Source organism: Tamandua tetradactyla, chromosome 8, assembly GCF_023851605.1.
Source record: "Tamandua tetradactyla isolate mTamTet1 chromosome 8, mTamTet1.pri, whole genome shotgun sequence".
In the NCBI taxonomy this organism is placed as follows: domain Eukaryota; kingdom Metazoa; phylum Chordata; class Mammalia; order Pilosa; family Myrmecophagidae; genus Tamandua; species Tamandua tetradactyla.
Genome location: NC_135334.1, coordinates 15,533,104 through 15,605,192, shown reverse-complemented (window position 1 = coordinate 15,605,192; position 72,089 = coordinate 15,533,104). Strand labels below are relative to the sequence as shown.

Below are 72,089 nucleotides of genomic sequence, written 5' to 3'. Positions count from 1 at the left end.
GTAGGCCTTTCATAAGTGAAGGGTACACCTGTGATGCCTTAATTTGGATACTTTCATGGCTTTAGAATTTTAACTTGCAACTTGAAAAATCCCCTTTGGGGCAGGCCGTGGTGGCTCAGCGGGCAAGAGTGCTTGCCTGCCATGCCGGAGGACCCCGGTTCGATTCCCGGCCCCAGCCCATGTAAAAAAAAAAAAAAAAAGAAAAAGAAAAATCCCCTTTGTAAAAGCCAATCCATTCTGGCTTATTGCATTCCCACAGCTTTAACAAACTGGAACACTAAGAGACATTTTCCTTATTAAGACTGTTGAATTTAATATGCTTTTGTGATTTATTGAATGATATTTTCTTTTCCCATTAATTTCTTAATGTGGTAAATTATAATGAGAGATTTTCTGATATGAAAATATGCATTTATCTTATGCATACATATTTTTATCTTGTGATGTATATTTGATTTTACTTTATTATTTGCATCTATATCCATAACCAAAATTGGTCTGTAATTTTCTCATTTTTACTGTCTTTATTTGAAACTGATGATTTGAAACTGTCTTTATTTGAAACAAGATTATGTTAATTTCATAAATTGATTGACAAATTTTTAATTCTAGTCTCTGAAATATTTTAAAAAGTCAACTCTGAGACATATCCTAATAAAACTATGAAATTTGAAATGTAAACATTAAACTTGCAAGGACTCCAGTTTAAAAGGTCGAATAATTTACAAAAGCACAGCAGTTGGAAAAGGCATCAGATATTTTTAAACCAACATATAAAGAAAAGCAATAATGAGCAAAATGTTTAAAGATTCAGTGAAAAGAACTGTGACTTTATATTAAGACAAGCTGTCCTTCAAAGATCAAGGCATTATGAAAGCAATGTTCAACATAAACAAACTTACGAAATTCTGCATTCATCAATCCTTCCTAAGCAATCTACTAAAGAAGGATCTTCAAGCAGCCAATGCATGACTGAAAATGTCAGCAAAAGCTCAAAAAGAAAATTAGAGAACAAGATCACTTGTGAATATCAATGCAAGATATTAAATAAAATATTAGCAAAGAAAATTCAATATCACATTAACAAAATAGTACAGCATGACCAAGTGGAATTTATTTTAGGAATACCATGTGAGTTTAATATTAAAAGTCCCTTAATATCACATATCCCATTAATAGAAGTATGAAAAAGGCATATAATTAACTTAAAAGACACTAAAAATGCTTCCTAGAAAGTTCAACCACCATTCATGATAAAAATATTCAAAGAAACAGAACATGAGGAATACTTATCATGAGAAAAATAAATATATATAATGTGTGTGTTTGAGTGTGTGTGCATTAGTCCTATATAAAGAAACATAATTAGTGATAAAACACAAGAAGCATTTAGAGTAAGAACAGGAAAAGGGAGGGGAGTAAAGATGGCAACATAGTGAGATGTGGAATTTTGTCTGTCCTCCAGAACAGCTAGTAACAGCCAGGAATGGAAGAGAACAACTGCTAGGACAGCATCACTGACTGTGCACACAGAGTATACCAGTCTAGACCAGGTGGAGGAGCTGAGATCCCACACAGAACCCTCCCGTAAGATGTGGAGTTCAGTGCCCCTCCCCAGGGACATAGCAGGCTGGTTTCCCAAGGGGAAAAGAAACAGGCTTTACTGGTAGCAAGTGCTTAACTCAACCAAGCTCCAATTGTGGAATTAATTAACAAATTCTGACTAACGAAAACAGACCTCCAGCACAGATAAATCTGCAATAAACACTAATAATTTAATCATCCTAATAATCTAGGAGTTCTTGCTCCAGCAGGAGGGGTGGGGCTGAGGGGGAAGATAAAATGGATGCTTTTTTAGTTCAACAGCACAAAATACTGGAAAAGGGCTGGACCCCAAGAAAAGGGAGCACATAGAGGCTGGAGAGACACAGAGCCACCTACCAACTCAAGTTCTTGATTGACAAGCCTGAGGAGCAGGGGTTCAGTTCTGAAAAGTCTCTCTTGTTTGTGTTTTTTTTTTCAACTTCTTAAACAGCTTATTAAATAGAACTGCAAGCACACTTATGCTCCAGCACTGCCCAGGCAAAGGCAGAACTGAAGCATATCTGAGAGACAAAGTAACTAGTCAGGTGAAAGGGGTTAATTCCCTAAAGGGCATATCTTCCCCAAGGAAAGAGGGTGGGGCCAGTTCAAGTGGAATCCCTTCTTCTAAGAATTCAGATCCTAGCGACTGCAAACAGAAGCAATCAAAGCCCACCTACTATTGGAGCCTAGGTCTCAACCACTTCAACCATGCCTGTGGGAGGGAGAGTCAGATGAAATTAAAGGCACTGCAACATTTTATACTGGTGGGAAGCCACTGGCAGACAAATGCCACATGCTGTATAGGATAGGAAAAGCACAGAGTCTAGAAGCTTCACAGAAAGTCCAATAACCTGGGTTTCATCCTCTGGTAAACTGATGGTGGCTACTCTCTCCTCCTGAGAAGGAGGCCTGTCTAGTTTTGGGAAATCTGATGGGGATTGATGATATCTCCTCAAAAAAAAAAAAAAAAAAAGAAAAAAAGCCTCCATATAGGCAGGGAAAGAATCAGAAAAACAAGAACCATTTAAAAAAATTTTGACCATTTAAACAGAACTTGTGCTAGAGGTCTAGAATAATTTTACTAAAATGTCGAAGAACAGATGGAGAGCAAAACCATTTAACAAGAAAACCCTAGGTAAAAAAGTGAAAATTAATTCCAGAGTAAATTAATTAAGGAAATCAAATACCTAGATGCCAGCAGAAACTAATAAGTCATACTAGGAAAATCAAAGATATGGCCCAGTCAAAGGAATAAACCAATACTTCAAATGAGATACAGGAGTTGAAGCAACTAATTCAGGATGTTCAAACAGACATGCAAAATCTCATCAAAAATCAAACCACTCTGCTGAGGGAGGATATAAAGAAGACATTGGGTGAACAAAAAGGAGATCTCAAAAGTTTGAAAAAACAAATTGCAGAACACATGAGAGTGAAAGGCACAATAGAAGAGTTGAAAAATCAGTGGAAACCTACAAAAATAGATTTGAAGATGGAGAAGAAAGGATTAGTGAATTAGAGGACTGGATATCTGAAATACACCACACAAAAGAAAATATAGGGAAAAGAATGGAAAAATATGAGCAACATCTCAGGGAATTGAATGACAACATGAAGTGGATGAATATACATGCTGTGGGTGTCCCAGAGGAGAAAAGAAGGGAAAAGGAGCAAAAGATTAATAGAGTAAATAATCACTGAAAATTTGCCATCTCTTATGAAAGATATAAAATTACATATCCAAGAAGCACAGCATACCCCAAATAGAATATATCCAAATAGATGTACTCCAAGATACTTACTAATCAGATTGTCAAATGTCAAAGAGAAAAAGAGTTTTGAAAGCAGCAAGAGAAAAGCAATCCATCACATACAAGGGAAGCTTTATAAAACTATGTGTGAATTTCTCAGCAGAAACCATGGAGACAAAAAAGGCAGTGGTATGATATATTTAAGATTCTGAAAGAGAAAACAGCCAACCAAGAATTCTGTACCTAGCAAAACTGTACTCCAAAAGCAAATGAGAGTGGAAGAGCCAAAGTGGCTCAGTAGGCAGAATTCTTGTCTGCCATGCTGGAGACCTGGGTCTGATTCCTGATGCCTGTCCAAGCAAAAAAATAAAAACAAACAAACAGAAGATTAAAATATTCCAGGCAAACAGGCATTGAGGGAATTTGTGAATAAAACACCTGCTCTACATGAAATACTAAAGGGAGCACTACAGGCAGACAGGAGAAAAAGGAGAGAGAGGTCTGGAGAAGAGTGTAGAAATGAAGACCATCAGTAAAGGTTAAAAAAAAACTAAAGATATGACACATAAAATCCACAAGACAAAATGGTAGAAGAAAGTACTGCCTTTACAGTAATAACATGAAATTTTAATGGATTAAACTCCCCAATCAAAAGACACAGACTGGCAGAATGGATTATAAACAGGACCTATCTATATGTTATCTAAGGAAATCCAAGGACAAAAATGGGTTGAAAGTGAAAGGTTGGAAAAAGATATTTCATGCAAACAACAACCAGAAAAGAGCAAGAGTAGCTATGATAATATCCAACAGACTAGACTTCAAATGTTAAACAATGAAGGGGGAAATAAACACCTGCACTATAATAATTGGAGATTTCAATCCCCTGCTCTCATCCATGTATCAAATATTTAGACAGAGGATCAATAAGGAAAGAGAGGTATTGAATAATACAATAAGTAGACTAGACTTAACAACATTTACAGAACATTACACCCACAACAGCAGGATACACATTTTTCTCAAGTGCTCATGGGTCATTCCCAAGAATAGACTATATGCAGGGTCACAAAGCAAGTCTCAATAAATTTTCAAAGATTGAAATCATACAAAACACTTTCTCAGAACATAATGGAATGAAGTTGAAAATCAATACAGGCAGTGGCCAGAAAATTCACAAATATTTGGAGGCTAAACAACACACTCTTATACAGCCAGTGAATCAAGGAAGAAATTACAAGGGAAACCAGTAAATATTTAGAGGCAAACAAAAGTGAAAACTCAACATACCAAAATTTATGAGATGTTAAAAAAATAAAATAAAATAAAACAAAGAGAAAAAAATTTTAATTAATAAAAGATGCATGGAATGCAACAAAGGCAGTGCGGAGAAGAAAATGTATTGCCTTAAAGTCCTATATTAAAAAAGAGAAAAAATTGAGGAATTAACTATTCACTCGGAAGAGCTAAAGAAAGAACAGCAAACTAACCCCAAAGCAAACAAAAGAAAAGAAACAACAAAGATTGGAGCAGAAATAAATGGAATTGAGAATATGAAAACAATTGAGAAAATCAACAAAACAAGAAGTTGGTTCTTGGAGAAAATCAGTAACATCAATGTACCCTTAGGTAGGTTGACAAAAAAAAAAAGCGAGAGGATGCAAATAAATAAAATCAGAAATGAAAGAGAAAACTTAACCACTGACTCTGCAGAAATAAGGGACATAATGAGAGGATACTATGCGCAATTCTATGCTAATAAACCTGACAACATAGATTAAATGGACAACTTCCTATAAAAGCGTGAACAACCAGCATTGACTTGAGAAGAAATAGATGACCTCAACAAACCAATTGCAAGTAAAGAGATTAAACCATTCATTAAGAAACTTCCAAAAAAGAAAGTCCCAGGGCCAGATGGCTTCACATGAGAATTCTATGAAGCATTCAAGAAAGAATTAGTACCAATCTTGCTCAAAATCTTTTAAAAAATTGAAGAGGTGAGACGTTCATCTTAATCATTCTTTGAAGCCAACATCACTCTAATATCAAAACCAGACAAAGATACTACTAGAAGCAAAAATTATACCAATCTCTTTAATGAATATAGATGCAAAAATCCTCAACAAAATACTTGCAAATTGAATACAACAGCACATTAAAAGAATTATATATACACCATGACCAAGTGGGAATTATTTCAGGTATGCAATTCCGGTTCAATACAAGAAAATCAATTAATGTAATATACCATATCAACAAACTAAAGTGATAAAACCACATGATCATCTTGATTGAGGCAGAAAAAGGCATTTGACAAAAATAAACATCCTTTCTTGATGAAAATGCTTCAAAGGGTAGGAATAGAAGGGAAATTCTTCAACACAATAAAGGGAATCTATGAAGAACCCACAGCTAACATTATCCTCAATGGGAAAAGACTGAACACTTTCCCTGTAAGATCAGGAACAAGACAAGGATTTCCATTGTCACCATTTTTATTCAACGTTGTGCTGGAAGTTCAAGCCAGAGCAATTAGACAAGAAAAAGAAATTAAAAAAGCATCCAAATTGGAAAGAAAGAAATAAAACTCTCACTGCTTGCAGATGATATTATTCTATATGTCAAAAATCCCAACAAATACACAGCAAAGCTACTAGAGCTAATAAATGAGTATAGCAAAGTGGCAAGGTACAACACCCGAAAATCAGTAGTGTTTCTATACACTAGTAATCAGCAATCTGAAGAGGAAATAAAAAAAAAAAATTCTATTTACAATAGCAACCAAAATAATTAAATATTTAGGAATAAATTTAACTTAGGACACAAAAGATCTATATACTGAAAACTACAAGAAATTGCTAAAAGAAATCATAAAAGACCTAAATAAATGGAAAAGCATGCCATGTTGATGGATTGGTTGCTCAGTATATACCTGGAGGAACTGAGTATGGGGACATGAATAGACATTTGCACACTGATGTTTATGTCAGCAGTCTTCATGATTTACAATGGATGGAGGTGGCCTAAGGGTACAATGACTAAGAAAAGGAAGGGAGTAGTGTGGTGTATACTACAATGGACCACTGAGTGACCATGAGAAAGAATAAGGCATGCAACTAGGTAAAGGAACCTTAAGGATTGTATGCTGAATGAAATATCAGAAACAAAAAGACAAAGATTATCATGCCTCACTCATATGGACTAACTATAATATACAAACTCAGTGAATTGAAATTGAGGGAATGGGTTATCAGGATGGGGCCTATTGTAAAGGGTCCTAGAGTGTAAGCCCTTACAGCAGTCATATATATTCAGGAATTGCAACTTTTATTTCTAAATTCTGAGATACTGAGCTATTGGTATATAACCCGATTGTTCCCGGAAACTTTGAGTATCTATGTGACACCTGAGGCTCAGAGTTAGAGGTCTGAAGCTATGAAAGTCAGCATTACCCCATACAGGAACTGTTTTAAAAGTGAAAAAAGAATCAGACTTCAACTACAGATATGTAGTTGATCTAGAGAAGACTAAGGTAAATCAGAATACAGGGTAAAGGATGATATGGTCCATATTTTAAACTTCAACCTCTTTGTGAGACCAAAGGGAGAGATATCTATTTGGTACAAAACTTATATTTTGGGTAGCACATTACCTAATTTATCTTGTATCATCAGTTTAGTTGAACACCATAAATACATGGAATCTTGAATGGAGTTTGAGATCTTGTTGGTTTGTCCAGGTTAGTGTGGTATCCTGATATATCCCAGAGTATTTGGGGCAATGGATAAATAAGTCCCCTTAGGGGACTATGGAGAAAGGAGGAAATATTAAACTTCCTAATTTGAGGAATTCTTGATATTCCTGCAAGCAGTGGAGACAACCAATTCAATGGGCTGAGCCCTTGATTTTAGGATTCAACCTTACGAAATTATTCCTGCAGAGGAGAGGGTAAGCTTACATACAATTATGCCTAAAAGTCATCCCCCCAGAACCTCTTTTGTTACACAGATGTGGCCTCTCTCTAAACCAACACATCAGGTACACACAGTTCCCTCCCCCTCTTCGTGGGACATGACTCCCAGGGGTGTAAATCTCCCTGGCCACATGTGACAGAGCTCCTGGAATGAGCCAGGACCCAGCATCTTGGGATTGAGAAAGACTTCTTGATCAAAAATGGGAAGAGAGAAATGTGACAAAATTAAGTTTCAGTGGCTGGGAGACTTCAAACAAAGTCAAGAGGTTATCCTTCAGGTTATTCTTATGCGTTATATAAATTTTTTTTTTAGTTTATGGTGTATTGGTACAACTGGAGGGAAGTACCTGAAACTACTGAGCTGTGATTCAGTAGCCTTGATTCTTGAAGATGATCATATAATGATATAGCTTTTACAATGTGACCATGTGATTGTGTAAACCTTGCATCTGATTCTTCCTTTATCCAGGGTATGAACTGATGAGTTTAAAAATATGGATACAAATAAATAGATAATAGAGGTAATAAGGGGTAAAATAAATTGGGTACATTGAAATGCTGGTGGTCATTACAGAGAGGAGTTAGGAATATGGAATATATGAGTTTTCTTCTTTTTTCTTTTTATTTCTTTTTCTGGACTGATACAAATGTTGTAAAAATGATCATGGTGAAGAATTAACAACTATGTGATGATATTGTAAGCAATTGATTGTATACCATGTATAGACTGTACGTGTGTAAAGATTCTCAATAAAATATTTAAAAATAAATATTTTTATTTATTTTTTAAAATAAATATTTATTTATCTAAATAAAAAAATGTTTAATATTTAAAAATAAGGGAAAAAAGAAAGGATGTCCATTCTTTCTGCCACAGTATTGAGCATTGTACTAGAGGTATTAGCTTATGCAATTAGACAAGAGAAATAATTAGGGAATTAAGCAAAGAAGAACTGGAACTATCTCTATATGCAAATAAAAAGATAATATACCTGAAATATCCAAGAGAATCAATGCTAAAACTACCTCAAAAAAATAAATGAATCCATTAAGGTAACAGGATTTAACATTGACATGTAGAAATCAATAAGCTTCATGCACACAAACAATCCAACCTTAGATAATTGCAGCAGAGAAGACTCCATTTAAAATAACAACGAAGAAGACTTAATAAGTAGGAATAAATTTAGCAAGAAATGCTCAAATCCTATATGAGAAAAACTTTTAACAATTCCTAGAAGACCCAAAAAAAAATCTGAGCAAAGGTAAACACTTCCACTCTTCTTGGATAATATGAATTAGCATCATAGAAATGACAGTTCCCCCATATTAATTTATAAATTTGATTTAATTCCAATAAAAAAGTAATAACAAACCATTTTATGAGGTAAAAATTTGATACAAAGTTCATATGGGAACACAAACATGCACAAATGTCTAATGAAACACTGAATAAGAAACTACATTGGGGACTAGCTCTACCAGACATTAAAATATATTATAGCACCTCCATAATTTTTTAAATGTGGTACTGGTACATGAATAGACAAAAAAAACATGTGGAATAGAAAAGAAAGTCTAGAAATAGCTCCAAGTACTTTTGGAAATTTAGTGTAAGATAAACCTAATAACTTAACCACTGGGGTGAAGATGAGTGATTTCTTAATACATGATGTTGAGATAATTAATGGTAGCCATTAAAAAAATGTGAACTTAGATCCATACCTCACTGATCATATATAAGAATAAACTGCAAATGGATTAGGAATCAAAGATAAAAAATGAAACCGTACAAGTACTAGAAGAAAACATGTATGAATTACTTTTCAGCCCTGGTATAGGGGAATGCTTTGAACTGTGCTTCACAATGCACAGGAAGAAATTAACTGAAAAGAAATTCGTTGAATGTACAGGTGACTATATTATAGATAATGAGAGTAAATTCTTTCCGTTGAAGAAAGAAATTACAACATAGAAAACAGAAATCTAAAATGAACCTTTGGTATTTCATTGGAATTTGGAAGCATCAGTATAAACTCATGGCTTTTAATTTTTACACTAATTTATATCATTATATATAATTATTATATTTTATTTCTATATACTAAATATAGATGTATATGCATGGATAAGTGTTCATATATATATTTCCAAACTTTGTTTTCTGAGAGGTCCTAGGTTTGATAACACCCAGTAGCAATGAGTATATCTGTCAACCAGAGCTTGATTTTCATAATACAGTTCTCCAATGAGAAGCCCAGGTCTGGGCAGGGAAAACACAGAAAGAGCCTGGAACATCCTGCAGCACTATAATAAAATAATGAAGTTTATTAAAAATATGGAGCATGTCAATAGTATACAGATGCCAAACTGAAAGAGCTCTAAGTAGTCAAAGCTAGTACAATCTGAGTAACAAAATAAATAATGATTATATGGGATTGTAACCCATAGAATACAATATATATTTATAAGTCCACACTGATATAAATAAATAATTGAATAAATGAAGAGGGGAAGTGAAGACAGTTCTTCCTTACTGAAGAACTTGATTAATATTGTAGAAGGAAAGAGGAAAATTAAATGAAACACCCATGGACAGATGCCACAGTAATAAATTTTGCAGACAATATCCACTGATGAATATTGAAATCAGTGAGCAAAAGTTTGAGGAGAAACAGAATATTAGCATAGTCTCAAAGTGTCTCCCTCAAGACATTTAACATCATCAGGATTAAGACGTGTTGACATCATCTACCCCTAGGGATGACGCCCTGAAAAGGATACAACATCATTTCTGTGATAATTTTGGCAAAAATGCAGAATCTTAATCTATTCATGGATAGAAAGTCTAGAAATAGCTCCAAATGGAGAATCAATCTATAAAATGATTGACCAATACTCAACAAAAATGTACAGGTCATTCATGAAAGACAAAGAAAAACTGAAGGACTGTCACAAGTGTGGAAGACGAAGGAGACATAACAAATAAGTTCAATATAAGCAGAAAAAGTATATTGAGCTAAAACTGGTGAAATTTGAATATGGTCTGTAGTTAAGTCCATTGTATGATGTCAATGTTAATTTCTCGGTTTCAATCATTTTATTTTGGTTAAGTCGTTAACATTAGGGGAAGCTGATCGAAGGTATATGTGAATCTTTTCTAAATTTTCAACTTTGCTATATGTTTAACATTTCAAAATTTTAAAAAGTTTAAAACTTTGGAGAGAATTGAAATACTTTCGTATTGAATATCATCATCCAAGGACAAAGAATATTTTTTCATCTATTTAAATCATCTTTTGCGTCACTTGGCACACTATCCTTTCGATTTATGTGCTGTCTATTTCTTAACTGCTTATTGAGATATAATTTGGAGATCATAAAATTAACCTGCTTCATTTTACATTTTACATTTCAATGACTTTTAGCCATTTTAGTAAATTTACAAAGTTGTAAAATCATTACCACAATCCAATTTTAGAACATTTCCATCGCTTCAGAAAGATCCTTCATGATTTTTTCGATCATACCCCATTCCCTCCCTCAGTCTTACATTCACTAATGTAGTTAATGTCTATAAGTTTTCTCTTCTCTGGACATTTCATGTAGAAAGAATTTTACAATATGTCATCTTCTGTGTCTGGCTTCTTTCACTTGGCATAATGTTTTTGAAATCCGTTCATTTCGTATAAGTATTGTACAGGTATTCAGAAATACTATTGGATTGCATTGCACATATATGTATATACATAATTTGGTTATCCATTCACCAGTTTTTGGATATTTTATTGCTTCCAGGTTTTGTCTACTATGAATAATTCTGCAATAACCATTCACATCCACACAATAAACATTGATGTGGACAAATGTTTTCATTTCTGTTGGGTAAATTCCTAGGAGTGGGATAGCTAGGTTTTATGGTAAATTTATATTTAACTTTTTAAGAAACTGATAAACTTTTCAATGTGGCTACCCAATTCTACTGGGTATAAAGAAGGTACATTTAAAACCAATTGGTTGAAATATCAGGGAAACATATATACAACCAAGGTGAATAACACTGTAATTTATTCATGTACCCAACACTGGCATGGACTCTCTTGTGAAATAGGGATCACTCCATTACTGAACTTGTTCGAGGACAAGCTACATAGCTATTTGTCAGGAGCAGCATAAAAGAGATCACTGCATTGAAGAAATTACTGAATTTGAATAAATTTAAGGTTCGAGCTATGCGTCTTGCTCTCTGGTAGGTAAAATGGCAGCTACTTTAAGTGGAGTACCTTGATAATATCTCCTTTCTAAAATTTAAAATTTGAAGAATGAAGAAATAGAGGAATTAAACACCACACTCTGTATCTTTCAGCTAATATTTAGTTCACCAGCAGTTTAAACTCAACTTTACAGGAATCCAAATAAACTTGGCTCCTTGCTACTGCTACTACCCTATCCCAATGTGTTGATGGGATTCCAGAGAAGATAGAAGATTTTTCTCCATGTTTCTTCTAAGGAAGATATTACCTAAGCTCATAGAACACTAAAACAATCCAAGCAATATGCGCTTAGGTATTCATCAACACATAACATAAATACAATTAGCCTTCAGTATCCATTAACACATATAATAAATACAGTTAGGCTTCAAGAATGACTCAATGTGCAATAAAATATTTATAAAGGGTTCATAGAGGAATTAAAGTTCAAACTTAATGATAGCAAATAGATTTTGGAAGGTCAGAAGTAAAGGTATTCTTTTCAAGTTTGAAGATTGACTGGTTTGGTGAATTCAAGGAAGATATTGTGAAAAATTGAGAAGAGGAGTTTCTTTAGCAGTCTGGAGGTGATACAGACTTTCTTTTTTGGGGGGGGGTGCTTTTAAAAGGGAGAATTTATTAAGTTGCAAGTTTAAAGTTTTAAAGCCATGAAAATATCCAAATTAAACAAGGTTATAAAAGTGTCCAGATTAAGGCCAGGGGAAAATACTTTGGTTCAAGAAGGCTGATGATATTCAGGGTTCTCTGTGAGCTGGAAAGGCACATGGCAATGTCTGCTCGTTTCCTCTCCAGGAATTTTGGCATCCCCGGGGCTCTGTCCATTCCATTGGCTCTGATACAGACTTTTTAAACAATGAAAACAGTTTACAAATAATATTAAATATCCGACTGAGATATATTTTATATTTGAGGAAGTCGGGACCAAAAAAGGAGAGCAATAAATTTAGACATGCTGTGTTAAGATGGACAAAGCAATTGAATGCAGTATTGTTTGATAGATTTCAAGGGGTGAGTAAGAGATGAGCATTAAAGAGTGATGAGAAAAATCTGGATAAAAATATTAGGTAAAAAATCCACAGGAATTGAAAAAAAAGGGACAATTGGGGAAAAAAAGTAGTTTAAAGAAAATTTTCACATAATGTGATATCTAATTGGGAGGTAAACAGTGGCAAAGAATTAAAGGGAACTCTTCTATTTCAACTGTGTTCCAAATGGAAAGTCTCAACAAGGCATAAACAGACAATTCCCAAAAGGCTAAGTTGACAAAGTTTTATAGGAACAGAGATAAACTGCACAGTTTATACTGGTAATTATTCAGTCAACTCTCCAAGGCCTCATTGTCATACACTTGAGAGTCTGAATAGCTGAAATTTCAAAGTAATTGGAATTACTCCGGGTCAGGAATGGGAGGAACTGTGTGTTCTTAAATAATGCAATAGCACCCAATATCTAGGCAAGACTCCCCAGAAGATGGAACTCACCTCCCTGATGACACATGGCAATAAGAACTTGTTTGCCCACATCTACAGCATGGAAGAGTATATCAGGAGGGCAGAGAATCCAAAATTCTGAAATATATGCAAACATGTATATATATATATATACTCAATGTGAGCAGGAATTGTAATTTATATTTATATTGCCATTATTTAGGGGATGTATTTCTCCAACTAGTCCTTACTCTCCTCTATGTGCCTCACAAACACAGCTGATCTCACATAAGATTCATTCTGAAGGGAGCACAGCAAGAAAACAACAGGACAAAGCAGTGAATTAATTCTGTGTATCTTCCTCTCACCTATGGGACAAGACCCAGGTGGCATGGTCCAGTGGATAATGTATTTTGGAAAGGTAAATATATAGTTGTTTCTTGCATATGTTAATGTCAGTTTTGTTGAAAGGGGTTAGCTAACCACTGTGTGTGAGAAGATGGCCGTGGAGTCAGAGAACCCCAACCAGACTATGGTGAGCTACTTTTTCCTGGAGGGTCTGACGTACACAGCTGAGCATCCTAGCCTCTTCTTCCTCCTTTTCCTCCTCATCTATAGCATCACTGTGACTGGGAATCTCCTCATTCTCATAACTGTGGGCTCTGACCGTCACCTCTTCTCCCCCATGTACCACTTCCTGGGGCACCTATCCTTCCTGGATGCATGTTTGTCCACAGTGACAGTGCCCAAAGTCATGGCAGGTCTCTTGACTCTGGATGGGAAGGTGATCTCCTTTGAGGACTGTGTGGTCCAGCTTTACTGCTTCCACTTTCTGGCCAGTACCGAGTGCTTCCTGTACACAGTCATGGCCTATGACCGCTACCTGGCTATCTGTCAACCCCTGCACTACCCAGTGGTCATGACCAGGCGAATGTGGGCAGGGCTGGCTGGGATCACTTGGGCCATAGGTGCTGGACATTCTGCAGCCCATACAGCCCTCACCTTCCTCCTGCCCTACTGTGGGCCTCACCACATTGCATACTTCTTCTGTGACATCCCCCCTGTGCTGAAGCTGGCCTGTGCAGACACCACCGTCAATGAGCTGGTCATGCTTGCCAACATTGGCACTGTGGCCGCAGGCTGCCTGGTCCTCATTGTCATATCCTACATCTTCATTGTAGTAGCTGTGTTGCGGATCCGCACAGCTGAGGGCCGGCAACGTGCCTTCTCCACTTGCACTGCCCACCTCACAGTGGTTCTTCTATACTACATGCCACCTGTCTGCATCTACCTACAGCCTCGCTCCAGTGGTGCAGGAGCTGGGGCCCCTGCTGTCTTCTACACAGTGGTCACACCAATGCTCAATCCTTTCATTTATACTCTGCGGAACAAGGAGATGAAGCAGGCTCTGCAAAGGCTTCTGTGCCAAGGCTCCAGGGGGTCTACAGGAGGCAGCCAACCCCCCTAACCTGCATTATCACGCTCTTAATTTGTTGTCCAGAAAACAGTGAGCCACATATCAAAATGGGGAGGGAAAATTATTCAAGCGGAAGTCAGTATAACTGAGTTTCAGCTCAGCCACTAACTTTTTTTTGCTTCATTTGGCTAAGTGAGCTGCTTCAGAGTCTCCTCACTCACAAACTCTCCATCTGTAAAATAAAAGGACTGGATTAAGTGATGTCTGGAGCTGTGTAAAATGCTATTCATATCCTCATTTATTTTTAAATTTTTATGAAATGATTTTTATTAAATATATGATACATATAAAAATAGAGATAGCATAAAGTACAAATAATAAAATGAACCTTTGTATACCCACTGTCCCATCTAAGGGAAGGAACCACATTTTTTAGGGTGATAAAATACAACTTTGAAGAGAAAAATGACCTAACCCACTTCATTTAGAGAGTATCAGAGTTAAATCTAGAACCCATTAGCCTGACATTTTGTTAAATTCGAACATATAGAGAAAATTCCAGCAAGGGTACAACTTAATATACATGTAACAGTTATTCATATTTTTAAACAATAGCTTAAAATCATTAATCGCTTGAATATTCATTATTTAAATGTTGTTGCTACCAGGGAAGTCCTTCATTTTATGAAGATATTTGATCCACTTAATTACATGCATCATAATCTCCTTTGCAAGCCACATCTTCAGGAGTAGTGGTGAACTTCTACCTCAGAAGTTCCATACCACATAATGACAAATAGTAAGAATGCTTACCTCTGTAAGCATGTACTATGTTATAAATTTATCCTGTTGTAAAAGTGTTTTTGTTTCTTATCCATTTGACAGATATTCACTATAAGTATAATAGCAGTTTGTGTATTCCTGACATTGTAGGCAGGCTGGGAAAAATAATAGTCATATGAAATTGCCCTCTTTTGAATGAATAATTGTTCATTTTAATTACTACCAATTCATTCTTGAGTTCCTTTCCCTTTAAATGTCAACTAAATCTATAATAGTATAAATTCACTAAATCTTCTAAATTTCAAAATCAAACTTAAAGATAGAAAAATCCAAAGGGAACAAACAACTGCAATGAACACTTTCTCCCTCCCCTACAGAATACAAAACTTATTTTCCTACTTGGTAACACCATTGTGAAAAAGTGCATGTGTGCTTTATTTTATTTCCAGATTCCGAATGCTGGATTGGACAAATATTGCATTGCTTTAACCTTCATTTGGAATACATAAGAGGTATATGGGGTCTCTGCTCTTAAAGTTCTTAAAATGTTAGTTATGTACATGAAACATTTTATGACAATATAAGGCAGGACGACAATAAGTGCAGCTAACAGGAAATCCCTATCACGGGCTTGTCTTTAGTTGACCTGATGCAGAACTGCATTTTTCGCAGGGTATTTATCAAAATTCTTTAGCATTGCAGCTTTCTGAGATGGTGGTAGCTGTTGGGACAAACAAGAAGCTGACCAAAAAACTTAAAAGGGAAAGTTGGGATAAAAAATGGGTACAGGGGACTTTGAAAAGCTCTGATGTATTCCTCAGAGTCTAGAAGGCCAAATGCAAGCCTAGGAAAGAACTGAGAAAGCCCTAATTTCTCACTCTGGCTGACCTCAAGGCCATGTGTAAGTAGGAAGTGAAGGCTAAGGCAGAGTGCATTGCTGGGGCAATAAACATAGACCCCAAGACATATACAGAGAATTCAGCAAAGGCTTAGAGACTTCTTTTTCAAGGGATTTAAGGAAAGCTCTATCCAGTTATTGACAGATAACATTTTATAGTGGCTTTAGCCAAAGGGTGTTTTATTAACCTTTGTAATTGTCCTTGTTTTGTCCTAGCACAACATATTTCTCCCATTCAAACATGAAAGTTTTGCCTTTCAGTATTAGTTTGCACTTCTTATCAAGTGTCTAGTTGTGAGAGGTCTCACTCGGAATTCTCCCATCTCTGGGTAGTGATCTTCTTTACAAAGAAAATAATTTTCCCATAACCAATGGGCATAGAAATTAACCTTGGAAGGATTACAGAGAATTATTTAAAACTTAGAAATGCAGATTCCCCTTTATTTCTAATTCTGATAAATACTTGTTATGAGAGTTTTAAAAGGCATTGATTCCTAAAGTCTGCGGTCATTATACTTTTTAAAGTTATCTCATTTTACTTTTTAATCACTTTATTGAGGTAGACTTGACATACAATAACTGCAATTGTCTAAAGTGTACAGTTTATATGCTTTTAAATACATATATACCTTTGAAACCATTACCACAATCAAGACAATGAATATATTCACTGCCCAAAATGATTCCTGATGTCCCTTTGTAATCTCTCTCCCTCTCTCCTAAACTTCTTGTCCTCCTACACCCTAAGGTAATCACTGATCTGCTTTCTAACATCAGATTTAAGTTTGCATTTTCTAGAATTTTATATAAATGGAATCATATAGTATGTACCCCTCTCTATCTTAATTCTTTCATTAAGCATAATCATTCATGTTAATTTGTGCATCAATAGCTTATTCTTTTTTATTTCTCTAGTGTTCCATTGTATAGATATACCACAATTTATTCATTCATTCATCTGTAATGGGCATATTGGATGTGTGGTAGTTAGGTTCAGGTGTCAACTTGGCCAGGTGAAGATGCCTAGTTCTGTTGCTGTGGAGATGAGCTAATGGTATGTGAAGATCATCAGTCACTGATTACATCTGCAGTCAGCCAGGGGGCATGCCTGCAATGAATGATGTTTGATTTAACTGGCTGATGCTTAAATGAGAAAGTTCAATGCAGCACAGCCTAAGCAGCTCAGCATACCTCATCTCAACACTTGCAGCTCAGCCCAGGCCTTTGGAGATGCAGAAAGGAAGCACCCCGGGGAAAGTTCTTGGAACCCAGAAGCCTAGAGAGAAGGCCAGCAGAGATCACCCTGTGCCTTCCTGTGTAAGACAGAACCTTAGATAAAAGCCAGCTGCCTTTCCTTTGAAGAACTATATGTTTTTAACTGAATAAATCCCCTTTTATTAAAAGCCAATTCATCTCTGGTGTGTTGCATTCTGGCAGCTTTGGCAAACTAGAGCAGTACGTTTCAAGTGTTTGGCTATTACAAATAAAGTTGCTGTTAACATCTATGTACAAGTGTATGTGCGGCTGTATGTTTTCATTTCTCTTGAAATGAAATACCTAGCAGTGAAATGACTTGATCATATAGTAGGAGTTGTTTAGCAATTTAAGAATTTATCGAAATATTTTCCAAAGTGATTTACCATAGTACATTCCAACCAGTACTCAGTACTGCATGAGAGTCCCAATTGTTTCACATCCTTGTCAACTCTTGGTATGGTCAAACTTACATTTTAGACACTCTAATAGCCATGTAGTGGCATCTCATTGTGATTTTATTTGATATTTCTCTAATGGATAATGATGTTGAATGTACGGCTATATGATTATTTTCCATGTATATATCTTCTAAGGAGACTTGTCTCTTCAGATCTTTTGCCCATTTCATAATTGAGTGACAAGTTTTCTTACTATTAAGTTTTTAATATGGTTTTTAAGTTAGAGATGTAGTAGTTACAGTAGAAAGAAAAAGCATGCAGAAAATACAGAACTCCCATATACCTCAGCATATTTTCTCCCAGTTTGTGCTTTTATTTCATTCTCTGAATAATAACTTTTGAAGAGTCGAAGTTCTTCCTATTAATAAAGTCTTATTTACCAGTTATTTTCTTTTATTGATTGTACTTTTGATTTGTATCTAAGAAATCTTTGCCTAACGCAAGGCCACATCTATTTTCCTCCAGAATTTTTATATATGAGTCTGTGCACATTTTAAGTTAAACATAGTGTATGACATGACACGTAGCTCAAAATTTTTCTTTTATCTTTTCTGCGCATGGGTGCCCAATTTTTCCAACAACATTGTTTAAAAGACAACGCTTTCTCTATTAAATTGCTTTTGCACAGTTGTCAAAAATCAGTTGAATAACTGGGTCAATTTCTGGATGTTATTGTGTTATTTTTTATACCAATATCACATTGTCTTGAACAATGAAGCTTTATAAGTCTTGAAGCCAGGTGTAGGTGTTCTGTCTTTTTATATTTCCCTTTCATATTTGCTTCAGGTACTCTTTTTTTCCTGCAAAGTAATTTGCAGGGAGGGGACTCCAGGAAAAATTTCCATGTCTCAGTGTCAAAAGGGGTCCTCCTCAGGGCTGAAGATGAACTCCAGGTCTCTCTTCTTAAGTTTTTCTAATTTGTAATTTTTTTCTGAGAAGTTATGGGTTTACAAAACAATCATACATAAAATGCAGGATCCCCATATATAACCTCCCCCCACTAACATCTTGTATTGGTGTGGAATGTTTGTTACAATGGATACAGCAAATGATTTTATCACCATACTTTTCTTTAACAGTAGATACCTTTGTTACATTGATGAAAGATTATTAAAATTTCACTATTGTCTATAATTAGTATTAGGTGTGTTTTTCCTATGTACCACTCTATTATTAACACCTTGTATTAGTATCATACATTTGTTGCAATTCATTAAAGAACATTCTTATTCTTGCTCTATTAATCAGAGTCCATCATCACGATAAGATTCACTGTGTTGTACAGTCCTGTTTTATCTTTTCATTTTTATTCTAGTAATAAATATACACATCCTAAAGTTTCTCATTTTAAGCACATTCACCTCTAAACATCAGTGCTATTGATAACATTCACATAATGTGCTACCATCACCACCATCCATTTCCAAACCTTTACCATAACCCAAAATAGAAATTCTGTACAAGTTAAGCATCAATCCCCCACTCTCTAACCCAAGTCTATCTCCTGGTACCCTATAAACTAGATTTTAATTCCATGAGTTTGCTTATTATAATTATTTCATTATCAGTGAGAGCGTACAATATTTGTCCTTTTGTGTCTGGCTTATTTCACTCAACATGATATCCTTAAAGTTCATGCCTGAGGACTCCATTCCCTCTTACAGCTGGATAATATTCCATTATATGTATATACTACAATTTGTTTATCCACTCATCAGTTGATGGACACTGGGTTGTTTCCATCTTTTGGCCATTGGGGATAATGCCACTATAAACATCAGTGTGAAAATAGCTGTCTGTGCCCCTCTTTTGAGTTCTTCTAGGTATATACATCTTAAAGGGATTGCTGGATCGCATGCTAATTCTGTACTTTCGTTTCTTGAGGAACCAACAAACATTTTACATTCTCACCTACAATGAATACTCCTATTTCTCCACAGCCTCTCCAACACTTGTAGTTTTCTGTTTTTTAAATAGTTGTCATTCTAGTGGATGTGAAATATATTTCATTGTGGTTTTGATTCCCATTTCCCAAACAGCTAGTAATGTGCATCTTTTCATGTGCTGTTTAGTCATTTGTATTTACTCTTTGGAAAAATGTCTATTCAAGTCTTTTTGCCCATTTTAAAATTGTGTTGGATGTCTTTTTATTGTTGAGTTGTAGTATTTCTTTATATATTCTGGGTAATAAACCTTCACTAGGGTTTATGGGGTTTATTAGAACTCATCTGGAATATGTGGTTTCCAAATATATTCTCCCATTGAGTAGCTTGTCTACACTTTTGTGACAAAGTCCTTTGATGCACTAAAGATTTTAATTTTGAAATCCAAAAATCTGTTTTATTCTTTTGTTGCTTATACCTACCATAAGATCTCAAAGGTGTTTCCCTATATTTTCTTCTCATTTTATAGTCAGGTTCTTATATTTTGGTCTTTGCTCCATTTTCATTTAATTTTTGTTTATGGTGTGAGATAGGGGTTCTCTTTCATTTTATGCATATAGATGTGCAGTTCTTCCAACAATATTTGTTCAGGAGATGATTCGTTCATGTTCAGTTGACATGGCAGCATTGTCAAATTCATTTGGCCAGAGTCACGCATCGGGTGTGGGGCAGTGCTGTGGAGCTGAGGACACTGCCGGCTCAAGGCCAGAACTTTCCAGGGAAATGCAGCTTGGCTGGGGTGCTGGCTGCCAGAGTAGCCATGAAGCAGCAGCAGCCACTGTCCTCGGAGCCCAGCCCCACTGGCCATGGCCTTGTCGATGCCACTGAATGGGCTGAAGGAGGAGGATAAAGAGTCCATCACTGAGCTCTTCATCAAGGCTGGCAGTGATGGTGACAGCACAGGAAACTTCTCCTTTTCCCAGAGGCTCTTCATGAGTCTTTGGCTCAAAGGAGTTGTATGTAGTGTCACAATGGTTGACCTGAAAAGGAAGCCTGCAGATCTGCAGAACCTGGCTCCCAGGACCCATCATCATTTATAACTTTCAACAATGAAGTTAAAATGGATGTAAATAAGATTGAAGAATTTTTTAAAGAAGACCTATGCCCTTCTGTGCTGGTTTGAAAGGATATATGCCCCCTAAGAAAAGCCATGTTTTAATATAAATCCCATTTCATAAAGGTAGAATAATCTTTATTCAATACTGTATGTTTGAAACTGTAATGAGATCATCTCCCTGGATGATGTGATTTAGTCAAGAGTGGTTGTTAAATTGGATTAGGTGATGACATGTCTCCACCCGTTTAGGTGGGTCTTGATTGGTTTATTGGGAGTCCTATAAACAGGAAATATTTTGGAGAATGAGAGATTCAGAGAGAGCAGAACGATGTAGCCAGGAGATGCAGAGTCCACGAGCCAGCAACCTTTAGAGATGAAGAAGGAAGACATCTCCCGGGGAGCTTCTTGAAACCAGAAGCCAAGAGAGAAAACTAGCAGATGACGATGACATGTTTGCCATGTGCCCTTTCAGCTGAGAGAGAAGCCCTGACTGTGTTTGCCACATGCCTTCCACTTGAGAGAGAAACCCTAAACTTCATCGGCCTTCTTGAACCATGGTATCTTTACCTGGATGCCTTAGATTGGACATTTCTATAGACTTGTTTTAATTGGGACATTCTCTCAGCCTTAGAACTGTAAACTAGCAATTTATTAAATTCCCTTTTTTAAAAGCCATTCCATTTCCAGTATATTGCATCCCGGCAGCTAGCAAACTAGAACACCTTTTAAGTACTTAAAGCTTTTACTGAAACACCCAAAATCAAATACTGCTGAAATGACATCTTACCAAATTCTCTGCATACAGAATTCAAGGCCAGAGGCTAATGAGGCAGAAGAGAGGGGTCTCTTGAAAACATTACAGAAACTCGATAAATATCTGAATTCTCCCTTCCTTGATGAAGTTGATGAGAATAGTGTGGAGGATATTAAATTCTCTACGCATAAATTTCTGGGTAGCAATGAAATGACATTAACTGATTGTAGCCTGCTGCCCAAACTGCATATTGTCAGGGTGATGGCCAAGAAATATCCCAGTTTTGATATTCCGAAAGGAATGACCAGCATCTGGAGATACTTATTCATGCCTTTGGACTGAATTATAGTTACTGTGGTGAGCGTGTATTTACTTCAATTCTGCCTAATCTCAATCAATGTACTTCCATGACTTAAATTTTTTCTATGGCCATATTGAAGAAATAACACTTTGTATGACTTTTGTTTTTTAAATTGAAGTCTTATACCAGGAATTATTTGTCTCTAACAGGGAAAGAGGGACTTAGTGAACACAAAACAAAAGTTTGCTATTTATTTATTCATTTGTACTTTTAAAATGAACTTTCTTAATATTATTCCAAAGACTGTCATTGTGACTAGATACATTTTTGGTAATTTTTATACCTAATTTGTTTAAGAAGTACTATTTCTTATAGGTTGTTTTCAATAAAACCTTAAGTATATTGCTTTAAAATGACAATGTTCCTTTCCCTTTTATGTGCAAACATTTAGTAAACATTGGTTTTATGGAAGCAGCCAGACATTTACAAGCATACTCCATTTTCTTACATATAGTTAATTAGGTTGGTACAGAAAGATGATAGGAAAAGCTCTACACTATATTCATTTGACTCAGGAAGATTTCCTTTGCTTTTCCTTTCTTAGAATTCCTTATTGCTGATTACAAGTTCTGGCACATATCTTTTGTAATTAGATATTGTACGATAATTTATTCTAGTTCCAGGAAAATGTACTATCAGGCACTTCACGTAAATATCTATTGAGGAATTACATTTCAGTTGCTTCTATAAGTAAAAATGTTACATCTATGCCACCTGTTTTTTAAAGGGTGGCAATTTAGCATTCAAGTGATGTTGTACCTAGGTAGATAATTTAAAGTACAAAAAAGATTTGAGAGAAGGGTTGCTTGTTCTTTCTGCTGAATGGCAGACTAAGTGGTGCCAGGTAGAGGACTAACAGAGGAAAGTGATATTCCTCCAAATATAGTGATGAAAAACACATTCAGCAGACTCAATTGTAAAGTATTTTCACTTCAGATATTTATTCTCATTGTCCTTTAAAATCTTTATCCAGTGATTACACTTTGGCTGCCTAGCTGGATGACCAACTGTATTAATTAGGGTTCTCTAGAGAAGTAGAATCAACAGGGAACATTCACAAATATGAAATTTATAAAAGTGTCACATGTAACCATGGGAATGCAGAGTCCAAAATCCACAGGGCAGGCTGTGAAGCTGATGATTCCAATGGAGGGTCTGGACGAACTTCACAGGAGAGGTTTGCCCACCGAAGCAGGAAGAGAGCCTCTCTCTTCTGAATCCTCTTTAAAAGGCTTCGAGTGATTAGATTAAGGATCATTCATTGCAGAAGACACTCCCCTTGGCTGATTACAAATGGAATCAGCTGTGGATGCAGCTGATGTGATCATGATTTAGTTCTATGAAATGTCCTCATCGCAACAGACAGGCCAGCACTTGCCCAACCAGACAAACAGGTACCACCACTTAGCCAAGTTGACACGTGAACCTGACCATGACACCAAGGAAGGCCTCTGTGCTCATTGTTATACTTGGTTGGTTTATTGATATCAACAAAGACAGAATTGCTTTTCTCTTTAGAAAGACAGATTTTATTTCTTTATCAGGGAAGCTAATAAAATAAAATTGAGATCAGCACATATATAGAAGCTAAGAGGAAGAATGATTCTACAATATGTGTTTACCCCATCTGTTTGTGGAAAGATCATAGTTTAAAATCTTGGGAGATTTGGGACACAGAAATTTTTATGGTGATTTAATGTACTGTATGGTTGGCATAAAGGAAATAATCTGCTAGTGTTTCTACAAATACCAAGTCATTTCCCCTTTTATCCCACTTCAGTGAGGAGATAAGAGTCTGAATGGGAAGTCTCTTACCTTCCAAGGAATTTAGATACATTTTATACTCAACATGTAAAAAGCTCTCCATTTCAGTTATCAACTATTTAAATTTAAATGCAAATTTTTATACAATTATATTTTCTTTTATTAGTATTGATAACTTTTGTGATAGAATCAAATGAGATTTTATTTCTTGGTAACTCTGGACTTCACAACTATATTTAAACCCTTGAGTAATCTGTATACAATTAAGAGATTTCTGACATTTATTCTCACACCAAGCTGAACCATGTGAATTTAGGCATTATTATTTTATCGCTGTTGGATTTAAAATCTCTCCTGAGTTGCATGTCAATAGCTTCCTTTTCTGTGCATTGAAAAATCCATTTAAAAAACATCTTCAGAGTTAAAAAAACAGGAAATAGAAATGTATTTTTCATGCACATTTCATTAAGTTTATTGGTGAAAATTTCTTACACTGGTTATACTTTTATCTGATTAAGAGAGGGAGACATTCATTATTGATATACTATACGGGCCTTTTACATTATATCCTTTACAGATTACCAAGATTGGGCACGCAATATTTATATTTTTATCATGGAAAACATGTTCAATTCCCCAAGCCATAATGTTGAGCAGAATTGGAATATATTCTTTAGAATCGCTTGAGTAGGAAAATGAAGACTTATTATAGAATGACTGTATTTTATTTTCTTACTCTTGGAACACATACAACAGTATATTGCTGGCAGCAATTGTGTTCTAAAAAAAGTACATTTTCACTATCAAAAAAAATCAATTGACCATAGATGTGTTTCTATTTTTGAACTCTTGATTCAACTCCATTCATCAATATATCAATCTCAATCATAGTACCATGCTGTTTTGGCCACTGTACCTTTACAATATGCTTTAAAGTCAGGAAGTGTGAGTCCTGCAACTTTATTCTTCTGTCTCAAGATGTTTTTATCTATTTCAGCCCCTTATCATATTAAAAAATAATTGATAATTGGCTTTTCCATTCTGCAAAATAGACCATTGGAATTTTGATTGGGGTTACATTGAATCTGTAAATCTGTATGGGTAGATTTCACATCTTAATGAGTTTTAATTGTCCAATCCATGAACATGGAATGTCTTTCCATTTATTTGTCATGTTTGAATTCTTCTAGCAATGCTTTGTAGTTTCCTATGTATAAGTCCTTAATATCCTCAATTAAATTTATTCCTAGATATTTTATTTTTTAGTCGCTATTATAAAAGTAAGTTTTTCTTGATTTCTTCCTCCAATTGTTTATTACTAGTGTATAGAAACTCTACTGATTTTTGCATGTTGATCTTGTATCTGCTACTTTTCTGAACTCATTTATCAGCTCTAGTAGCTTTGGTGTAGATTTTCAGGACTTTCTATATAGGGATCATGTCATCTGCAAACAGTGAAAGTTTTACTTCCTTCTTTCCAATTTGGATCTGTTTATTAGTTTTCTTACCTAACTGTTCTGGCTAGAACTTCCACTACAATGTTGAATAACAGTGATGATACTGGACATATTCGTCTTTCAGTCTTACATCATTGAATACAATGTTAGCTATGAGTTTTTCATAAATGCCCTTTATCATGTTGAGGAAGTTTCCTACTATTCCTATCTTTAGAGGTGTTTTATCAAGAAATGATGCTGGATTTTGTCAAATGCATTTTCTGTGTCTATTGAGATGAACATAGGTTTTTCCCCTTCTGATTTGTTATTGTGGTGTATTACATTAATTGATATTCTTGTGTTGAACTTCCCTTGCATACCTGGGATAAAAACCCACTTGGGTCATAGTATACAGTCATTTAATGTGCTAGCATTTTGTTTAGGTTTTTTATATCTACATTCATTAGAAAAATTGGTGGGTAATTTTCTTTTCTTGTAGTATCTCTATCTGGCTTTGGTATTAGAGTGATGTTGGCCTCAAAGAATGAGTTAGGTGATGTTCCTTTCTCTTCAGTTTTTTTAAGAGTGTGAGCAGGATCAGTATTAATTCTCCTTGGAATAATTGGAAGAATTCAATTGTGAAGACAACTTATCCTGAGCTTATCTTGGTTGGCAGAATTTTGATGACTGATTCAATCTCTTTCTTGTAGTTGGTCTGTTGAAGTCTTCTATTTTTTCTACAGCAGTGTAGGTTATTGATGTGTTTCTAGTAATTTGGCCACTTCATCTAAGTTGTCTAATTTGTCAGCAGACACTTGTTCATAGTATCCTCTTATGATGTTTTTATTGTTGTGGGGTCAGTAGTAACATCTCCCACCTCATTTCTGATTTATTTATTTGCATCTTCTTTCTTTTTTATTTGTCAGTCTGCTAATAGCTTGTCAGTTTTATTAATCTTCTCAAAGAAACAGCTTTTGGCTTTGTTGATTCTTTCTATTTTTAATTCTCAATTTCATTTATTTCTGTTCTAATCTTTGTTATTTCTTTCCTTCTGTTTACTTTGAGATTAGTTTATTGTTTTTTTTTTCTAGTTCCTCCAGGTGTCTTTGATTTTATGTCTGACTTCTTTTTTAATTTAAGCATTCAGAGATATATATTTCTCTCTCAGCACTGCCTTTGCTGCATCCTGTAAGTTTTGTTTGTTTGGATTTTTTTTTTTTTCTGAAGCAGGGTGGCAATGTTTTATTGGTAATGGCTGGTATTTCTTTATCATATATATAAAAAGAAACCTATAGCTTATGTGCAGAATAGCTTTTGTTCACCCTTCCAGGCACATTGTTTACCCACATCATCCTTCTTTGTTTACTGGAGCTTAATTTCTTGGATTGCATCAACCAGTACACTTCTCCTGGCTTCCTCTCTCTCCCTTTCATTTGTTTAAATAGGCTATATTTAACTGCTTGTTTAATCTTAATCTTACTGCTTGTTTATCTTGCTGACAGACTTTTTTTAATATTATGGAAATAATTTCATTTCTTTTCCTGCTTTTTGCTTTGAATTGAACACATGATATTAATGTTAGGTCGGGGGAACAGGGAAGGTCACCATGACTCAAACTGTGTAAAATGTGCCGCCCCTTCTAGACTTCACCTAACCCCCTTGCTTAAAAACCGCCGGCACCAGGAACCAGCGGCAAGCTCTCAACTCCCTACCTGGAGTTCTGTGAGCTCTGCCCGGGAGCGCAGGAATAAACTCGCTCAAAGGTTTTTGGTCTGCCTCTTCTCTCTTTCGCCTCCTAAACCTTACATTTATTAACGTTCTTAAATCTGAATTTTGAAGGGAAAGGAGGCTATAATTACCTGAAAACTTGCTGTTTGAGGTACTTCAACATTATAGGAATGCATATCATTGTCTTTACAGCAAAAAGTATAATTGAATAATTTTTTCAACCATTGTTTTCAGTATTCATTGCCTTGCACCCTTTCTTATGTTAACTGCCAGAAAAAAGTCCCCATATTTCATTCATTTTCTGTATTTATATTCATAGATCTAGTCTGCCACTAAGATCCAATTTACATTATCGTATCTAAATATGCAAGTACCTACTTTATTTTGTCGCATTATTAAAATGTTTTGTGTGCACTAGACAAGAAAAATACAAATGAAATTAAGCAAAACATAATTACAATTATAATGACAGATTTAAGCAAACATCTCTACTCATCCCTCAAGCACAATTAAATAATGGCAAAATTATGTGGAACTCTGATACACATAAGCACTAAGAAAATAATCACCGAAGAGGGGACACTTAAGGTATTCTGCATGGCAGGCCTGTATGTACAAAAAGGGATTAAAACTCCGCATATGCTGTACCTGAGGGGTGTACAGGCTGCAGACATTAAAGTAGAGAATCATCAACCTGGAGAAAAAAAGGCACTGTAACAAGGGAGGTGGGAATGAGGGATACAAGGAAATAAGGATTTTTTTGCTAATATGTATATTTCAAAATGTGAAGCCCTTATTCTTAAAAACTTTCATGAAATGCTTGGTGGCCAACCTGCACTCAACTGGGAGAATATTGGGAGTTTCTCTCTAGAGCAAATGAATCCTTGAAAAAAAAAAAGGATATTTAAGACCCTTAAAAGCTCCGTATCCATGCTCAATGAAGTTCAGTTCCTGCCCAGTCCATGTACATTGCCCTTCTAATATACTTCCTCTTCTTATTTAAGAACTTGCAGCTGAGGATTCTCAGGTGTTTGTGGATGTCTCATTCTATTTATGAGATGCTATCTTTCCTTTTATACATTCATTTAGGGCTTTAAAATGCAAGTCTGAAGTGATGGTGTCTTACATGCAAGATCCTGCTCTCCTGAGATCTTTTTAAATTACTCCTGGCAGGCTTGCCAGAATATGTAACCAGCGCCCTGCTGGCGATGGTGGCAGTTGGGTCCCTATTCAGGTTCGTTAGTCTCCAAACCAAAACAATTTAGAGATGAGAGGACCAATAGGAATAAGTAGTAAAGTTTATTGAAGAGGAGAGACAGTACACATTAGAGAGGTTAATGTGGATGTGCCCAAGGGAAGGACATGACTGCATCCCATAAATTGTTATATGTTGTATTCTCATTTTCATTCCTCTCAAGATAGTCCCTGATTTCCCTTGCAATTTCATCTTTGACCCACTGGTTGTTTAAGAGTGTTTTAAATTACATATACTAGTGACTTTTCCAGTTCTCTCTCCACCTTTTCTGATTTTCAGCTTTATTCTATTATGGCAAAAAAAAAGTGCTTGGCATAATTTCAATCCTTTTAAATGTATTAAGCTTGCTTTGTGATCTAGCCTGTGGTATATCCCTGAGAATGATCCTTGAGCACTTGAGAAGAATATATGCCCTGCTGTTTTAGGGTGCAATGTTCTGTATCTATTGGTTAGGTCTACCTCACTTATCATATTATTCAAGCTCTCTATTTCCTTATTGGTCCTCTGTCTAGATGTATTCTATTTATTGATCAGAGTGGTGTATTGAAGTCTCCAGCTATTATTGTAGAGATGTCTATTTCTCCCTTCAGTTTTTTCAGTGTTTGCTTCACATATTCTGGGGCACCCTGGTTAAGTGTATAAATATTTATGATTGCTGTTTCTCTTGGTGGATTAACCCTTTTATTAACATGTAGTGTCCTTCTTTGTCTCTTATAAACAGCTTTGCATCTAAGGTCTATTTTGTCCAATATTAGTATAGTTACCTCAACTCTTTTTGGTTACTATTTGCATGAGATAACTTTTTCTGACCTTTTACTCTCAATGTATTTGTATCTTTGGGTCTAAAGTAAGTGTTTTGTAAACAGCATATAGTTAGATCATACTTTTTATTCATTTTGTCAATCTGTGTCTTTTGATTGGGGCATTTAATCCATTAACATTCAGTGTTACTACTTTAAAGACAGTATTCACTTCAACCATTTTATCCTTTTGTGTTATTTTTAAAAAAAAATTTTGTCTTTCTCTCTCTGTTATTTTTAACCTTGTAGTTAACTTACAATAATCATTATTTCTTCATGCTACTCCAAGACACTCTCTTGTTTTTCCTTTTGGTATTTATTATAGGGTAGGTCTCTTCTTGATTTCTGTTTATCTGAGAATATTTTAAACTCTCACTCATTTTTGAAGGACAGTCTTGTCAGATAACAAATTTTGACTGACCATTATTCTCTTTTAGTATCTTAAATATATCATACCACTACCTTTTTGCTTCCATGGTTTCCAATGAGAAATCAGCATTTAGTCTTACTGAGAATCTCTTGTATGTGACAAATCATTTGCTGCTTTCAAAATTCTCTCCTTATCTTTGACATTTGGCATTATGATTAGTATGTGGCTTACAGTAAGTCTATTAGGATTTATTTTATTAGGAGTACATTGTGCTTCTGAGCATGTCTATGTATGTCTTTCATACAGTTGGGAAATTTGGAGTCATTATTTCCTCAAAAAGTCCTTCTACCGCTTTTTCTTTCTTTTCTTCTTCTGGGAGACCCATGACACATATGTTTGTGCACTTCTTGCTATCACTCAAATCCCTGAGACACTATTCAATGTTTTCTGTTATTTTTTTTATGCGTTCTTCTGTTTGTAAAAATTTGGTTGGCCTATCTTCTAGCTCACTGATTCTTTCTTCTGCCTGTTCAGATCTAACATTATATGCCTCTAGTGTATTTTGATCTCTTCTATTGTGCCTTTCATCCCCATAATATTTGTTATTTTTCTACTTATACTTTCACATTCTTCTTTTGCTCACAGAATAGTTTAGTAATATTCTTTATCTTTTTATCATATTTTACTTCATCTCCTTGAATTGGTTTAGATTTGTTTGAAACTCTGTGCAGTTGTTCCAAATTTGGTGGCTCCTCTGAAGTTTTAATTTGTTCCCTTGACTGGACCATACCTTCCTGTATCTTTGTATGGCTTGCAATTTTTTGCTGATGTCTAGGAATTTTACTACCTTGGTGAGATTAATCTGAATTATTCTCTTTTCTAGCATTTTATTGTTAATTGCCTAGCATTTTATTGTTAATTGATTTTGTGTTAAGGGTCTTCTTTGATGCTTGGTCCCCCTTTTTCTGGACCTTTAGACTAGCCCATGTTTAACTGATCAGATTTTACAGCTGCTCTTCATCAGAGTCTTGCCCTGGATCGATGGTACAATTTTTGAGAGACCACTTTTTGTGCTATTGTCTCACTTCCAGAAGAAAGCTTCCTTTCCTCTGTTCCTCCTCCAGGAATTTTGTTCTATTCTCTTTGTTTTTGTGCAGAATTTTCTCCTCAGCTCCTGTGATTTATTTAAGAGTTCTCTCTCACTCAGTGCCCCTTTTCCCTTCCGCTCTTCAGTTCTGGGAAACTCCTGTTACAGCAGTTCACTTTTTTAACTCTGAGTCTGTTTGAAAGGATGTATGTACCCTAGAAAAGCCATGTTTTCATCCTAACCCCATTTTATAAAGACAGCTGTTTCTTCTAATCCTTATTCAGTATTGTATGTTTGAAAGTTTAATTAGATTATCTTCCTGGAGATGTGACTCAGTCAAAAGTGGTTGTTAAACGGGATTAGTCTCCACCTATTTCAGGTGGGTCTTGATTAGTTTACTGAAATCCTATAAAAAAGGAAACATTTTGGAGAAAGCAAGAGATTCTGAGATAGCAGAAAATAATATAGCCACGAGGGGCAGAGGTCCACCAACCAGCAACCTTTGGAAATGAAGAAGGAAAATGCCTCCTGGGGTGCTTCATGAAACAGGAAGACAGGAGAGAAAGGTAGCAAATGACACCATGTTGCCTTTCAAGATGAGAGAGTAACCCTGACTGTTTGCCACATGCCTTCTCACTTGAGAGAGAAATCCTGAAGTTCATTGGCCTTCTTGAACAAAGTTATCTTTCCCTGAATGCCTTAGATTGGACATCTGTATAGACTTGTTTTAATTAGAATATTTTATTGGCCTTAGAGACTGTAAATTAACAACTTATTAAATTCCCCCTTTTAAAAGGCATTCCGTTTCTGGTATATTGCATTCTAGCAGCTAGCAAACTAAAACAATCTCACTGAGGCTTTTCTGCCCTATTTCTTCCCCATTAGGGTATCCTGTTCCAGGGAGCCAAATAGGGTTAATCTAGAAAGCTGGATCACACCAGAAAAATCTGTTTTTGTTTAGGTGATCCAGTCAATAGAAACTGGATTGAGTGAGTGCACCGCTTTCCAGCTCTGGCTTCTCTCTCCTGACTCTTGCAAGGCGCCCTTATGTAAGTGACAATCACAAGTGGCTTATGTTCCACCCTGGGTCACTGTGGACTTGTGACCTGCTGCCTGGATATGCATGGTGTTCTAACACACTCCTGCAAGTGGCTCTAAATTCTGTGACCGTGGTGGAAGTGGCAGGGGACGGGGCGAATCCTGGCTTCTCTATCTTGAGGATTTCCCAAGATGTGCAAGACTGAGTGAGAAGAGCATGTGCAACTGGCATTCTGGGACAGCAATTTTCCATCTGGGATTTTTTCTGTTTCTTAGCTTCAGGATTTGTGGAGTCTTTCTCCAGTCTCTATCATCTTCTAGAGAGTTAAACAAGTGGAATCTGTCTTTCAATTTGCTGAATCTCTGGGGAAGTTTTTGCAGGGGATATCTTACACTGCCATTCCAGGTCTCTGTTATCTGAATGCTCAAACAATGTGACACCCATTGCTTCATCTCAATCTTTTTAAGTAACAATCAGGCCTCACTAATTGTTTGCCAGTGGGCATATGCCTTGACAGGAGTAACCACAATAGAGTCTTTTAACATCATTTTAATAGCCCTACAAAAGGAAAGCCAGCCAAAATTTTTGTACAATTTGGATGATTCCATGGTATGTGATTTTTCAATATAACAGATGGGTTTTTGACTCTCTCTCTTTTTCTTAATATTTAAATCAATAGGGGAGGGGCACGGTGGAATCTTTAGTGATGTTTTACATATATATATCTTACTCAGTTAACAAATAAGGGTAAATTTTGATGGCAATGGAAAAAAAAAATAAAAGGCACTCCAAAAGAGAATTTAAACAGCCAATAAATGATCCTATCTAGGAGAAGGATGACCAGTTTCCAGAAAAGAATCTAGGTGGTATCAAAGATAACCTTGACATACTCCAGTGTGAACTCTCACTGTGGGCTCAGTTAACTGATGGGCATCTCAGTTTTCCCTAACCCACATTCACATGGATTAGCTTAACTAAGTAGGCATGAATAAAAAAAGAAGAAGAAGAAGAAAAAAAGTGAAAGAATTCCATATTTTTGAAAAAGGTTGTAATGCCACCAGTCTCTCCTCATACTGATATCCCATCTTTATTCTAAAATGGAAGACTGTCACACTGGGACATTCCTTCTCAAGATGAATATAAATATTTGGGCCATGACATCTCTGCCCCTAGGCCCCATATCTGGTTGTATGGACTATTTTTATTTGGCAAAGTTTTGGAATCAAGTAGGGCACAAAATCACCATTTGAATAAGGTGCTGTAATTCACCAAAGCCCCACCCTGGTTGGGATTTGTATCAGTTAGGGTTCAGTGAAGGAAACAAAAAAAATTCCAGGAATTTTAAGCAAGAACAATTACAGAGAATTAGTTGGTTTAGACTGATACTCCAGCCCTGACCCCCAGTAATCTACCAGTGTGGCCCACCCAGGGAGAGCAAGGAGGGAAGGAGAATTAATTTTAAAAGAGGGCATCAATGGGGCTCAGTTCAGCAGTCAACTCTATTGCAGCACAGTTTTCCTAATTCCTGAAAATCAGAGCAAGACTGGCTCCTTGTTGATCCCACCTCTCACACTGAAGGCGGAGAGCTTTTATTGACTCCACAACTCTATCTTATTTAATAGGACAAAATTTGGTAGCCATAGAATGTTTGAAGATTTCCTCTAGGTAGATAATTCTGGCAAGTGGAAAATTACCTATTGTATATTCTAAACCATAATATTCTTAGCATGTGAATCTCTTTTCAAAGAGAGAAACACAAACGCAATTTACTGTTACTAAATATCTTCAGTATAAAGGTTGACAGACCTTTACATTTTTTAGTTTCGATCAAGTTTGAACAACCATTAATAGAACTTTTAAATATATCCTTTATATCTTATTGAATTTCTGTTAAGTCAATGCTATTGACAGTTTACCTCATACTCAATTTACTTCATGTGCATAATCTTTCAGTAGAACCACAACTAAGAAAGTAGAGGCTTGTAAAAGTTTAGGGCGTGCGTTTTGAACTTAATATTTTTGCTCAAATAAAATCAGGTTTTGACAGGTTATAAGATCACCATTTCTGTGGAGGTGGAAAGTGGAGACAATGTGAAAACTGATTAATTTTAACTTGTAGAATTTATGCAAATGAGAACATTTGTTCTACTTGATGAAGAGCAATGTGCAAATGCTTTTTCTAACCTCTGTTGATCACCTGATGATCTACAAAGTAATACCCTTGAAAGCCCTGGGAAATCCATTTTACAGATGAGGAAACTGAAGCATGGGCAGTTTAAGCAACTTATCCAAGATCATACAACTAATACATTCCATAACTACTCAAAGCTCAGTGCTTACTGGAAATAGGGTAGGTTTTGTTATCTAACTTAATAAATGTATTATTTAATTTAATAAAATATTTCATTCTGATCATTTCATTACATAACAAGAAACCTAAGATCTTCCTGAGGCACTACCTAGTTTAATAAAAGTTCCCAAAGTGTGAATACAGTAAATTTTCTTCTAACCTTGTGCCAAAGAAATAGCTCCATCCTTTGATTGAAGAAGTATGGTTGCCACTTTGTAACAAATTTTGAGACACTCACCCCCTAAAGCCTCATAGGATTAATTACATTGTTTGTTTTTAGACAACTTGGGTCAAGGTAGTTTCCTTTGGGGATTTCAGTTCAAAGCAAGTTAAATTTTAATTGATTAGGTGAAGAAAGAAACAGTCATATAAAGTTATAGGAACTTCTCTGGCAACACAGTGAAGAGTTTTACTTGGTGCTCCTTGAAACAAGAAGACCTATTGCTGTAAAAGGCTTCTGCTTGGTGCATTGACTCTAAACTGGAGTAGGTTGTATGACTTCAGTTCTTCAAGCTGGCCAGGGAAGAAGCCTAAGAAATGCAGTATTGGAACAGGTGCAAAAGCCAACTCTTATCAGCCTTGTATCACAAGTAAGTGTATATATTCAGAAACTGTTACTCCTCACTTAGCATTTGACCCACTGAAATAAAGCAGTTTTGCTTATATGTATTTCAAGGCATATAGATCTGAGGTACTGGAAAATATCATACATTTCCTTGTAAATAGAAATAAGCATTCTTTTTACTGAGGGAAGACAGGAATGAGAGCCCTCCATTGCATATCTCTGGGTATTAAGTTCTACTATGTAGGTAGACCAAGACTTAAACCAATGAAATAAAGTATTGCACAATTGAAAGCTCTGATTTACATGTTCTGTGCCTCCAGAAAATGAGGCACACAATTCCTCTCCATATTGAGCAGCTAAAATACCAAGCCTTCAAGTTTTAGAAAATTTTATCCTTAGTATAGTACTCACTGAAATTCTATTCAAAGCTTAAGTTTGCCTGTAAAACTTGTAACCTATTATATTTGATAGAACAAAAGAAAAAACAGTTTACTGTCCAAAATAGCAGCACAATTTAGGGGAATTTTTTAATCCCACAGTTACTGCTCTAGCCCTTTATATTGTAAAGTCTTTAAAATTTAAATTATTTGTATTAAGATGCAAATAACTCAAACTATTCATATCTCCTTTTAAAGTTAACACAATAAGATTATTTGAAAATAATTTAAAATAAAAAATGCCACGTAATAGTTAAAATATGACAAAAGTAACAGAGATGGGAAGAAACCAAAAATAAATATTTGTTCATTCAATAAATGCAATACTGGTCTTGCTATCTTTAAAGCAGAATATACTTATATAATAACTACAAGTATACTTTAAACAGTAGTTTAATAATCAAGAACCATTCTCCATTGAAAAACACAAAGGTTTTAGTATTTGGGTGCTTTACAAATCTAAAAGCCTCACACTCCTTGACCTGGAAAATTTACCCTTAAATGCTCAATTAAATCTTATTATTCTTATAAAGATTCCCATGCTGCTCTCCTCAGACAAAATTTGGTACCTTCCTCTTTTCTATCCCATAAAATTTTTATTGTACTTTTATCATAGCCTTTGCTGTTCTAATGGAATTTACTATTTGCATATTTATAGCCTTCACTATGAGCAACTCAGCAGCGTATTCAACTATGTATCCCCAGTATTTAGAACACCTGGCACACAGCAAGCATTCAGGACTACATTGTCTCAACGTTATGGGGTTACTTAGCTAGCCCTCACCTGGAAAGAATAATTTCTGTATAATGGTGCCATTCTGGAACATGAGATAGCCATGAGAATGCTGTAGGATTTCATAAGTCTGGATTTATTTTAGTTCTGGATCAGCTGAAAAGTTAATTCTACCATAAAATTAGAAAGCTGGTGATATTTTAAGTTTAGAAATTAAACCTTCCATTTCTGGGATCCTCAATATTCCACTTCCATTCTATCTCCCTTCTACTTCAGCCCTTTACCACAATCACAATCAAACCTGCCCAGCATTCTCCCTTCCCCCAAACACTAGTAAAAAAGAAAAACCTAAATAAATTGTTTAAGATCTTTTGTATTCCTGGGTCCTAACACCAAATGATCTGTTAGTGTTGTTACAGGGTAAAGCCTAGAAATCAGCATTTTAAAAGAACAGACCAGTTGATGCTGATGCAGGATTTTCTTTGGGGGGAGGTGGGGGAGGTGGGCAGTGGACATTATCCAAACCTGCTCTGAGGAAATAATTTAATAAGTATAGATTTACCATTGACTAACATGGCATAAAATTCAGTCAAACTTTGAGATGTCAGGAGTCCATCTAAAGCGGGGTCAAGTGAAATGAGCCAAGCAATGGTGTTGCCAAAAGGACAGAAGGAATTAGGTGAAGGGAGGGAGATATAACAGGTGTGACTGAGGGGGTCACAAAGCTTGAGGGGCTGAGAACACACATCAGCACCCATTGGTACTGTTGGCCCAGGGGAAATTTACCAAACGACCCACCCATGTGAGTGAAGGGATTGAGAAACGGGGTGATAAGCACAGATTCACAATGAGCCTGTGCAGAAGCATCTCATCTTCCAGAAGGGAGATGGGAGGGTTTTGATGATTCCAGCCAGATTTAGTCCAATGTATCTGGGGATGCATATACTGGAGGTTGATAAAATAGATGGGGTACTTGTGTGTGATCAGAGATCTATAACCAGCCAGGGTGAGAAATGAAGCATGCTTGTTATTTTACATTTGTATCTAAGTAGAATGACCCACTGTGTATCTGCAGAGATCTGGTGAGAGAACTTAGAAAGCACAAGAAGAAATGAGCATCTATGGTCCACTAAGGGAAGGGCCAGCCATTCTGGGAGTTGGGAGTGGAGATTGGAGCCATGCCCCTCCTGTCCTCCTGCCACCCAGAGCCTTCCACTGCTCTGGGTAAAGGAAGAAGAGTCAAAAGGCCCAATCCATTGTGCAATGGTATCACATAGGTATTTTCAAGATCAATGCCTCAATCTACAATTAATATCTATGTGCAGAATTCCATCATCACTTGACAGATGAAATAAGGTAACAATTGGAAGCTGATAGCAAACCAAATTTGTTGTCATACACTCATTCTTTTATAAGACATCATGTCTTAGTGGTTAAAAGTACAGGTTCTGAAGTCAGACTTTCTAAATTTTAACCCTTAACTCCACTATTCATTAATTGGATTACTCAATTTCTCTAACCCTTAACTACCTTGCCTGTGAGATGGGGATAATAATAGCTCCTGCTTGTAGAGTTGCTAAGCCAGTTTAACTATAAAATGAATGAAAGTGCTTGGGCTATAATAAGTACTTAATAAATGCTAGCTGATAATATTAGGAGGCTTTATTACATTGTGACACTCAAAACTAATGTCTTTTTAAAAAATTTTCTTAGCAAGTTCAAGTTTCATAGGCATATTTTTTAGTGTCATTATCAGACATCAGGGTTAGACTTGTGTGATTGTGCATCTTAGCTTTATAAAACCTGCTGTGTTCCAGTTTATTCACTTGTGAAGTGAAAATAAATAGCTATCTAATCGTGTAGATTGTCTTTGTGTAGATGGAATGAAAATACGTATGTATGTCTGTGTGTGCCCCTTATAGTTCTAATTTCCTTCACTGGTTCTCATCTTCTCAAGTAGTATCTTGTAGTGGAAAGAGAGTAAGTTCAAGAAGACATTTCCAATAATAACACTGTTATTAACTGTGTGACTTATATATATCTTCCTGTACATTACGCAGACCTGCAAGTTTTTTTGAGGTTAAAATGACAAGAGTTTAAACACATATGCAGAGGGTTGAGATTGTTGTTATCTAGAGGAATATGAGAAAAAAGCCAACTGGTGAAGTTATTGGAGAGATCTAATAAGTAGGCAACAGGTTAACTTTTATTGGAATGTGCATACTAGAATTTAGTATATATATTTTATAACAGAAGCTAGAAACAGATATTGTGTATTAGGCAGCTAGGCTATATAAACTGCTTTTAATAGTGAAATTTACCTGGCATACCGAAAAGGGCCACAGTTTGCATATTTTCCTTATCTGGAATGATTTACATTGTCCTGAAATAGTACTATAGAATCCTTTTTTGGGTTTTGTTAAGGCATTTCTTTGGTTTTGGAGATACATGTATAGGCTGGCAGAATGAAGCTCTATCATCAGTTAGCTGCTTAAATTAAAGGATTTATTCCTGCTAAAGTTGACATAAACATGTTCTGAGTACCCCCTCTCAACCTTGGAGCCAGTATTCCTTATCCCAGCTAATGCTCTTTGTTAAGGTGGCTTTAAACAGAATTGAGCAAATATTTGCCCCCCTCCCCATCTTTAACATTTTTAAGTCTGGAATAATAATGATCTTGGATTAAGCTCTGAAAAAAGCTCTCTATACTTCAGCACCTTATTACCTAAACAAAGTAACCTGATGGTAATTCACATTCATTTTATTTTAAAATATTTTCTATTATTTTCTCTAACCCATAGGCAGAACCTATGTAATACTGAACATCTGATGCTAGATGTGAAAAAAAGGATCTCAGAACTAAGATGCCTAATGAAGTCCAATTCTTCAAAGCTTATGGATGAATTTCACACGTGCCAATGACAAGATGAACATAGCTCCAAATTAAGGCAAAAGCTGAAGAGGCAAGTTGACTTATCTTAATGCCTTTGATAATATTTTCTCTCTCTGTCCATCTTATGCTATTATAATGCTGGGATGACTGAAACTGAGAGAAGGCTAGAAAATGTTGCAATAGGGGGAGGAATTTCTTGTAAGGTATGGAAATCTTAGTAAAAACAAACAAACCAAAAACAATATGATAGGATTGGGACTTTGCATAGCCCATTTCACATGTGGTTTTCTAGCTAATTAAGGAAGAATCTCTAAAGATACCAAAAGCTAAGATCTTCAATTCTGTTATTTTATGTTAAGCCAAAATACATAAGAACCACAAATACTTGTGTCTTGATAGAGATGAGATTTCGCTCATGGTGCATTTATACTGTAAGTTCTTCTCTGATCTTTCCACTCCTCTAGATTCCTCTAAGCTCTATCACTACGGGGTGCCCCGCCTAAGTGAAACAGTGGAAGTGGACTGGGTTTCAGAGCTACAGAGACTTGATATTAAAGGCTGCTTCTACAAACTGCACCTTGTTTAATCACAGGAAGGAGGGATCACTAAGACTTCCCCAATCAACCTTTCCTTATCATTAAGAACAGTATCGCACATCTTTAAGAGTAGCTGCAAGAGGAGATACTGCATATAAATTTCCTAATACATAATTCATATTCAGTGCCATTGCATTATTATTGCTATACTGCTTGCTGTAAGAACTTGTTTTACTCTTGAAGGCAGATATACAGATCAGTGTATTCCCAGAACATAAGGAAGTGCTACATGCTCAACAATTATTTTATTGATTCATTGAATGATGATGGGTAGCTATAGATCTGTTACAAAGTTCTGTTTCTTTTCTTTTGCAGGTGAGTGGAGATGAGCACTAACAACTATACTCAGGTGACCAGCTTTGTCCTTCTCGGTTTCCCCAGTAGCTGCATCCTGCAGTTCCTCTTGTTCCTAGGGTTGATGGTGACCTACATTGTAACAGCCACAGGCAACCTGCTGATCATTGTGCTCAGCTGGTCTGACCGACGCCTGCACACACAGATGTACTTCTTCCTGCGGAACCTATCCTTCCTGGAGCTGTTGCTTGTGTCTGTTGTGGTTCCCAAGATGCTGCTCATCATCCTCACTGGGGATCACACTATATCATTTGCCGGCTGCATCATCCAGTCCTACCTCTACTTCCTCCTGGGCACCACCGACTTCTTCCTCCTGGCTGTCATGTCCCTGGATCGTTACCTGGCAATCTGCCGACCACTCCACTATGAGACCCTCATGACTAGCCATATCTGCTCCAAGCTGGTGCGGGCCTCCTGGCTCTCTGGATTCCTTTGGGTCCTTTGCCCCACCATTCTCATGGCCAGCCTGCCTTTCTGTGGCCCCAATAGCACTGACCACTTCTTTTGTGACAGTTGGCCCTTGCTGAGGCTCTCCTGTGCAGACACCCACCTGCTGGAGCTGGTGGCTTTTGTGCTCTCCACATCAGTGTTGCTGGGCTCTCTGGCAGTGGCCTCAGTTTCCTACACCTGCATTCTTGCCACTGTTCTCAGGGCCCCCACAGCAGCTGAGCGAAGGAAAGCCTTCTCCACTTGTGCCTCCCACCTCACCGTGGTGGTCATCTACTACGGCAGCTCCATCTTTCTCTATATCCGCCTGTCAGATGCCCAGTCAATGCTGCTCAGCAAAGGTGTGTCCATCCTGGGCTGTATCATCACTCCCCTCCTGAACCCGTTCATCTTCAGTCTCCGCAATGAAGTGGTGAAGCAGGCGCTGAGAGATGCCCTGCGGTGGGGCACGCGCTCTGCAGCTAGGAGGCTCTGAGGGCCACAAGTGAAAGAAAATGTACCTATTAGACCCGGAGATACAAAGTTTATTCCATTAAAAAAATGTATTCAAAGTTCAAATCATTCAAGCAAACCCTTTGATTGTCTCAGATGAGAAAAGTACATTCTTCATGAATATGTGGTATGAAATCTGGGAGTAAGCCTTGGTTTTTCTCCCTAAAATCTTCCTTGGATCTTCCACCTCACCACAGAGAAGGCTGATTCAATTGGTCAAATTTCAGAATTCTGGTCAGGACACATTTAGTTTTTGGAGGAATTTCTGGGTTTAAGAATAGGCATAAGCATATCACCTCCATGCAGGGAAGCCATTTCCTCTTCCTCCTCATCTGTGTGCTTAAGCTCCAGTCTCCTGTACCATGTAGCAACCAGGAGATGCTAAAACATGGGGATTGAGATTTGGAGCTTAGACAGGAGTAAGAGGCCTGCAAAGCCTTCCAACTAGTCATAGTGTTGGAAACTCACTGGAACAAACAAAACTCACGGGAACCTCTGGAATGCAATAATAAATGGTTCATTGATTCCTTTTTGCCATAGGACTGTTCTTTATGTGACTACAGCTCTTACAGGAGTCTCATAAAGGAAGAATGATGAGAGCCATGAGATATTTGGATATCTCTAATTCCCAAGTCAAATCTCACCTAATAAATTCCAAATGCAACCATTCCTTTAAAAATATTATTATGTTTCTGAAATGTTTTAGGCACCATGCTAGTCAAGGCCTGGAATAGAGTGAGCCAAAGAGAGACTAGGGTGCAAATTTCAGCAAGACCCACAGAATCAGGATCGTGTAAACGTAGGGTTAGAATGTGCACGAACCTGAGAGTGAGTGCCTCCTTAAATGCTGCACCCTGGGCACTTCTCTTGGTTCCCCTGCCTCATCTCTGATGGTAAGCCTCAAGTATTCAGCAGTAAACAATGCAGACATGGCTCTTAAATTTATTGAGTTTATAGTATCCTGGGGATGAAAGAGGTAAAACAACTAAATGCACATATCAATTCACAGTTGAAATTTGTGTTAAGACTTTTGAGAAAAGAGCTGGGTTTTGTAAGATGGGCTAAAAATGAAACATCCATTTGGATTAACAATCAGGAACACACTTCTGTGTAAAACAACTTTAAGCTGAGACCTGAGAATAAGCAGGAGCTACCCAGGCAAAGAGTAGGAGGAGAACATTCCTAAGAGAGGAAAGAGTATTTGCAAAGTATTGGAGTTAAAGAGGGTTTGAGAGAAAACTTTTCTAACTGGAGAGTTAGAAAAGATGGGACCAGTGGAGTCAGAGAGGTGGGCAAAGCTAGGTTAGACAGGATCTTATCTATCATGTTTAAAAGAACTTTTTTACTTCTTAGAGGCAAGGAAAACCTTTGGAGTTCTTACCAAGGGAGTAATCTAATAAAAATTTTAAGTATCAGCACAGCTTTTGTGGGGACAATTGATTGAAGGAAGATGGAAGTGAGATTTAGATCGATTAGGAAGTATTGCATAGCAGCAGAGAGTTTATGCCAACTATGACATCAGTATTGGCAGTGCAGACTGAGAGAAGTAGACAAACATTATATATTTTGGAGATAATGTTTATAAGATAAACTTTTTTCTTACCCACAGATCTTACAGCTCTTAGTAGGAATAGGCTATTAAAGGGAAACCTTAACAGTTATTAACTACCACATTGGAGAAAGCAGGGGTTCCCTGGGCACAGAGAAGGACACATAGAAAGGGACAGTGAAAGCTTCACAGAGAAAAGCATATCTCACCTGGGACCTGTAGGAGAAGTCTAGGTTAGAAGGGGACGAAGATTGTTTCCTGCAGCACGACTACAATTACAAAGGCTTAGGGGTGTCCTGAGTGTATTTAGGAAACTGAAAGAAGCACAGTAAGATAAGCTGTAAGGCAGAAAAAAAGAAAGATATGATAATGGAAAAGCAAGTGGGAGCCAGTCAATGTAGTTCTCTTGTTGGTATTTTAAGAATCGTGACCTAATAAAAACAGTACTGAACTAGGAAACAGATGTGGGATCTTGTTGCCCCAACTTGCTTGCACTTGAGCAAATCACTTTCTCATTCTTCTTTAGCTTCCATATGATGTAAAATAAAGGTATTGAATTGTGTGGTTTTAGTCTTCTGGGGGATCATAGATTTCTTTGAGACTATTATAAAATCCATAGGCTCTTTCTAAAAAATAATTCCTTTCTGTAAATAAATAAACTTAGCATATGTTTTTAGGTTGTTTATGGAGAACTTAAACTCATTTCAGAAATCCTAAGCTGGATAATTTCCAAAGATCTTTTCGGCTCTAGCAATTTGTGATTCTGTACGATTCTAATGAAACTATTTCATGTCTAGGTCTGTTTAATCACATCTTTGCTACTACATTCTGATAGTCCTGTCACTAGCATTATATTTCAACGGCAATGTAGATAAGTAGATAATTTTAGATAGATAGATAGATAACAGATAGAAGATATAAATGAAAAGTAGATGATGATAGAGATTAGTGAAAAAGAGAGATGTAGCACCTGACTCTGTATATATTAAGAATGCACCAGCGAGGCAAACTCTTCTGAATACTACCGAAAACTTTTCTCCATGCCTCAGTCAAACCATCTGTAGAACCAGAGAAACTCCAGATTTATTAGGCTCTTAAATTCATAAGCTAAAGAGCATAGCCTGTTAACCTGTTCCTAGATTACCTTCTGTGTGGCCCATTGTCCAAAGCTCTCATCACTGTCAATGTCCTTTGGGCCACTTGAGTGGTAAAATTGATTATGGGAACAAAGGCAATTAACTATTTTGTGGGAATAATAAAATAAAGGTAACTATAATTTTAGTGATTGCACTATCAGGTACCAATTCTATCAGGTAATCCTGGAAAATTTTCCTATATTCCTCCCTTAGAAAAAAAAAGGAATGGGCAGATATACTATTATCCATCAATCATCTTTAAAATGTTATCATTTCTACAATTATAAGTCTATTTAAATTATTCAACCTCCTAAATCCCCTTGCAAACAAGGGGCTACTTAAATCCTTAGTTCAGACCTACACTAACACTGAGTAAAACTCATTTCATTCCTAGGTCATTTCAGTACTTTTCCATACCTTCTGCCATTCTACTCTAAGATTTGTTTCCTGTAGGCAGCATATAGAAGGATCCTGTTTTTTAATCCATTCTTCCAGTCTATGTCTTTTGATTGGGGAATTCAGTCCATTAACATTTAGTGTTATTACTGTTTGGGTAATACTTTCCTCTACCATTTTGCCTCTTGTATTATATATATCATATCTGATTTTCCTTCTTTCTACACTCTTCTCCATACTTCTCTCTTCTGTCTTTTCGTATCTGACTCTAGTGCTCCCTTTAGTATTTCTTGCAGAGCTGGTCTCTTGGTCACAAATTCTCTCAGTGACTTTTTGCCTATAAATGTTTTAATTTCTCCTTCATTTTTGAAGGACAATTTTGCTGGATATAGGAGTCTTGGTTGGCAGTTTTTCTCTTTTAGTATTTTAAATATGTCATCCCACTGTCTTCTAGCTTCCATGGTTTCTGCTGAGAAATCTACACATAGTCTTATTGGGTTTCCCTTGTATGTGACAGATTGTTTTTCTCTTGCTGCTTTCAAGATTCTCCCTTTCTCTTTGACCTCTGACATTCTAACTAGTAAGTGTCTTGGAGAACGCCTATTTGGGTCTATTCTCTTTGGGGTGCGCTGCACTTCTTGGATCTGTAATTTTAGGTCTTTCATAAGAGTTGGGAAATTTTCAGTGATAATTTCTTCCATTAGTTTTTCTCCTCCTTTTCCTTTCTCTTCTCCTTCTGGGACACCCACAACACGTATATTTGTGCGCTTCATATTGTCATTCAGTTCCCTGATCCCCTGCTCAAGTTTTTCCATTCTTTTCCCTATAGTTTCTGTTTCTTTTTGGAATTCAGATGTTCCATCCTCCAGTTCACTAATTGTAGCTTCTGTCTCTTTAAATCTACCATTGTAGGTATCCATTGTTTTTTCCATCTTTTCTGCTTTGTCCTTCACTCCCATAAGTTCTGTGATTTGTTTTTTCAGATTTTCTATTTCTTCTTTTTGTTCAGCCCATGTCTTCTTCATGTCCTCCCTCAATTTATTGATTTGGTTTTTGAAGAGGTTTTCCATTTCTATTCGTATATTCAGCATTAGTTGTCTCAGCTCCTGTATCTCATTTGAACTATTGGTTTGTTCCTTTGACTGGGCCATATCTTCAATTTTCTGAGCGTGATCCATTATTTTCTGCTGGTGTCTGGGCATTTGATCAGATTTCCCTGGGTGTGGGACCCAGCTGGTTGAAAGGTTTTTCTGTGAAATCTCTGGGCTCTGTTTTTCTTTTCCTGCCCAGTAGGTGGCGCTCGTGGCGCTCGTCTGTCTGCGGGTCCCACCAGTAAAAGATGCTGTGGCTCCTTTAACTTGCCAATCCAAATCTCGCAGTTGGCCCGGGAGATCGCGCGTGGAGGGGGGGTCGCCGGCCACCGCGGCTTGGGGGAGTACCAGTCCAAATTGCCCAGCTGGCCCGAGACACCAAGCGTGGCGGGAGGGACCCACTATCCAACGTTCCCAGTCGGACCGGAAAGCCACGTGTGTGGAAGGGACCCTGGTCGCCAGCTGCCCTGGCCCGGGAAAGAGCATGCCCCTCGGGTATCTCACCGCAGCGGATTCTCCCTGCCTGTTCAGCTGTTCCAGAATGGGGTACGCTGTCTTTTTGGTCTCTGTCATGGCTCCGGGAGCTGTTTCGTATTGTTTCTGTTTCTTTAGTTGCTGTTCTGGAGGAGGAACTAAGACCCGCACATCTTACTAAGCCGCCATCTTCTCCGGAAGTCCATAGTAAACTTTTAACAAATGTTGTTCAGATCATTATGATGATAATGATGATGATGATGATGACAACATTAAGAAACTCTGAAGAAGAAAGTAATTTGCCAAGGGAATTTCCTTACTCCTTATTGACCGTAAATTCAATTAACATCCTTAAATCAGGACTCAGGGTCCTATGTCTATTTAAGCCTCAGGGTCCCTCCTGTCTTCAGGAAATTTATATTGTTTTGAGCTCCTCAAATATATTTTGTGTTCAAGTAGTGATCGCAGGAAAGAAACACTAGATTTATCACCTCGCTGCATACTTCACTTGGAGATTTCTTGGCAGGGCCAACACATGCTCATCTGGAGAAGGGCCACAAGCTAATCATCATTTCTGCACAGCTCTTGAGGCTTTTTTGTTAGAAGGTACAGAGAAGCAGTTCTATAGCACTCATCTCATGTTCTAACTTGGCTAAAAGTTCAGGTTACCATAACATGACTGAGGTTTAAAACAATAGAAAAGCATGAGAAAATCATTTTATCTCCCTTGTGGATCCTCCCAGGCAGGTTGGTACCCTGACACATCTCTCCGATTCTCAGGACTTGCCTCTGACAATCTGTGGGTTCAGCGCTCTGGAAGACCAAGAAGGTCTTTTTGCCACCTCCGCAGCTTCCTCATGGCCATGATCACATCTTTATTTCTCAGGGTGTAGATGGCAGGATTCAGCATAGGGGTGACCATCGTGTACAGCACAGAGACCATTTTGTCCATGGGGAAGGTCCGAAATGGCCTCACATAGATATAGATGCAAGGCAGAAAGATCAAGGTCACCACAGCAATGTGGGAGGCACAGGTGGATAGGGCCTTGTGGCGGCTCCCCTGGGAATGACTTCGAAGCATGATGAGTAGTGCTGTGTAGGATCCTAGTAGCACCAAAAAGCACATCAGGGTCACCAGGCCATTGTTAGACACCATCAGAAGTTCTAAGACAAATGTATCTGTGCAGGCCAACTTGATCAACTGGGGCACATCACAATAAAAGTTGTCCAACCTGTCAGGCCCACAGAATGGCAGTTGGATAGTCAGTCCCACCTGAACAATGGAGTGAATGAAGCCCCCTGCCCAGGAGGCTGCCACGAGGAGCCCACAGACAGTCCGATTCATAATGAGTGTGTAGCGCAAGGGCTGGGAAATGGCTACATAGCGGTCATAAGCCATGACAGTCAGCAGGAAGATCTTGATGCCACCAATGAAGTGGAAGAAGAAGAGCTGAGCCAGGCAGCTGCCAAAGGAAATGGTGGGGTTACCTGAGAGCAGGTCAACCAGCATCCTAGGTGCTGTGATTGAAGAGTAGCAGAAGTCCAGGAAAGAAAGATTGCCCAACAGAAAGTACATGGTTGTGTGCAGACATGGGTCAGAGGTCACTATGGCCACAATGAGGAGATTTCCAGTTACAGTCATAAGATACACAGCAGAGAAGACAATGAAGAAGAGGTACCAGAGTTCCCATACTTGAGAGAGCCCCAGTAGTATAAAACCCATCACCTGGGAATGGTTTGCTGGATTCATCTGCTTGGTATGACCTGTTAAACAAATTGTTGAGGAAAATATACATGTTCATCATGAGATCCACCATATTTCTCAGAAAGAATTTTCTCTGACCCCTCTTGGGAATGCTCCACTATCTCATTCACCGTAACACAAATACTGTCACATCTATTTACTGTTTAAATTTATAGGGATTTAAACATCAGATTGATACAATCAAATGTCAGGAGCATAAAACTAAGGATAGCACTGATACATCTCATGGCCTATGAGAACTAAAGATAATCAGCCTTCAAGAACTGAGAGATAGGTAAGATTCATAAACTGATAGTAAATTTCAATCCTGCCAGTAACTGTGTAAATGGGAGCAATTCTCTGCAGTTCATTGAGTCTTACTTCCCTCTTATGATATAAACTAGACAAATGTCCTCAAAGTTTCCTCTAATTGAATATTTTACACTATATGGGACCTGAAAAATCTCCCCATAGTAGACATTTAGATTAATTATTATGGAGTGATAGACCTCATACATCTCAAAACAAAAGTGCTGGTTGCCTATCACACCCCTAGAGAAACTATTCAATTGCCTTCTAAGTGAGCTTTATCTTGGATGTATATTATCAGTCCCTATGAGGATGCTAAAGTCATAAGACAAGGGAAAAAGTGAAAAATAGAAAATATTGCCCCTAATCTTTTTAATGGTAGTGAAGAATTACTAGGTTCTCTAAAGTTAGAGAAGAAAATAGGCAGAAGACATACCTTCCTGTTTTGTGGCTCTGGGAAACTCAGAGAAACTACAGCCCTTGGGGAAATATAGAGGTGGACAAATAGAATATTAAAGCACTTCCAAAGAGTTCAACAATATCAATTTATATTTCAGGGACATTACCTAAAGGATAATTTCTTACCCATATAAGGAAGCAGCAAGAAGAGGTCATGAATATTAATTAAAACAAATAAAAGGACATCTAAACACACCTGCCTCAACTCTTGGAAAATTAAAAATAAAAGCATGCTTTTTATATATTTAATTATTTTTTTAATATTAGCAAAGCTCGCTATTTCTAAAAATCCTGAAACTTTTGATTTCTGGTCTGGCATATAACTTAGAAGTTCCCACTCCCCAAAAAAGCTGAAAAATGGAAAATCAATGACTCTAGTTACCCACAAGAGAATTGAGATCACAGAGCAAACTACCACCAGGAAGACTGAAAAAAGGGGCGGATGCAAAGAATCACATCTTACATGGAGCAGAAACAACCTAGACCCAGCATCAGGTATGAATTCTTAAAGGGTGATTGGCTAGACACTGGAGACTGGTTTTGAACTAGCTCAAGAGAAGAAAAGTCCCAGAGGCCAACCCCATCAGTTTTACCTCCAGGAGCCCCACCAGATTTTCACTGTGGTAATCTGAGAAAAACTTTCTTCTACTTCTGGCAAGGGGAGAAGAAAGTAACATTTAAATACTGTTCCATCTTTAAATGGCATTCTATTCTCCTTAACAAATACCTGCCTTCAAGGGAAACTATTTTACTGTACCCTAACCAACATAAGTTTTATCAGAGTCCGGCTGAAATGGAGGAAGAGACCTAAGGCAACCTCTCTCCAGCTTTCGATTTGGAGTAAGGGAAATAGTTAACTCCAGCCTCTTTTAACTGCCTGTCTCACCTAAGAGTTAAAAACAAAAGCTGATAAGCACTAGCGAAGGCCACAGCCAGGGCACAGGCTCACTCAAAGATTGAGACCTAGTCATAGAACTGTGATGTTTCCACCTGAGTAATAGAGGACTACAGTTGAAAAGAGCTTCACAAATCAGACCCTGTTTAAGAAGTCTCTAAGTAAAAATAAGACAAGGGAGACAAAAACAAGGATACCAGAGGAAATTTTAGCCTCTGACATTTACAGCTACATAATACATTAAATACAGTCTAACTCTTAGCCAGATAATCATTAAATGTCATATTAAAGGTCTGTTTGTCTCAGTTCCTTTTACTCAATACATCACATCCTGCTTTCAACAAAAAATCACAAAGCATGCTAAAAGGCAAACAAAATACAAACTGAAAAGAGAAAACAAGCATCTGAATCAGACTCAGTTATGAAACAGATGTCAGGATTACCAGGTAAATTCTACCTATCATTCCAAGAAGAATTAATGCCAATCCTGCTCAAACTCTCCCAAAATTAAAGAGGAGTGAACCCTACATAACTCATTCTATGAAGTCAATATCATCCTAATACCAAAGGCAGATAAACATACTACAAGAAAAGAAACATTCAGACCAATTTCTTAAGTGAATATAGATGCAAAAATCCTCAACAAAATACTTGCAAATTGAATCCAAAGGCATATGAAAGAATTATATACCACGATTTTGTCCTAGGTTTTATCCCAGGTATCAAACATGCTCAACATGAGAAAACCAAGTAATGTAATACCCCACAGTACAAATAAAGAGGAAATACCACATGATCATTTTGATTGACACAGAAAAGGCATTTGACAAAATCCAGCATTTTTTCTTAATATAAAAGACTTCAAAAGAAAGGAATAGAAGGGAACTTCTTCAACATGATAAAGGGAATAGATGAAAAACTCACAGCTAACATTCTACTCATTTGTGAAACTGAAAACTTTCTCTCTAAGAGCTGGAACAAGACAGGGGCACCCACTGTCACCACTGTTATTCAACCTTGTAGTGGAAGTTCTAGCCAGTGGAAAACTAAAAGGCACTGAAGTTGAAAATGAAGAAGCAAAACTTTCACTGTTTGCAAATGACATGATCTAGGTACAAAAAGTCCAGAAAACTACAACAAAGCTACTCAAGCTGATAAATGAATTCAGCAAAGTGGCAGGATACAAGATCAAATTCAAAAATCAGTACTGTTTCTATACACTGGCAACAAGCAATCTGAGGAGGAAATCAAGAAAAAAAATCTATTTACAAGAGCAATTAAAAGATTCAATTATTTAAGAAAAAAATTCAACCAAGTATGTAAAGGAATTGTATACAGAAAACTACAAAACATTGCTGAAAGAAATCAAAGATGACCTAAATAAATGGAAGGATGTTCTGTATTCATGATTTGAAGACTAAATATTATTAAGAAACCAATTCTACCCAAATTGATTTACAGATTCAATGCAGTCCCAATCAAAATTCCAACAGCCTACTTTGCAGAAGTGGAAAAGCCAATTATCAAATTTATTTGGAAGGGTAAGGGGCACTGGATAGCCAAAAACATCCTGAAAAAAGAAGAAAGTAGTTGGTTGGTTCAAACTTCCATATGGCAAAGCTACAGTGGGCAAAACAGCATGGTACTGGCCTAAAGACAGATATATTTTAACTAATGGAATCAAATAAACCCTCACATCTATGGTAATTGATTTTTTTTTTTCCACATAGGCAGGCACCGGGAACCGAACCCAGGTCCTTTGGCATGGCAGGCAAGCATTCTTGCCTGCTGAGCCACCGTGGCCCACCCTAGTCAATTAATTTTTGACAGGGCTCTCAATGCCTCTCAAATGGGAAAGAACCATTTCTTTGACAAATGGTGCTGAGAATACTGGATACCCATACGCAAAAGCATGAAAGAAGACTCCCCCTCTCACACTATATATATACAAATTAACTCAAAATGTATCAAAGGCCTAACTCTAAGAGGTAGGACCATAAAACTCATAGAGGAAAATATAGGGAAGCATCGCCAAGAATCTGTCATAGTCAATGCTCTCTTACACCCAACAGAGAAGCAACGAAAGAGAAAAGATAAACAGGATCTCCTTAAAATTAAATATTTTTGCACTTCAAAGGACTTTGTCAAGAAAGTGAAAAGGAAGTCTGTTCAATGGGAAGAAAATATTTGGAAGGCAAATATCTGATAAGAGTTTCATATCCAGAATATATAAAAAAAATCCTACAACTCAAAAATAAAAAGACAAACAACCCAATTAAAAAATGGGTCAAATACCTGAATAGACATTTTTCCAAAGAAGAAATACAAATGTCTAACAGCACATGAAAAGGCACTCAATATCACTAGCTATGAAATTCAACTTAAAACAGTAATGGGGTATTTCACAACTACTGGAATGACCATTATTTTAAAAAATGAAATACTACAAGTATTGAAGAGGATGTGGAGAATTAGGAACATTCATTCATTGCTGATGGGAGTGTAAAATTGTGCAGCTGCTGTGGAGGAGTCTGGCTCCTCAGGAAGCTAAGTATAGAATTGCCACATGATCCAGCAATTCCCTCACTAGGTATGTATATACAAAGAAGCACTAAAAACAGGAATGCAATCAGATATTTGCACACAGATGTTCATAGCATCATTTTTCACAATTGCTGAAAGACAGAAGCAACCTTAGTGTCTGTGCCTGTCTGAAAGTATTACATACTTTCTTGTATGTAAACTTGTAACTTATTAAATTCTTCCCCCCTTTTTTTCTTGTATGCTATATAGCAGGGCTCACGTTTTATTTTTTTTTTCATGTGAGTATCTTGATATTGGAGCACCATTTGCTGAATTTTTGTTTGTTTGTTTGTTTGTTTTTTCTTTTGTTTGTTTGCCTGTTTGTTTTGGGGAAGTGCATGGTCTGGAAATCAAACTCAAGTCTCCTGCATGGCAGGCGAAAATTCTACCACTGAACAACTCTTGCCCTGCCCCCCTAAATTCTACTTTTTAAAAGCCATTCCAGCTCTTCTATATCACATTCCAGCAGCTTGCAAACTAACACAATGTTCATCAGCTGAGGAATAGAAAAATAAAATGTAGTACATGCATATGATGGAATATTACAGTGGTAAGAAGAAATGAAGTCTTACGAATACAACAACATGGATGAACCTGGAGAACATTATGTTGTGTGAAATAAAGCAGACACAAAAGAACATATATTGTATTATCTCACTAATATGATATATTCATAATAACCAAGCCTATGGAGTTAAATCTAGAATATAGGTTACAAGAGATAGAATGGGGTACAGAATGGGTAGCTGATGCTTAATTTGCACAGAATTTCTATTTAGGTTAGCTGTAAATGTTTGGAAATTGTTTGAGGATGGTAGCATATTCCTGTGAGTGTAATTAACAGTGCTGAATTATGTGTGTGATTGTTATTGAAAAGGGAAGTTTAGAGTTGTGTATGTCACTAAAAGGAAAGCTAGGGGATAAAATATTCATGGGACTTTATAACATAGTGAACCCTGTTTTAGATGATGTCTGTGGTTAATAGTACAAATGTAAGAATGCTCTTTCATGAGCTATAACAAATATACATCATCATTACAAGGTGTTAACAAAGGGTATCATATGGGAAAAACCACCTGTGGACTATGGTTAACACTAATATTTCAATATCCTTTTGCACCAAAGGTACCACACCAATGTTAAGTGTTAATAAAAAGGCAGTATGAGGGGTATAGTATTTTCTTTTTCTGGAGTTAAATAAAAATGTTCTAAAATGATTGTGATGATGGACACACAGTTCTGTGAATATACTGCAGGCCATGGATTGTACACATTGGATTGTATGGTATATGAATATATCACATAAAATTTGCTTTAAGAAAAAACATCTCTGTCCCTAACACTGAACAATTCTTTTGAAATTCACCAAACTACTGCTTCTACAGTCAACCAAGGATTGACAAATGTACTTGAATACAAATAGAAAATCTCTGGTGCTTTCAAATATCACATCTTAATAGAATACTTGTCAATCAAAAAAAAAAAAGACACCTAAAACATTACCACCAAGATACAGCAAGGATCACCAGTACCAGTTTTCTCTGTTCTGAATACATCATAAGCCGCTTCACGCATAGGGAAGTTAAACTTCCTCAACAGGCCCCTATTATGCCCTGATACTTCTTTGAGCACCTGCAGAAAGTCTTTAAAGGGGGCTGCCATTCAGCGTAAATTAATTTACTCCTGAGGAGATGAACTATGAAGAATAGCACACTATTATGGAAAACAGACCACAGTGGGCAAAATTGATTGCCTACCTAGGAAGAAAACAGACCGTTTCTAAGAATAATGAGGAAATAAAAACGCAGTGAAGCATCTATACAAAAGTCTTTAGAATAATGCCATCCAAGTACATTTTGCATAAAAAAGGAAAATTTTTTTACTTCAGATGCTTAGACTACTTCTGCCACTACTTCAGAAACTTAGACAACTTCTGCTTACAAACTACAGTTTGCTATTCAGAAGGCCTTTAACTAGAAAGTTTCATTCAAAAAGAGTTTAAACAAACTGTTCATATAGCATATAGTATACATGTGAAGATATCCCCACAGCTATGTGAATTATTTAAATCTACACATAAACTGCATTTGTTATCATATAGGTATAAAGAATACATCTTTAGTTCATTATTCTAATTAAATTTTCTACATTTACCTTAAAAGGGAAAATGAATAATAAAGCTGGAAAATCTCCAAGTATTTGGAAATTAACACAAGTCCAGAATACATTTCTAAATAACTCATGGTCTCATAAATAAGAAGTCTCAAAAGAAATTTTTTAATATTTTGCACTAAATGGAAATGAAAATGCAACCGGTTCAAAATTTGTGTATGCAGAAAAAGCAATGCTTAGAAGAAAACTCATAGTATTAAATGCATATATAGAAGAAAGATTTAAGTCAATTACCTAAGCTTCCAACTTAAGAAACTAGAGAAAGATGAGTAATTTAACCCTAAAGAACAAAAGAGAATAAATAATTAAGAAAATAGAACATAAATCAGTGAAACTGAAAACAGGAAAACAATAGAGAAGGTCAATAAAACCCAAAGCTAATTTTTTGAAAATATCACTAATATTGATAAAGATATGGCCAAAATACCCAAGAAAAAAGAATGACACAAATTACTAATATCAGAAATGAAAGAAGAACCATCACTACTGACCCACAGATATTAAAGATAATAGGGGGCATAAGGGTAGGTCAGTGGTAGAATTTTTGCTGCCAAGTGGGAGGCCCAGGTTCAATTCCCAGCTCATGTACTTCCCCAAAAAACAAACAAACGAAAAATCAAACAAGCAAAAATCTAACAAATGGTGCTGTGATAGGGGTACTCACAAGGAAAAAGAATGAAAAGTGACTATCACATTATAGCATACCAAAAAAAAAAAAAAGGTAAGAAAGTAATGCTAAGAGTAATTCTTTGCCCACAAATTTGACAAGTCAGAGGAAATGAACCAATCTCTTGAAACACACAGACTGTCAGAACTCACACATGGAGAAATAATAATAATAGGCCTATATATATATATATATATATATTAAATGAATTGAACCAATCATTAATAACCTTCCAAATACAAATCATAAAGCCCAAATGGTTCTACTGGAGGATCCTACCAAAATTTTAAGAAATGATAGAATTGGCCACAATTTCTTCTAGGATATAGAACAAAAGGAACACTTCCTAACTCATTCTATTAAGCCAGTATTATCCTAATACGAAAATCACATATAGACATTACAAGAAAGGAAAACTGTGGAACAATATTTCCCATAAACATGGGTGCAAAATTCCTCAAAAAATATTAGCAAAGCAAAATCAACAATATACAAAAATATTATATACCATAGCAAGTTAATAAAAGATATGCATGCCTGATTTGACTTCTAAAAATCAATCAATGTACTTCACCACATCAACAGGAAAAACCATACGATCATATCGAGGACATAAAAAATTGTTTGCTAGAGTTGAGAGGCTACTCTGGAGGTTGCCCTTACACAAGCTTCAGGTAGACCTTGCTACCTATCATAACCTGCCAACCCTCAACCAGGACCATTCCAACCTGAAGAACAACTAGGGCAATATGTAACATTCCACAAGGGTTCCATGCACTAGAGTAACTTTCCAGAAAGCTACAACCTCCAGATGGGTCCCTGGTGCAGATAAGCCCTGAAACCTAGCCCAGCCTCTTAAACATCAGATAGTTCCATCTCCCTACCCCACATTAGTGACAGACCCTTCCAATATCAAAAACTTAGAATCACCACAGCCCAAACACCCCTAAAGAGAGGGATGGAATGATCTAAGGTGATGGTGGAGTTATACAGAGATGATAGGACTTAACAAATGAATATGAATGCTGAATCATTAAATTGATATCTTTTAGTCTCCAGTATTTTAGAGTAGCTAGACGTAAAAACCTAATATTGTGAAATATAACCCATGTCGAACTCTGAAATATGTTCTACAACTAAGTGTGGTGCTGTGCTTTGAAATTTATGGCTTTTTTGTATATAGGTTATTTTTCACAAAAAAGAAGGAAAAAAAGTCAATTGTGATGATAAAAATATATTTAAACCCTCTAGCCTCCTATATCTGGAAGCTAGAAGGAAAAATATGAGAGGATCATATGGGAGCCCATGACAAACTCTAGGACCTGTTCTGTAACTACTTGTTATAGAGTACTTTGAAAACTACTGCCTTTTTATTTCTTTGCTTTGTATATATGTTATGCTATACAATATAAAAAAGGTTAAAAAAAATCATTTGAGGGCAGTGCAATGGTGGCTCAGTGGCCGAATTCTTGCCTGCCATGCTGGAGACCCAGGTTTGATTCCCAGTGCCTGCCCATGAAAGAAAAAAAGAGTTTTAAAAAACGGACATTCGAGAATAAACTTGAAATATGTCATTGGTAACAGAGTTCAGCAGGAGTTAGAAACAGGGTAAGATAATGGATACTTGGAGCGGAAGGGATACAGACTGTGCAACAGGACTAGATACAAAAACTCAAAAATGGACAGCACAATAACACCTAATTGTAAAGTAATCATGTTAAAACACTGAATGAAGCTGCATCTGAGCTATAGGGGTTTTTTTTTGTTTTTTACTATTATTACTACTTTTATTTCTTTTCTCTATATTAACATTTTATATCTTTTTCTGTTGTGTTGCTAGTTCCTCTAAACCGATGCAAATGTACTAAGAAACGATGATCATGCATCTATGTGATGATGTTAAGAATTACTGAGTGCATATGTAGAACGGTATGATTTCTAAATGTTGTGTTAATTTCTTTTTTTTTTTCTTTCTTTCCGTTAATAAAAAAAAAATCATTTGAAAAAATCAAGCACCCATTCATGACAAATTCTCAGCAAACTAGTAATAAATTTGATAAATAACATCTATAAAACTCCTACAGTTAATATCACACTTAATGATGAATATCTGGATGCCGTTCCCCTAAGATCAAGTAGGTAAGGATGTCTTCTCTCATCATGCCTAATGAATTTTGTACTGGAAATCTTACTGAGTGCAATGAGACGTGAAAAAGAAACCATCCCTAATTTTAAAAAAATTATTAAAAAATATATATAAAATGGAATTTCCACAATTTACAAAGCTTTAGGCACAATGCAACATCTACTTAATAATTATTAAGAATAGAAGGACATATTCTCAATCTTAAAAAAATTGCCTACAAACAACCTACAGCTTAGTTTGTACTTAATGCTGAAATACTGAACACTTTTCCCTGAATCAGGAGCAAAGAAATGATGCTCCTTCTTATTGACATGGAGGAAATAAAAAGCATAAAGATTGGAAGGAAAGATATCAAAATGTATCTATTCATCAAAAACATAATTGCTCAGAAGAAAATGCTAAAAACTAAAACAGCCCTATTAGAATGAATAAATAAAATTTAGCGAGGTCATAGAATATATGGACAATATGAAAAAGGTATTTCCTCAAGAGAAAAGAAAGCACATTTAGAAAGAGATTTGTACAAAACTGTTTTTTAGTTTTATTCCAAATAGACATGACAATCCATATAACCACTGGAGTGGAGGCAAGTTCACTATTCTGTCTTTCAGAAGTAAAGCTCATAAGGGGAAGAAGTATGAGATAAGCCTGGAATATCCTGTTTTATCAGAAAATAAGTGATAAAAGAATGAGTGCATCATATCGATAGTACGTGGAAACCAGCTTGAAAAGGCCCTCATTAGCCCAATCTGAGACAACTTGGCATCAAAATAAATATTGATAATAATGATTGTTACTCCTCCAATAAATTAAGGCTCAATGAGTTCATACAAATATAAAATAAGTAAGTAAAAGGGAAAGCTCTTCTTTATGATATGATGCCAATAATTAAAGTAGGAAAAGAATGATGGAATTAGAATATCATCATTAGATGCTAATATAATGGGTCAACTTTGAGGAGGGACAGGATGATTACATAGTTTCAAAGCATCTACCACAAATTACTTAAATACAAAGGGAAGGATAGCGTATGTACTTTGACAGCAGCTTAACCAAGAGATAAAAGTTATCACCAATTTTACGACAAACCCATAAAATGTGCCTCCTAAGATGATGCACTGAGAAGCAAACAATATCACACTTGTCGTATATTTGCCAAAAAAATTTGCAAAAACTGGATCTATATATCAGAAAAAGTTAGACGACCCCAATAGAGAGACATACTATTTAAAAACAGGCCTGTACTTTTCAAGAGCTCTGACAAGTAAATCCAATGCATTATCTTGAATTTGGTCCTGGACTGATATAGAAGTACGGTAGAAAGAAATACCTATGCATTTGTATAGGTATTTGTGGACTGAGGATTAGATTTCAGTACTGTGTCCTTACTAAATACATGGTTTTATTTAGATGGTGATTAAGAAACAAAATGTCTATTTTCTTAGGAAATACAAACTGAAATATTTAGGGGTAAGAGGGCATAATGTCTCCGAGTTACCCTCAAAAGTCTCATAATAAAAAAACTTGAAAGAGAAAGAGAATGTAAGTTGGGCAAACTGTAAACAGTTGGTGAATTTAGATGTCTATGTACAGAGAATATGAGAGATCTTTGTACTATTCTTAAAATTATTTTCTAAGTATTTATTACATTCAAATAAAAATTTGCTCCCCCACATCCCCAGATGATTCCATTATATAGCCCTGACTGAGAATCTGAGTCTCTTCTGCAAGTGAACACCAGTGGCTTAAATGGTTGAGCATTTAGGAGGACAAAAGCAGGTAGAGACTTAAAAGGTAGAGGAGAGAGGAGTGTAGATGGTTCTCAGGTTACTGAAAATTAGGTTTGGGCACATCTCTGACAACAGTGTCAAAGGTTTCCTAACCCCGTTTTACCCAGATTCCTCCTTTACAAATATGAATGAGTGTTGATATCACTTGAATACTAAAGACTCTGCAATCTGAGAAGTTATTCAATAGTTTATCTTGGACACATTACTTCATCTCTCTAAACCTCTGTTTTCTAAACTATAAAATGAACATATTAGTACCTACATTTTAGGATTGCTGAGTAATTAGATGATAGGCCGTATATAAAATATCAAATACGGATACTAGTACTAAGTAAGGCCTTCAATGAGTAATATAGGTAGGGTAGTGGACAAGACAGCATAGATGCAACCTAGGAGCCTATAAGATGGGTTGGAGGTAGGTAAGATTAGCGTGGTTTGACCATCTTTCCATGTGAGGTCTTTCAAATTTTCTATCTTCCTTCTGGGAACCCCTGCTACAGATTGAATAAATAAGAAATAATAATAATGATAGCTAACAACTATTGTACTTTAAATATTGTGCCATGTACTATGCTAAGAGCTTTGCTTATTTTATCTCACTTGCTCCTCATGATAACTTATGATAGATACTAACATTTCCCATGCTTTATACATAAGGAAATTAATTGAGACACAGAAAATCAGAATAAATTGGCTCAGAATCTGACCTGGGAAATTCCAAAATCAAGAAACAAGGATCACTGATGGACTATGAGATCATTTAAAATGTTATAAATAAATTATTCTTAATGCATATTACTTACAGTATTGTGTGTTTGAAAAATACAAACTAGTTCATTACGCCTGTGAGTTTAGGGATATTATTATTTAATACAAAACTAAAGTAGATTGTCCCATCTTAGTCTACTACAAGCAGTCCACAGGAATTATGGAAAGATACTGGGGCTTGCTCATGAGTATTGTATCATGACTGCCCAGGAGTATGGAAGTTACATGTGGTGTATCTGAGATCATTATATTCCTTGGATTGAAGACAGGCCTCAAATTACTAATAATTTTCCCTCCATTTTCTCAGGGGAAAATGAAGAGCCCAAGGAAGAAAAGACTTCTATTTGTCATATGTGGAGGTCATCAAAGGCTGGCTCAACATCTTATCTTTCAGAAATGAAGCTTGTCAGGGGAAAACACCATCCATGTTCACAGAACATCCAATCAACTTTTTGGTATCTCACTTAAAATATGAACAGAGAGCCACGACTCCATCTTGGGAAAACTTCCAAAAGAGAGAACAAAATAATCAAGCTAAAAAAGGTAAAAATGATATCTCAGATGAAATACATATAACACAGGGAGAAATAAAAACTTTAAAAAAAGAATAATATAGGCAGAGAGAGACAAAAAAATAGCTAAAATTCAAGAAAAGAGTTCTATGGAAAAAAAAAAATCAGCTAACAAGAAAGAACCCTTGAAAAGTGAAAAATTGAAAAGCCAAATAAAAAATTCGGCAGAAGAGCTGGAAAATAAGTCAAGAAAATAGCCTAGAAAATATACAGAATGATGAAAGGAAATACATGAGAGAAAAGACACAAAACTCACAGAAGTAATTATTAGGAAGTCCAATATCTGATTAGAGGGAGTTCAAGAAAGATAGTAGAAAAGAGAGGAAGTGAACAATAAGAAATTATTTTTATGAGGTAAAACAAACAAACAAAATGACCTATAATATAATGCTCCCAGGATTGAAAAGGTTCCCCAAATGTTGAGTACAGTGAATGGAAAGAGACCCACTAAGTCATAATCATGGAAGTTTGGGACACTTTGATTAAAGGAAGGATTTGTAAGGTATCCAAATACTAAAATGTAGGGATTCAAAAAGGACCAAAAACCATAAGGACTTCAGACTTCTTAGCAGCAACACTGGATGCTAGAGCTTACTATGTATTATGTATGGAGAAATTCCCTCAATGTTCAGATAGGAAATGACTTTCATCCTGAAATTTTAGAATAGGCCAAAGTATTATTTAAAGAGGTAGACAGCAACAAAATAATTCCGGCACTCAAAATTGTAGGAACAGTTTTCAGGAACCTACTGGTGGATCTGTTCCAGAAAAGTACTAAACCAAAAAAAGAGGAAAATACAGCAAATCCATTCAAGGCTGTCAATGGCTCTAGAGACCTGCCAGAGCACCTGGGATTGTTGCACAAGATATAGACAAAAACAATCCACTAAGATGAGAACTCCAGTTATACATTTCCAAGTACAGCACACAAGACTCATCAAAAGCCTGGGTCTGTCCTTTAAAGGAGGAACTTCTAGAAGAAATCCAGATTACTAAGCATCCTAAAAAATGCCAACCTGGAAAGTAAAACCCAAATACATGGTTGATTCTCTAAGTATATCTGACAACCAAAGGCTCCTGGACTGTATTCAAAGTGGATAAAGAAAGCTTTTAGTTAGAAATAAGGGAGTGGACAGAGGAATATAATTATATACTTCATTTGTACGTTAATCTAACTGGGCTACTTAAGGAATAGAAGAAGGGCAGAAAATGCAAAGGGATTTGCCTTTAAGAATCTAAAGTATGAGGGTGATCACTCAGACAAGAGCCTTCCTCCCCACTTTCTCCCCATGGAGAGAGAATAATGACCCCCAATGGCTGATCACAGCTGTAGTGCAGCAACACTGAAAGCCAGCAGCACACACGGGAGAGAACGGTCCATCTCTCCCTCATGCTAAGCAGTAGCAGCACAGTTGGTAATAAACTGGAGTCTTAACCACATTCCTACCGCCTCTGCTGAGTTATGGAAACAACATACATCACCCCGACAGAGACATTTTCTCAGGCCCCTTTCCTTTTAAAAGACATTCCATAAAAGGCACCGAACAATGAGTCTGTCAAGGACAAAGTTCAAATGACGACTTTCACTTATATATTTTCCAGAAACTCTTCAAAGCAACAGTGTGAGCAACGACATACACTTTTCAAACAGTCACAGGCAGAGAGGCAGGTCCCTTAAGCATTTGCAATTTGCAGTCTCCAGGGAGAGTATATATACTTTCCTCACCCATGCTTGGCTCCATCATGATCAATCATTCAAGATTGTTTTTTGTATTAGTAGTTGTAATTTAAGGTTGCCACAGAGCTTACCTGGTTCATCTAAATTGCCAAATTTACTGGCATAATGTTTTTTCATCATACACTCATTAATCTCTTAATGTCTGCAGAATTCTTTTTGTTGAGCCAGAAATGTTAAGGAAAAATGAGTCAGTCCCTCTATTAAGGCTAATATTCTCTTTCCTGATAAACAGAATGAGTTGATTTTGAAAAACAATTTACCCATAACTTAAACAGGCATCCATTTCAATAAAATTTTGATGCACAAAAATGGAATGTAAATTAAATAAATAAACAAAATGACAGGATAATTTAAACAAGAGAAATGCTCAGCAAAGCAGCAATTTTGATAATATTTTAACAAACGGAATGGGATTAATAGCATTATTTCTATCATTTGCATATTGTTAAGTTTATCAATCTGACAACAGTCATGATGATTAATGCACCTAATAATACAGCTTCAAAATACATGAAAGAAAACACATTAAAATTAGAAGGAAAAATAAATGATAAATCCAGGTATCAAAATTGTCAAATCAGGTAAACAAGAAGTAGGTATAAATATAGAGAGTTTAAAAAACACAACTAATCAGCTCGAACTAACAACAGATAAAACAAATTTAATTCCCCAAAACAGAAAGTGATATTATTTTCAAATACCTATGTATTATGCCCAAAAATTGCCCACATTATATTAAATCACAGAAAAAAATAGCCATAAATTCCAAGAGGCACAATTTATGTTATGTTATTAGAAATTAGAAGTGAAAAACTCACCAGAACAAGAACTGAAATCTAAACTTAAAATATATATGTAAAATAACAAACTACTAGATATCAAAATTTGCAGACAGTAGGCAAAGCAGTAGAAAAAATTATAGCCATAATTTTATGTACTTGAAAACAAAAAAGGAAAATATATGAATTAAGCACCCAACAAAAGAAGCTGTAAAAGGGAAGGTGTGCAGAGTCCAGGAAGGAAGAATACTTTTCCCACTCCGACACCTCCCTCAAAAGAAAACTATATAGCATCGTGATAAAAACAAAAAGCTATTTCTTTGAATAAAATAATGACAGAGAGACAAATATATCAAAAGCTTAAATAAGATTTAAAGAGCCACAGGTACATATACAGTAGTAGGAGATATCAAAGTAACAAACTATTAAAAAAAAGACTAATATTTTTAAGAACGTTGTGTAGAATTTATACAAATTTTAAAACTTAATGAAATGGATAATTTTCCAGGAAAATACAAGTTAACCAATAATATAGATTTTTAAAATGTGGAAAACATGATTTCCAAATAATAATAAAAGAAATTGAAAACCCATTCAAAGATTATCCCTAAAAAGCACCAGTTGCAAAATATTTCATGGGTAAACTCTGTGAGAATAACAGGCTATAGATTATTTCTATACTGTGGTATCTCCAGAAACTAAAACTATTTTTGTCACACAATAGGGCAGGAACTCAATAAATATTTGCTGAATTAATAAATATTATATTAACTATTAATTAGCAAAGGTAAAGATGTAACAATCTCTATTCTTTTTGATAATGCCAATATAATCCTACTTCCACAATCAGACAAATTTACCACATATCTACTAAAGAGAAAAGAGAAAGCCAATCTCAGCATGAACATAGATGTAAACTCTTAACCAAAATATTGGAAAATCAAATCCAGCAGAGTTTTAAAATAACTGCAACCAAATGGCTTTCCTGTCATACAGAAAAAGTTTAGAAAAATTAAGAAAAATAGATAGAATAGCATTTACAATAGCATCAGATTATAAAGTGACCAGAAATAAATCATACAAGAAATGTCTAAGACTCATGTGAAAAAAATCTAAAAATACACTGACCTAATTGTTGACTTTAAGCAAATGTCATGTTAAAGAATAAGAAGCCTCGATATATTAAAAATATACTGAGATGGTATAATTTATGAATGCCTAGAGTGGATTATGATGGTTATTAAATGTACAAGTATAAGAATCTTTTTGCATGGGGGAGAACAAATGAATGTCAAGATTGAAGGTGTTGAAAATAGTATACAGGAAAAAACAATATCAATGCAAGCTGGGGTCTATTGTTAACAATAACACTGTAATACGCTTACATTGAATGTAACAGAGACAATATGCCAAAACTAAATGTCAATAAGCGGGGGATATGAGAGAACGGTATGGGATTCTTTGCGAAGAAAGAAAAATGTCCTCAGATAGATTGTGGTGGTGAAGGCAAGGCTATGTGGCTGTGCCAGGAACTATTGATTTTTACTTAGGTTGGATTGTATGATGTACGAATAAAACTGTTTAAAAATGGGAAAAAAGTAAACATAGTAATGATACTTTAGTAGAATTGAAAAGGGCAGTAGTTAAAAACTAATAAAATCTGAATAAAGAATGGGTTTTCATTTTTTAAAAATTCAATTCTCCCCAATGTAACATATTTAAATGTAATATTAGACAAAATACCGACATTTTTAAGACTTCTGACAGTATATTTCTAAATTCTTCCACAAATGAAATATGCCCAAAAGAGTCAAGTTTCTTTGATTTAAGATATTTAAATTTTTGATTTAATTTAAATTAAAATATTTAATTTTAATTACTATATTTAACAGTTCAATATATCTAGAACAATTGAAGTGGCCAGTATTATTTTCATAAAGGACATACAGATAAATGGAACAGAATAGCGTTTAAAAACATATTCAGACACACACATATACATGCTGGATTTAGGAATTTAAAATATGATAAAAATGGTATTTCAAATCCGTAGACAGAATATAAATTACTGAGAAAAGGGTTTCTGACAAATTTATTTTTGTGAGGAAAAAATAACGCTTAATTCCTTCATGTCACATGTAAATTCCAGATGAATTTCAAATTTAAATATTTCTAGAATGAAATATGGGAAATTTTATAATCTCAGAGTTGGAAAGTCTTCCTAAGCAAGACACAAAAGCCAGAAGTCATCAAAGGAAATGACAAGCAGTAAAGGCTTTATGCAATTTGAAACTTGGGTATGTCATAACACTATGAAAAAAGGAAAAAAGGAAGCTACAAACTTGGGAGAAAATACGATACACACAGGATATCAAGTCATATGATAAACACATGATTAATATCTATAAAAACGAAGACCTCGGGGTGGGCCGCGGTGGCTCAGCGGGCAAAGTGCTTGCCTGCTATGCCGGAGGACCTCGGTTCGATTCCCGGCCCCAGCCCATGTAACAAAAACGGAGAAACAGAATACAATAAAACAAGAAAATGTTTAAAAATGTTTCCCTTTCTTCCTTCCTTCCTTCCTTCTATCCTTCCTTCCTTCTCTCTGTCTTTCCTTTAAAAAAAAAAAAAAAAAAAAAAAAAAAAAAAAAAAAAAACGAAGACCTCCTACAATTCAAGAAAGACACATAACCCAATAGAAATAGCCACAAGGTACATGTCCATGCAAAGATAACTCGCAGAAGCATAATTTAATGCAAATACGCAATAAACATATGGAAAGACACTCAACTAAAACACTAGTCCAGAATGTATGGCTTTGCTAGAACAATAATATATTAATATTTATCTATCAATGAGTTAAAACTTTTAAAAAATGGCTGATGATAATTATTGTGAAAAAGTGTGGAGAACTGGACATACTCTCATATAATTTAGCTGCAAACTAGTACTACCTTTGAAAGTAATTTAGCAGTTCCTATTTAAAATTTAAACAATCAGCAATTCCACTTTAATCATCTTACATACAGAAATTCTAAGAGATATGAACAAAAATGAATGCACTAGTTAAGTGCAATACTGTTTGCTAATGGAAAAAAATATAAATTCTCATTAGGGTAAATTTTCAATAAATGATAGATTATGAAACATGTGTTTAATTTTGGGTTGTATAAAATGTGCTTAATTCCCTTTATGTTTTTAAAAGCTGTAGCTTTGTACATGTGCATATATCATTTAAATGCATAGAGCTTTCATGAAGGATACCAAATTGTTGAGTAGTCTCCTTAGTGAGGCAAGTGGCATGTGTGTGTTCCATGATGTTCTTTTGATTTATTACTTGTGTAACTAAAAACTGAATATATAAAAATGATCAAAGTGGAGTCCTCATTCTCTCCTCACAGTGACTTCATGCAATATGTATCACAGCTTGATTGTTCCATTTTACAGCTGGGTTAGCTGAGAAACTCAGTAATTCGGTGAATGGCTTCCTGACAAATGGTCTCAGGCTAGAACCCAGGACTCAAAATGTAGCATGTTAACAACACATGAGTTTTTGAAACTACAATTTTTAATGAAATAACTACACTCCATTTTTTACATTGATATATTCTAAAGCAAATTTCTTCCAATGGAATGCTCTGACTTCCTTGAGTGGGCAAGAATATCTAGCGGTAAACTTAGGAAATGATCACTGTTCAGTCCCTCCTGTTTTGTTTCCTGCCTGTAGCTCCACATGTCCAGGTGAAAGTCCTCTGCTAAAATCACCAGCAGATTCCTATTGTTCTCTGCTTGGTCTCCTCTGTTCCCAATCTTCATTTCTCATCAGCTCACACTTCACGGCTTTCATTACTTGTGTCAGGTATCCATTCTAACTGACACTTCTTAAGGAGGCATATTAGAGAAAGGTCTTGCCCAATGCATCTTTCAAGTGAATTCCAGTTTCTTCGTGTTCATGCACCAATTCCTGACCTTAGGAAGGACAGACTTTCTGGGTTAAATACGCAACACTACAAACTTCTCTTAAACACAGCCACCTAGGAATAAATTGTCTAATAGGGAAATTCCATCTATTTTACATGCTCCAAATTCATTCCCTCTCTAAGTGTCCACACAATTTGTAAGCATAGTGGTTACTATTTCAAACTGAAGCATCAACCACAGACAGCAGCTTAATATGACATCTAGATACCCTCATTCTTTGTAATATCATTCTTTAAGCATTTGCCTTACCATACCAGCACATAAGAGTTTAAAAGTAGAGGCTGCATCTTATTGATCTTGAGAACCCTACATGTGTGTGACACAGAATAGGAAATGGATGTGCATTTGTTGAATGGATGGACGGATGGTATACATTTTGGAATTGGTGATAGGCCACAAGGGAAGTATTTGGGGTGTTCCTACAACCCTTTACATCACACTACCCATTTAGAGTATAGTTCTTGCTTCTCTGTTTCTAAACTGAGACGTACGAATCAAATTGTACTGATTTAGTTACTAAATCATGCAAGGGTAGTTCAGAGTTTCATTCACTCATTCAGTCTGTCAGTCATCTAACCAGGACCCATGAAAACAGTACAGAGGCTGACATCACTGTCTAAATATTTAGAATTATAGCTCAAGCTCACGAACTGTTAAATATAAGACAGTCTTGTTGACTTGATGAATATACGTTTATATGGTCTGGAAGGCCAGGTTTGAATTTGGAATTCTTGATCACCTTGGAGTTCTGCTCTGGAATGGGGAAGAGTGGCAAGAGGCAGCCCCCATTCTGTTTACTTTTCTCTTCACCCCCCGACTCTAACCTACACTGCGGGGAGCCTCCAATGCATGTGTGCATGCAGCCCAGCATGTACGTTCAAGCTTTCACCCTGCTCCACTCCCCTAAAAAACAGCAGCCACCTCTAGGCTATGACTTATGTCACTGTCCATCCTCGGAAATGCAGACCTGAGGAAGACCCTACCCTGGAAGAGGGACCAGGATAATTTGGGCCAGGGATCAGGGAGTCCTGAGTATTTAAAGCATGGTATAGAGGGGAGGGGATGCTGAGGTTCAATGGGCACTTCACCTTGGCCCCCTAGTGCATTGCTCAGTGAAAAGGGGGTGGTTAGAGGATGATACTGGGCAAGGGTCCTCCTGGGCTGGTCTGTGGATGGTACTGCAGACAACAACTGGGAGCTCATATTACACAAACTGTGCTCTCTATTACACTTTAGATGGTAAATGTATACTGATGACACTGAAGGAAAAATTAAAAGACATGTTAAAAGAAAAGGAAAATTTAAAAAGAAAAATGAAATGGCAGGGAAATGCAACAGACAGGAAAAACTGGGAAAAATTAGCTGGAAAGCATTTACTCTGTTCAAATTCCCAGTGATCTGAAACACTTAAATTTCAACAAGAATGCTCTAAATCTGTCTGTACAAGATTTTCAGTCATCAATAACTTCATGTGGTTATTTAAATTTAAATTAATGAAAAGTTAATTTAAGCAGTTTTTAAGTTCCACTAATCACAGTTCAAGTGCTGTCAGCCACATGGGGCTAGTGACTACCATATTGAATGGCACAGATATGGAAAGTTTCTAAATTCACAGAAAGTTCTTCTCAGCAGTACCAAAAATAATTCAAGGTCATTTCAGTGGCAGTCTTGATTACTTGTATTGCAGTGATTTGGTGCCACTTTTGAGCTCTTTATCAATGCCTCCTTTATCTTGGCCTGTCTAGGCCAACGAAAGTACACTAGTTTGGATTCAAGATCTTGTGAATAGACTGATAGAAACATATTCTTGTGGAAATTACCTGAGGATGCCTGGATTCTAATTCTGGCCTTGTCCCTAAAATATATATGATCTTGGGAAAGTAAGTTAAGATCGCTCAACTTTCAATAGCAAAAAGATCTCACAGCTTGGCTCACCGCGCATTTTAAATATCAAATAACACAAGATACGTGAAAGATAAGGACACATGATGTTCTTCCAACCTCTTTGTGTTTTAAGCAGATTCACTGTTGGAGAAGAGTCTAAGCTAGGGCACAACTCTAGTCTTTCATCCCTGAAACCTTTCCTCAGATACCATGGAGACATCACAGTCATGTGTCTCGTAGCTAGAAGCATAAAAGCAGATGTAAACATTTTAACTAGTCTACTGACTTTTTGTTCAACGTGGGGTTTTAGATATTATCCTTTACCTCATGCGTGAATTTTTTCAGTCCAATTCAGTAAGCGTTTACTCTTAGAATATTTTGTATGAAGCAGAGGTTACTAGCAGCTGTAAGAATAATGGATAAGTTATTCAAGAGTTCTAACTTCTTCAAGTTTATTTATATGGATAGATAAAGAAACAATTACTTTAATAAATTAGGAATATGGTAAATGTCTTTAAATAATTATAAACCTCGTACAAATGAGAGGGAGAAGCTCCTTCTGCTGGAGGATGAAGCAAGGGCAAGGCGTCAGGGGCAGGTGCATGTTTCATTCATCTCGGGATGTCCACTGCCAGGAACCTAGCAGTTGCACAATAACCATGACATTTGCTAACTCTATAGGTGCAAGCTCTGATAGACAGGGAAGCACATGCTTTGTGGTCCAGCATCATCTGTATAGATCCTGGCTTTGGTGCCGATTAACTGGTGCTCATTTACTATGAGCACTTAAGCAATGTCTATTCTAAATTGAATCTGCATGTTACAATGCCACCCTGTAGTTTCCTACATTGTAAACTTAGGATAATAAGACTTACCCTGTAGAGTAGGCTTAAAAACATTACATTAGATAATGTATTAAAAGCATTTAGCCTAGTGCCTAGAAGAGCACAAGGTAGTACTATATTGAATGTAATTAAAAGATAGCTGTATATTGAAATTTGGAACGATTTTTTTTTTCCTGGCATGAGCTGGTTCCCGAAATCGACCCCAGGTCTCCAGCATGGCAGACATTGAAAGGATTTTTAAATTTCAGAAATGGAGTGGAATGGAAGGATGCATTTCAGAGGTAAGAGACACAATAAGAAATTATGTGGAGATGATATCATCTGGTAAAGTTAAACTATCTGGTTTGAAACAGAAATGGTGATAAAAAGATAATATTGAAAAAGTATGTAGAGGGCAGCTTGTGGCCTCAACTTCAAAAGTCAGGTTAAGGATGCAGGTTTTATGAGCAGAGGTGTGAGGGAATTAAATCTAGTCTTTAATATTTTCCAACTGTGGTATTTGAATATTCAGTTTAAGTAAAAGTTTAAAATTTGGGAATTCTCCCTTGGCTAAAAGAATTAGAAATGCTGAAATCATTTCTTGAGTTACGCTATCCAGTTTAAATGAGTATGTATTTCTAATTAAAGGGAAAGTTTAGTTTAACTGTAAATCTAAAATCTAATTTTAAATCTTACACCCCACCCTGAAGATGGAGAGATCAGAGCACCAAAAATGACATTAGACCCTAATATAAAGTCATTGAGTTGGAGTTGAGCCCCAGAGAAGTGAAATAGCATGCTGAATTCACAAGGTTATTTATAGCACAGCCAGGACTGAGCTCTACCCCATGTTCATCCAATAGATAATTTCAGATGTGGGCATCTCCAGATAGGAATGAGAAAAAGCTTCAGAAGCTTATGAAATATCTGTGTTTCACTCACCTGGAACTTCCCATTAAGGATATCCCTGTAGCAATGATGAGTATATAAATCGAGGTCAAAATATTTAAGAGTGCAACAATTCCTTCCCTAGAGGGCTTTGGCAAGTTGAGTTTGATGATTTCTAGTGCAGAGGGATTACTGACAGAGGAAAAGGCAATTTCAGACGTGGGGTAGGCAAAACTCTGATGCTCTCTGGAGCCCAGTGTCTCTGGGGACCACACCCAAGACCCAGACAAGGGAGGGCACTGACCCAAGTAAGCCTTTCCTGGTAGGATTAATTAATTCTCCCCCACTAGTTTTAGATTTTCCATATTAACCCTTCACCACCCACTAATCCAAGATTAAATTTTGCAATTATTTGTCTGCAACACTGTTCTTACCATTCTCTGGCATCCTATTTTATAACTATGAGAAACTACTATATAGATTAAAGATTTAATTGGACTCAATAGAAAATTTCACTGAGAAAGTCAATGGCACTAGTCAACCACCTCAAACCTGCACTTCCATCCAACGCCACTGTTTTTCCAATTGCTTTGTCACAGCTTTTCTTAACAAGTTAAAAGATCATTTTTATTACACATCATGCATGCTAGGGAAGGAAAATTTATAAATGTATAAAATGTCTGAACTCTTGTTAATCTTTAAATTTGTTGATGTGTTATACCATACCCCTCAGAAATTATATTCAATTATTGGTATATATTATTTTTAGGAAAACTTCTACCAATTTACACTCTTAACCGAGGTAAGTGAGATATCCAATCTCACCCCACTCTCATCACCAGTAAATATTACCCATTTTTTCCAACAATTACAATGGAATTTTTTAAGATCTAAGTTTCATATACATTTTAACTATTAATGCATATAAACATTCTTTGGCTTTCAAAAATTCTTACATGATTTTCTTGTTGATATAGGTGTCTTTTCCTTACCCAGATTTTCAACATTATATTTATGTTTTGGAAAAAATTTAAAATTTTTCAATGTAATTTTAATGCACAATTCCTATTGTTTATCCTGTTGATGAGTTATTTATTAAGAATGGTGGATCTCTTTACCAATAAATAAACAGTTTATTTATGAAAATTATATGTGTGGATGTATACATTTGCAGATATAAAAAGATCTACATGTATTAAAATAGATAAGTAGTGATATGCATTTATATGCATTTATAATTGATGTTTGTATATATGAGGGTGTGTATCTATGTATGTATGTATGTATGTGCATATACAGAGGTCTTTATATTTTCATAGATCTTGTCTTTTAAATATATTTCATATGTTTTTTTAATGTTTAGTCAGGACTCATTTATTGCAATATCTTATCTCTATTCACCTGGATTTTGTTTAGTTTTTTCTTTTTAATTTTTTTTTTCCTGTTTAAACCTATAAAGAACCTGCAATTGTCTTAGGTGAAGAGCTAACTTATTTTCTTTGAAACCTAAATCTTCCAACACTGCTGTATAACTTAGCCCTTTGCCATTGGTTTGTGGTATTTCTTTGCTCACATATTGATTTTCTATACTTATCAAATTTTGTTTCAAGAATATTGATTTGATTCCATTAAAGAATCTGTCAGTTCTCCTCCCATATGATCTAGCTTTACTCGTATTTCAAACAATACATTTTTTTTTTGCATGGGTAGGCACCGGAAATTGAACCTGGGTCTCTCGCTGGCGAGAACTCTACCTGCTGAGCCAGCGTGGCCCGCCCTCAAACAATACATCTTTAATATCGTTCACCAATGTGAATGTCATAAGTTCATTAAAAAATATTGAATAATTATGGCAATACCAAACATCCTTGTCTTACTTCTCTAATTTTAATATTAATTTATCTTCTTTCTTTATTGAAGTTGGATTTTTTTATCATTATATTATTACATATTTTTAAGGGATTTTTGGTTATTGTTCTTTGATTTAAATCATAAACTGGAAAAATTTAAGGTGCCTATTATGATTCAATATTTTCTGATTTGGGTCTATCTACATGAAATAAATTTTGATAGCTTCCTTAATATAAATAAATTCTAAGCTTTTTGATGAAATTTTAGTGTGCCATTGTTTTCTTCTCTAATATTAGATTTAGGACTTTCACATTGTGTTTATCAGTGAAATTAGTGTTTAAACTTCTTGTTCCATGCTGTTTCCATAGGCTTTTATAGGATTATGCAATAACCTGGGGACCCTGTCATCTCTCTGTATATACATGAAAGTTCTGATTCTTGATGCTTTTTATGGATCTCACCAGTAACAAGACTCAGGTTCTGCTTTGGAAATAATCCTAATTTTAATGTTTTAAACTTCTATTTGTCTTTCAATTCCTCTTTAGTCAAACTAAAATAATATGTCATTTATTAAACTTCTGACATTGTTAATCAGAAGGAATTTGCAATTTATCCTTTTTATTGTTATAGCAAGAACATTGACTGTCACAACATTTTTAATCTTCCCTAGAGTCAGACAGTTGATTATTTTAGACATTTCTTAAAATAAATTCACAGCAAAAAATGCATCAATTTGAAGTGTACCAATCCATTTATTTGTCTGTCTACTAGTTTAAAACAGTGTATACCAGTGTAACCACCACCTCAATCAAGATGGAAGATGTTTGCACCCTCCAACCACTATCCTGCTTTCCGTTGCTATAGATGAGCTTTGTCTTTTCTAGTTTCATGTAAGTTCAAACAATAAATGCTTTTTGTATTTGGCTTCTTTCATTTAGCATAAAGATTTCGAGATTTTTCCATGTAGCCAAAATGTATATCAGTAGTTCTTTCCTTTAAATTACTGACTAGTATTCCCTTATGTGAATGTATCACAATTTAGTTTATTTTTCCCCCATTGAAGCACATATGGATTGTTTCCAATCTGGAGTTATGAAGAAAGAT

At 36.0% G+C, this 72,089-nt stretch overlaps 3 protein-coding genes and 2 pseudogenes across 3 annotated transcripts; 3 read left to right on the top strand and 2 right to left on the bottom strand.

Moving 5' to 3' along the window:
- The first annotated feature begins 13,499 nt into the window (after nucleotides 1-13,499).
- On the top strand, nucleotides 13,500-14,483 carry LOC143643250 (olfactory receptor 10S1-like). The gene has a single exon (XM_077111995.1). It carries the CDS (start codon nucleotides 13,515-13,517, stop codon nucleotides 14,481-14,483), a length of 969 nt encoding a protein of 322 aa, XP_076968110.1. The 5' UTR covers nucleotides 13,500-13,514.
- A 6,094-nt stretch (nucleotides 14,484-20,577) lies between these two features.
- Nucleotides 20,578-21,924, top strand: LOC143644997 (chloride intracellular channel protein 4-like; annotated as a pseudogene).
- A 17,397-nt stretch (nucleotides 21,925-39,321) lies between these two features.
- LOC143643249 (olfactory receptor 6T1-like) lies at nucleotides 39,322-40,272 on the top strand. The gene has a single exon (XM_077111994.1). The coding sequence runs from the start codon at nucleotides 39,322-39,324 to the stop codon at nucleotides 40,270-40,272; it is 951 nt and encodes a 316-aa protein (XP_076968109.1).
- A 5,468-nt stretch (nucleotides 40,273-45,740) lies between these two features.
- LOC143644996 (olfactory receptor 4D5-like) lies at nucleotides 45,741-46,685 on the bottom strand. The gene has a single exon (XM_077114668.1). It carries the CDS (start codon nucleotides 46,683-46,685, stop codon nucleotides 45,741-45,743), a length of 945 nt encoding a protein of 314 aa, XP_076970783.1.
- A 13,606-nt stretch (nucleotides 46,686-60,291) lies between these two features.
- LOC143645441 (small nucleolar RNA U3) lies at nucleotides 60,292-60,478 on the bottom strand (annotated as a pseudogene).
- Nucleotides 60,479-72,089: the final 11,611 nt, after the last annotated feature.

Excerpts from the sequence above, each read along its gene's own strand:
- LOC143643250 (XM_077111995.1), top strand. The coding sequence starts at position 13,515 with ATGGCCGTGGAGTCAGAGAACCCCAACCAGACTATGGTGAGCTACTTT.
- LOC143643249 (XM_077111994.1), top strand. The coding sequence starts at position 39,322 with ATGAGCACTAACAACTATACTCAGGTGACCAGCTTTGTCCTTCTCGGT.
- LOC143644996 (XM_077114668.1), bottom strand. The coding sequence starts at position 46,685 with ATGAATCCAGCAAACCATTCCCAGGTGATGGGTTTTATACTACTGGGG.